The sequence below is a fragment of the Zea mays genome, chromosome 6 (assembly GCF_902167145.1).
Source record: "Zea mays cultivar B73 chromosome 6, Zm-B73-REFERENCE-NAM-5.0, whole genome shotgun sequence".
Taxonomy (NCBI): domain Eukaryota; kingdom Viridiplantae; phylum Streptophyta; class Magnoliopsida; order Poales; family Poaceae; genus Zea; species Zea mays.
Genome location: NC_050101.1, coordinates 49604278 through 49676366, shown reverse-complemented (window position 1 = coordinate 49676366; position 72089 = coordinate 49604278).

The following is a 72089-nucleotide window of genomic DNA, read 5'->3' as shown; positions in this document are numbered from 1 at the left end:
AAATAAAATATGACCAACTGTAATATGTATACATTAATTTTTACACTTAGAATATAGAATTAAAGTATATGTTGACTAATTTATTTTTGAAATAAATAAAAGGAGAATCCTAGGAGTAAAGTATATCTAATATTGTGAGATTAGTGTTATACATTTCATGAATTCATTTTTCGTTTAACCTTTAGGCCTTAAGGAGATAAATAGAATTAGGTATGTAATTATGGATAACATTTAAATGATAATTAAATTCCTAAATCAGAGCAATTCATCTTATAATTTGATATTTTCTTTGTTTAATTACTACTTAACCTTTTGAGCTATGTTCCAAACACTTAGAGAATAATCAATCCCCAATTAAGTTTAGTCCATTTTATAACTTGACCTCATTCTCTTTTATTTAGTACTACCTCTTTTGAGTTGTGTTCCAATGTTTGTACATGTTTGATGTGATGTTCATTTGTACTTTCCAAGTGTATTGAATGTATGCTCGCTTTATTTAGACAACGAGCAACTCATGGTCCTGAGTATGTTGCCGAAGATCCCTCTGAGCAACAACATGGTGAAGGCAAGTGTCCTCAGACCTATCATTTCCTACTTTACTTTATAATTCATTGTCCCGCATTACATTATAGAAACTTAAGGATTGACTAGTCTGTATTTACCTTACCCTTGTTTACCTTTTTGGGTTAATCATGGTTAGCTTATGCTATTGCTTAAACTTAATCGATGAACATGATGTGATTATTTATGATACGATGAAGTTATCCCGATGAGGTTCTTGTGATTCTTTTAGGGGGCTCAGGCTATTTCTTGAGTACCTCTCCGTAAGGACCTGTTTGGGGAGTGACAACCCGGGATAACAGTACAACCATGAGGGTGGAATGGGATGCCCTTAGCTGATTAATTAGAGGAACCAGAGGAGTAGTTGGCTTCATCGTAGGGTCGTCAATGGAGTCCGGGCAAAGTACTTGCTCTGCCGAGTCTTGTTGCAGAGGTTCTTTGATTTGGTTTTGTTAGTCACCCTTCCTCTGGGAGATGTACTGTGTTTATCAAACTAGAGAAACCTAACGGGTGGCTATGACCTCTGGGAAATCTTTGTAAAGGCTACATAGTGAGACCCTGCTAGGTCACCTTGGTAGTGATCAATGGGGAGGCCAGAACCCCGGGCAGAATGGGGATCACGGCTTGTGAGTAAAGTGTGCAACCTCTGCAGAGTGTTAGAAACTAGTATATCAGTCGTGCTCACGGTTATGAGCAGCCTTAGGATCCTCTTTGATTAGAAGAATCTTGATTACTTTTATGATGGTGATTATAATTCTGATCTTTGGTATTTTCTCTTGGAGGGAGTATTTTTGGGTAATAATTGGGTTATTACTAAAATTTGGCTATATTTATAGTAATAAAACTTGACCAACTAAAAGCAACTACTTAGCCTTAACTCCACATACAGTTAGTCCACTTTAGCCAAAACGAGACATTTGCTGAGTACGTTGATGTGAACTCACCCTTGCTTTACAAACCGCCCCACCCCAGGTTGTCCCCACTGTTTTCAGTGCTCAGGAGGTGAAGCTGGTAACATGGAGGACTTTGAGGAGTTCCAGGACTACGACGAGTTCTAGTTTACTTTAGTGGCAAACCCCCAGTCAGCTGCCTGTGTAGGCTTACATTCTACGTTTCGTTAGTCTGCACTTTGATGTTATTGTTAAACACTATGTTTATGTAATAGACTCTGTAGATGTATCAGACATCTTGATGTAACTAAGTACCTTTCCGCTATTTAATTCAAGCATTGTGTGATGATGTCCAATTATGTAATCGTTGTGTACGTGAGTTCTGATCCTGGCACGTACATGGTTCGCATTCGGTTTGCCTTCCAAAACTGGGTGTGACATAAGTGGTATCAGAGCCTTGCTGACTGTAGGACCGCTAACCTAGACTAGAATGGTCGCCCTAAGGACTATAGACCCCAACTCTTACCTTGACCTTAGTGTCTTTTCAAAAGTTGGTCATCTTGACCAACTCTATGTTATTTACTTATCTCAAAAGTTTTGTCTCACCTTTCTCTCTGTTTACTTTCTGGTCTCATAGTTCTACTCTTACTCTTGTGCTTACGATGTCTTTTGTAGATGGCCCGTATCAGGTGCACTGCACGTAAGTCTGTGATCCCCTTTTTGCCTTCTCGCCTGGCCGAGCGTCCACTACGTCGCACGGTGTCAGGTCAGACCAGTCACCTGGAGAGATTGCATTGTCGCCTACACGAGGAGTAGGAGCAGGAGCAGGAGCAGCAGGACTCATCCCCCTCGCCTCAGCAGGAGGTGGAGTCTGAGAGGCCGCCTTCCCCTGCACCTCAGCCAGAGATGCCCCCCTGCACCACCACAGGGCATCCCAGCTACTGGAGGAGACCCTGACGGAGACGGAGACGACGACGATGCCGGTGGCAGTTCGAGCCACGGCACGGAGCGCTCGAAGGAGCCAGAGGCGAAGGGATGGAACACTAGACCCGTCACTTGTGACGCTGCTCGTGGGTGTCACTTCCACAACGCTCTCGATACCCTGTTGCGTCGGGCCTTTGACCAACACACTTGGTCTATCGAGTACCATTGTGTAGTCTACCAGCATCGTCGCGGGTTATACCCAGACCAGTGGGAGGCTACTTGCTTGGTGCGCCGTCCGGACGATGATCTCCGAGGTGCAGAGGTCTTCTCAAAGCACTATTCTATTACTGAGAGGGACACTGTCGAGGCAGCCATGCAAGATTTAGCATGACGGGCACTTTCTCAGCACTGCTCGTTGTTCAGCGGGGTAGCTGATGGCCTTGACCTGAAGTACTACCCTCGTCGTTCGACCGGCAGTGCTGGAGGTGTGATTGTCTCGCCAGTTGGTGAGGGCAATCCCAGACTGAGTAGCATGGTCAACCTGGCTGCCGTACTCAACACCGAGCTGGACCACACCCTTGATGAGTTGGGCAAGGTTCGGGCGGAGGATGCGGAATTACGTGCTGAGTGCGCAGCACGCCACTATCTTGATGGTGGTTCTCCCACCCCTGTCGGGATTCAGCACCCTTACCGCTCACCGCCCCGTGGTCGCTTCGACTATGGTACCCCAAACTGCAGGACCCGCATAGATTTAGATCCATAGATCGATGGAGTCAGAATCTGTAATAATGTGTAATACTCAAAAATGTAAAATTGAAAATACAGTTGATTTACACACAAGTTTTGCCATGTTCTATATAACAGGTGAATCAACACTTCAAAAGTCATTAATTAGCTAGTGACACTTAAATTAATATGTGCATCATACTGAGTTTTATTTGATTGTGCATATGTGGATAGTAGAAATAAAGGTGCCATTAACAATATATTAATATATTAATGGATACATGGAATTTAAACTTTAAATTGGAAAGCAAAACTCTAAAGAAATGTGGAGAAGGGGGAAAGCATTATCCATCACCAAATAAATTTCTTAAACATATATCAATTCATCTCAGGTCATATTCAAGTGGGTTATTTAATTTGGAGACAATTTTACCACAGAATTAGAATTTAAATTCAAATTGGAGATTGAATGGAGAAAGGGAGAAAAGAAAATAAAATGAAAAATGAATAAAACGCCTGAATGGGCTAGAATGCCACTTTCGGCCCACTACCCTGCACTCCGCGCGGCCCAATCGTGAATCCACCGCGCGCGCGCCTCCCTGACAAGATGGACCCACCGGTCAGCCCTTCTCGCCGAGACATTCAACAGATTGGCACCGACACGTGGGGCCATTGGCCAGCCACCCCTCCCTCGCGCACGCGTCTCTCCGTTCACTGGCATGCGTGTCCCTTCAGACAGTCGCGCCCAACGCCTTCTGCCGCTGACCCCGCGGACCCACCTGGCAGACACTCAGCTCAGTTCGCCTGCGCGTGGGACCAGACGGTCAGATCCACTGTCGCCCCAACAAATCTTGGAGGAATGAACGGGGGGCCATAGCGATCTTACCGGGCGATTTGCGGCGCCGCAACAGACTCGTCTCACCTATATTGCCACGCCGCGGGTTTCTTTCTCGTCACCCTTCTCATTTGCGCTACACGCGACCGGAGTGATTGAGCGCAGAGAGCGAATTTTGGGCGGAGTTGGGGTCGCTGCGGGTTTTGCTTCCTTGTCGGCGTTCAACTGCTCGGGACAGCACCAGATGGGCGCCTAGGCGGGAGAATTCCGGTGCGGAACTCGGGAGGTGTTGGCATCTACCAGGACGACGCCAATTTCTTGTCGTTGCTGTCGCGCCACCGTGAATCCGCATCGCGTCGAGTACCGGTCTGCTGGGTCTTCATCCTCGGTAAATTACCCCCCAACTAATCCCGCCTTGAGCTTCGCATCGCATTAGTGCACTCACGATTAGGATTGAGTCGTAGTCGCGAGGTACGTTCTGAACCGGGTATGGCGTCGCCGCCGGGGCAAAACGCGGCGGAGCTGCGGCACCAGAAAGACAATGCGCGATGGGCCGCCCGATTTCAATTTAGTCGTGGTGATTAGATCGCGTAGGGATAAAACCTTGGCCCTATGATGGGAATCGGACGGTCGCGATAGAGTCGGACGCATACCGATTCGTAGAATTGATCACGACCCTTGGTTTTCGATCGTGCGGTCTGCATAGGATGCTGGTTTAATTACACCCAACATCTAATCTGGGCGCTCGATCTCGGATCCAGTGGCCAGTAAACCGCCATACCCATTCGGGTTGCGCACTTTGCAGAATCGCCCTTATGTTTTTAGAAAACCAACCCGCCATCCTGCGCGAGTGTCTTTTGTGTCTGAGGTATTTTTGTTGGTTGGCCCCCTACCTTTCCAGAAATTCGTGTGCTGACCAGGGAGCCGAGAAAAGGGATAAATAGTTATACAAATTAGTTTTTAATACAAAAATAATTCCAAGAACTTGTATAATCCATATAAAATTCATTTTAACTCCAAATTGAGTCATTCCAGAGACATTAATTTTGTTTTAATATTGTTTATCACTTAGTTAATTTTTTTAGCCATGAAACTGGAACTAAACATATTCACATGAGTTATGCTACTCCTAGTACTTCATAACTTCGGAAATTCATAGCTTAACAACGGTAGATCCAAATTCAGTGGTTCTTGTTCCTATGTTCTAATTATGCAGCGTAGAATATTATCATGTATTTTGTTTACATGTTTGGTGTGATGTTAATTTCCCCTTTATACTATGTATGTTTGTATCGACGCGAGTAGACGAGCAAGCTACTGAGGATCCTGAGGTTCAACTGGTAGAACTGTTGAGCAGGAGCTCGTGGAAGGCAAGTTGTGCCCTTGATCACTTCCTTTTACCCATTCATGTTCTTATTAATCATAATGATCTGCATAGGTTAATTTTGATGGGACCCAATAGGTTACCCTAGATTTTGATTATCTTTATACCTTGTTTCACCACTGGTTTTACTACTAAATTTTTGGGTAGTACATGCTATTGCTTTATGTGGCTTTGGGTATAGAGATATTCATCACTCATTGTTATACTCTTTATTATCTGTTTATTATTTACTATCATGGTAAGATCATTATGTTAATGGGAACATGGAGAACCACCCGGGAAAATAGTGCTACCACAAGGGTTTGATGTGACGCCCATGGCTGATTAACTAGGAAAGCTAGTGGATGACTACCTTACCCGAAAGGGGCAAGGGCAGTAGGGGAGTGCTCAGTGTAGGGAGGTCCTTGTGTTGATTTTGCTGCGATGGCGGTCAGGCGAGGGATTCCTGCACTGGAGCATCCTATAAATTGTAGCGGATTTTCTGAATCTAGTGGAACTTTGTAAAGGCCTCGTAGTGGTACCCTGCCTCGCTTCCTTGGTAGAGGTGTATGGGGTCTGATCAACTCCGTGGCAAATGGGTGACACGACTTGTGGGTAAAGATGTGCAACCTCTGCAGAGTGTAAAACTGGTATACTAGTCGTGCTCATGGTCCTGAGCGACTCGGACACTCACATGATTAATTTATGGAACTTAAACTCAATTTGTAATTTCATTGCATCTGGGATTATTTTATTATTACTTTTACTTATTATTATTATGGTTTGGTATTTACTTACACTTAGTAATTGCTAATAAAATTTTGACCAACTTAAAAGCAATGCTTAGCTTCAGCCTTTATTACATTGATTTGTCTTACACTTCACATGAACTCCCACCTTTGGTGAGTTCATGCACATTATTCCCCACAACTTGTTGAGCGATGAACATGTGTGAGCTCACCCTTGCTGTCTCACACCCACCCCCATAGGAGAAGAGCAGGTGGTCGAAGAGGAGCCCGCCTAACACTGAGGCTTTCGACTTGATCTAGGTGGCGTCTCCCAGTCAGCTTTGTGGCGCCAGGGAACAATATTAGTTCGCTTTATTTTATCATTTATTTTTGTAAGACTTCCGCTATGTAATAAGTACATTTATGATATTTATGACATTTATCTCTATGCACTCTGTTATTATATGTGTTGTCTTCTCTAGCGCATATATGAGATGCACCCGGCTTTGTTCCTTAAAGCCCGGGTGTGACAGAAGTGGTATCAGAGGAAATGTTGACTGTAGGACAAAACCTAGATAGAAATGGACAAAACCCTTACCTACTTACCTGACTCTGATTCCTTCTATACTTATATTGATCCTGTCTCACCTTCTACTGTTCTACTCTGATCATTCTTACCTTTTCTACTCTGAGACAAGATGGATTTCACACCTTGGAATCCTACACTTATGATCTTTTTAAGAGATAGGAATCCTAAGACAAAATTAAAACTATTTTCTCTATTTAAAAATGTTGGTTGATTGTTCTGATGATCAATGCCTGATTTGCTTCTTTGATTGATTGAAATAGTATAGATGGGCATCTTAGTATGTACCACCATAAGGTAATGAATTAGCTATGGTAGGTAAAACATTAATCTGCTTAGCTAATAAATCCCTCAAAGTAACATGATTCGTAATCACCTGCCTTGTCTACTATTCTCTCTTACCATATGTTTCTAACTTAGATGGTCAATACCAGGAAGGGTGGTGGAATTGATCTACCTCCCAATCGACACACTCGGAGGATATTTAGACAACCCCAGCCACAACCAGTAGAGATGGATCCCCCACCCCCGCCTCCACCAGGTGGAGTTGACCCAATGGTTGCAGCTCAGATGAGGATGATGCAACAGATGGCAGACACTATGGCAGATATGTGTGCGCAGAAGCAGCAGGAACGCCAGGAGATGCACCAGGAGAGAGAGGAGATACGTCGGGAGCTGCGCCAAGAACGAGAAGAGATACGCCAGGAGAGAAGGGCGCAACAATAATAGCAGAAGCAGCAAAAGCAGCAGCAACAAGCACCACCACCACCACCTCCAGTTCCACCCCGGGACAAGCACCGAGAATTTATGAGTCACAAGCCACCAACATTCGCTAGTTCGCCAGACCCACTAGATGCTGATGATTGGCTAAAATCAATTGATAAGATACTCAACATCGCCCAATGTTCTGACCGAGTGAAAGTTCTTTATGCCTCTGGTCGTCTGACAGGTCCTGCTGCTGACTGGTGGGATTCTTATGTTGCTGCCCATGATGCTGCCGACACTATTACTTGGGCAGAATTCAGTACACAGTTCATAAACTACCACATTCCTGCTGGATTGATGAAGATCAAGAAGAAGAAGTTTCTGTCATTGAAGTAAGGCAACATGTCTGTCAACGAGTTCCGCGATATGTTCATTCAGCTCTCCAGATATGCTTCGGATGAAGTTGCCGAGGATGAGAGGAAGCAGGAGCACTTTATTGAGGGACTTAATGGACCCCAACAGTATGCACTGGTTGCACACACATTTCCATCATTTCAGAGACTGCTGGATAAGGCTCTTGCTATTGAACACAAGCGTGTTCAACTGGGAGACTTGAAGAGGAAGGCAATCTCATAGGGGCAGGGTAGTAGTAGTGTTCGTCCTTGCTTCGTTTCGCCACAGGGTACACCTACTCGTCCAGGAGGAGTACCACGCCCAGCTCAGTACGCTCCATAGGGGTCTCCACGGACACCTCCCACTCGTTAGGCTGCTCCCACTGGCACCTCGACGAGGTCTGCAGGACAGAAGACAGGCCCTACATGCTTCAAGTGCAGTCAGATTGGGCACTATGTTAATGCTTGTCCATTGGGGAATTCTGGTACACTAGCTAAGAACAAGCAACAGACTCCTGGCAAGGGATACTCTATTGCCAGGGTTAATCAAGTCAGCGTTGATGCTATTCCTGATGGTGCTGACATCGTACTTGGTATGTTTTACATTAATGCCATTCCTGCAACCATATTATTTGATTCTGATGCTACACATTCATTCATGTCTGCTCGATATGCCAACAAAAATGAGATACCACTGCTAAATATGAGAAAACCAATGATAGTAATCACACCTAAAGGGCCTATTGAGGCAAATCATATGACACATAGATTGACATTAACAATTATGGGAAGAGAATTTGGAGCTACTTCTATAATATTAGAGACAAGCAGTATAGATCTGATCTTTGGTATGTCATGGTTAAGAAAAGCAAAGGCCATTATACCATGCGGTAGGGGTACTATAGAACTCACCAGCCTTAAAGGAGAAAGATTTCAAGTACAAATTGCAGTAACCACCTCTTCCAAACGGGCGATGTTCTTTATAGCTGAGGAGTTTGTTGGTGACAACATCCGTGTGGTTAGGGATTTTCTGGATGTCTTTCTAGAGGAGTAGCCAGGGATGCCACTAGATAGGGAAGTTGAGTTTGTCATTGATCTTTTACCTGGTACTGCCCCTATTTCTAAACGGCCATACAGGATGTCTGTACAAGAGCTAAAGGAACTTAAGAAGCAGTTAACAGAGTTACAAGAGGCTGGGTACATTCGTCCGAGTTCCTCACCTTGTGGAGCACCGGTTCTGTTTGTACAGAAGAAGGATGGTTCACATTGGATGTGTGTGGACTATAGATCAGTTAATGATGTTACTGTGAAGAATAAGTGTCTGTTACCCCGCATTGAGGATTTGTTTAATCAGATGAGAGGTGCCAGGGTGTTTTCTAAGATTGATACTCAAAAATGTAAAATTGAAAATACAGTTGATTGACACACAAGTTTTGCCCTGTTCTATATAACAGGTGAATCAACACTTCAAAAGTCATTAATTAGCTAGTGACACTTAAATTAATATGTGCATCATACTGAGTTTTATTTGATTGTGCATATGTGGATAGTAGAAATAAAGGTGCCATTAACAATATATTAATATATTAATGGATACATGGAATTTAAACTTTAAATTGGAAAGCAAAACTCTAAAGAAATGTGGAGAAGGGGGAAAGCATTATCCATCACCAAATAAATTTCTTAAACATATATCAATTCATCTCAGGTCATATTCAAGTGGGTTATTTAATTTGGAGACAATTTTACCACAGAATTAGAATTTAAATTCAAATTGGAGATTGAATGGAGAAAGGGAGAAAAGAAAATAAAATGAAAAATGAATAAAACGCCTGAATGGGCTAGAATGCCACTTTCGGCCCACTACCCTGCACTCCGCGCGGCCCAATCGTGAATCCACCGCGCGCGCGCCTCCCTGACAAGATGGACCCACCGGTCAGCCCTTCTCGCCGAGACATTCAACAGATTGGCACCGACACGTGGGGCCATTGGCCAGCCACCCCTCCCTCGCGCACGCTTCTCTCCGTTCACTAGCATGCGTGTCCCTTCAGACAGTCGCGCCCAACGCCTTCTGCCGCTGACCCCGCGGACCCACCTGGCAGACACTCAGCTCAGTTCGCCTGCGCGTGGGACCAGACGGTCAGATCCACTATCGCCCCAACAAATCTTGGAGGAATGAACGGGGGGCCATAGCGATCTTACCGGGCGATTTGCGGCGCCGCAACAGACTCGTCTCACCTATATTGCCACGCAGCGGGTTTCTTTCTCGTCACCCTTCTCATTTGCGCTACACGCGACCGGAGTGATTGAGCGCAGAGAGCGAATTTTGGGCGGAGTTGGGGTCGCTGCGGGTTTTGCTTCCTTGTCGGCGTTCAACTGCTCGGGACAGCACCAGATGGGCGCCTAGGCGGGAGAATTCCGGTGCGGAACTCGGGCGGTGTTGGCATCTACCAGGACGACGCCAATTTCTTGTCGTTGCTGTCGCGCCACCGTGAATCCGCATCGCGTCGAGTACCGGTCTGCTGGGTCTTCATCCTCGGTAAATTACCCCCCAACTAATCCCGCCTTGAGCTTCGCATCGCATTAGTGCACTCACGATTAGGATTGAGTCGTAGTCGCGAGGTACGTTCTGAACCGGGTATGGCGCCGCCGCCGGGGCAAAACGCGGCGGAGCTGCGGCACCAGAAAGACAATGCGCGATGGGCCGCCCGATTTCAATTTAGTCGTGGTGATTAGATCGTGTAGGGATAAAACCTTGGCCCTATGATGGGAATCGGACGGTCGCGATAGAGTCGGACGCATACCGATTCGTAGAATTGATCACGACCCTTGGTTTTCGATCGTGCGGTCTGCATAGGATGCTGGTTTAATTACACCCAACATCTAATCTGGGCGCTCGATCTCGGATCCAGTGGCCAGTAAACCGCCATACCCATTCGGGTTGCGCACTTTGCAGAATCGCCCTTATGTTTTTAGAAAACCAACCCGCCATCCTGCGCGAGTGTCTTTTGTGTCTGAGGTATTTTTGTTGGTTGGCCCCCTACCTTTCCAGAAATTCGTGTGCTGACCAGGGAGCCGAGAAAAGGGATAAATAGTTATACAAATTAGTTTTTAATACAAAAATAATTCCAAGAACTTGTATAATCCATATAAAATTCATTTTAACTCCAAATTGAGTCATTCCAGAGACATTAATTTTGTTTTAATATTGTTTATCACTTAGTTAATTTTTTTAGCCATGAAACTGGAACTAAACATATTCACATGAGTTATGCTACTCCTAGTACTTCATAACTTCGGAAATTCATAGCTTAACAACGGTAGATCCAAATTCAGTGGTTCTTGTTCCTATGTTCTAATTATGCAGCGTAGAATATTATCATGTATTTTGTTTACATGTTTGGTGTGATGTTAATTTCCCCTTTATACTATGTATGTTTGTATCGACGCGAGTAGACGAGCAAGCTACTGAGGATCCTGAGGTTCAACTGGTAGAACTGTTGAGCAGGAGCTCGTGGAAGGCAAGTTGTGCCCTTGATCACTTCCTTTTACCCATTCATGTTCTTATTAATCATAATGATCTGCATAGGTTAATTTTGATGGGACCCAATAGGTTACCCTAGATTTTGATTATCTTTATACCTTGTTTCACCACTCGTTTTACTACTAAATTTTTGGGTAGTACATGCTATTGCTTTATGTGGCTTTGGGTATAGAGATATTCATCACTCATTGTTATACTCTTTATTATCTGTTTATTATTTACTATCATGGTAAGATCATTATGTTAATGGGAACATGGAGAACCACCCAGGAAAATAGTGCTACCACAAGGGTTTGATGTGACGCCCATGGCTGATTAACTAGGAAAGCTAGTGGATGACTACCTTACCCGAAAGGGGCAAGAGCAGTAGGGGAGTGCTCAGTGTAGGGAGGTCCTTGTGTTGATTTTGCTGCGATGGCGGTCAGGCGAGGGATTCCTGCACTAGAGCATCCTATAAATTGTAGCGGATTTTCTGAATCTAGTGGAACTTTGTAAAGGCCTCGTAGTGGTACCCTGCCTCGCTTCCTTGGTAGAGGTGTATGGGGTCTGATCAACTCCATGGCAAATGGGTGACACGACTTGTGGGTAAAGATGTGCAACCTCTGCAGAGTGTAAAACTGGTATACTAGTCGTGCTCATGGTCCTGAGCGACTCGGACACTCACATGATTAATTTATGGAACTTAAACTCAATTTGTAATTTCATTGCATCTGGGATTATTTTATTATTACTTTTACTTATTATTATTATGGTTTGGTATTTACTTACACTTAGTAATTGCTAATAAAATTTTGACCAACTTAAAAGCAATGCTTAGCTTCAGCCTTTATTACATTGATTTGTCTTACACTTCACATGAACTCCCACCTTTGGTGAGTTCATGCACATTATTCCCCACAACTTGTTGAGCGATGAACATGTGTGAGCTCACCCTTGCTGTCTCACACCCACCCCCATAGGAGAAGAGCAGGTGGTCGAAGAGGAGCCCGCCTAACACTGAGGCTTTCGACTTGATCTAGGTGGCGTCTCCCAGTCAGCTTTGTGGCGCCAGGGAACAATATTAGTTCGCTTTATTTTATCATTTATTTTTGTAAGACTTCCGCTATGTAATAAGTACATTTATGATATTTATGACATTTATCTCTATGCACTCTGTTATTATATGTGTTGTCTTCTCTAGCGCATATATGAGATGCACCCGGCTTTGTTCCTTAAAGCCCGGGTGTGACAGAAGTGGTATCAGAGGAAATGTTGACTGTAGGACGAAACCTAGATAGAAATGGACAAAACCCTTACCTACTTACCTGACTCTGATTCCTTCTATACTTATATTGATCCTGTCTCACCTTCTACTGTTCTACTCTGATCATTCTTACCTTTTCTACTCTGAGACAAGATGGATTTCACACCTTGGAATCCTACACTTATGATCTTTTTAAGAGATAGGAATCCTAAGACAAAATTAAAACTATTTTCTCTATTTAAAAATGTTGGTTGATTGTTCTGATGATCAATGCCTGATTTGCTTCTTTGATTGATTGAAATAGTATAGATGGGCATCTTAGTATGTACCACCATAAGGTAATGAATTAGCTATGGTAGGTAAAACATTAATCTGCTTAGCTAATAAATCCCTCAAAGTAACATGATTCGTAATCACCTGCCTTGTCTACTATTCTCTCTTACCATATGTTTCTAACTTAGATGGTCAATACCAGGAAGGGTGGTGGAATTGATCTACCTCCCAATCGACACACTCGGAGGATATTTAGACAACCCCAGCCACAACCAGTAGAGATGGATCCCCCACCCCCGCCTCCACCAGGCGGAGTTGACCCAATGGTTGCAGCTCAGATGAGGATGATGCAACAGATGGCAGACACTATGGCAGATATGTGTGCGCAGAAGCAGCAGGAACGCCAGGAGATGCACCAGGAGAGAGAGGAGATACGTCGGGAGCTGCGCCAAGAACGAGAAGAGATACGCCAGGAGAGAAGGGCGCAGCAATAATAGCAGAAGCAGCAACAGCAGCAGCAACAAGCACCACCACCACCACCTCCAGTTCCACCCCGGGACAAGCACCGAGAATTTATGAGTCACAAGCCACCAACATTCGCTAGTTCGCCAGACCCACTAGATGCTAATGATTGGCTAAAATCAATTGATAAGATACTCAACATCGCCCAATGTTCTGACCGGGTGAAAGTTCTTTATGCCTCTGGTCGTCTGACAGGTCCTGCTGCTGACTGGTGGGATTCTTATGTTGCTGCCCATGATGCTGCCGACACTATTACTTGGGCAGAATTCAGTACACAGTTCATAAACTACCACATTCCTGCTGGATTGATGAAGATCAAGAAGAAGAAGTTTCTGTCATTGAAGTAAGGCAACATGTCTGTCAACGAGTTCCGCGATAAGTTCATTCAGCTCTCCAGATATGCTTCGGATGAAGTTGCCGAGGATGAGAGGAAGCAGGAGCACTTTATTGAGGGACTTAATGGACCCCAACAGTATGCACTGGTTGCACACACATTTCCATCATTTCAGAGACTGCTGGATAAGGCTCTTGCTATTGAACACAAGTGTGTTCAACTGGGAGACTTGAAGAGGAAGGCAATCTCATAGGGGCAGGGTAGTAGTAGTGTTCGTCCTTGCTTCGTTTCGCCACAGGGTACACCTACTCGTCCAGGAGGAGTACCACGCCCAGCTCAGTACGCTCCATAGGGGTCTCCACGGACACCTCCCACTCGTTAGGCTGCTCCCACTGGCACCTCGACGAGGTCTGCAGGACAGAAGACAGGCCCTACATGCTTCAAGTGCAGTCAGATTGGGCACTATGTTAATGCTTGTCCATTGGGGAATTCTGGTACACTAGCTAAGAACAAGCAACAGACTCCTGGCAAGGGATACTCTATTGCCAGGGTTAATCAAGTCAGCGTTGATGCTATTCCTGATGGTGCTGACATCGTACTTGGTATGTTTTACATTAATGCCATTCCTGCAACCATATTATTTGATTCTGATGCTACACATTCATTCATGTCTGCTCGATATGCCAACACAAATGAGATACCACTGCTAAATATGAGAAAACCAATGATAGTAATCACACCTAAAGGGCCTATTGAGGCAAATCATATGACACATAGATTGACATTAACAATTATGGGAAGAGAATTTGGAGCTACTTCTATAATATTAGAGACAAGCAGTATAGATCTGATCTTTGGTATGTCATGGTTAAGAAAAGCAAAGGCCATTATACCATGCGGTAGGGGTACTATAGAACTCACCAGCCTTAAAGGAGAAAGATTTCAAGTACAAATTGCAGTAACCACCTCTTCCAAACGGGCGATGTTCTTTATAGCTGAGGAGTTTGTTGGTGACAACATCCGTGTGGTTAGGGATTTTCTGGATGTCTTTCTAGAGGAGTAGCCAGGGATGCCACCAGATAGGGAAGTTGAGTTTGTCATTGATCTTTTACCTGGTACTGCCCCTATTTCTAAATGGCCATACAGGATGTCTGTACAAGAGCTAAAGGAACTTAAGAAGCAGTTAACAGAGTTACAAGAGGCTGGGTACATTCGTCCGAGTTCCTCACCTTGAGGAGCATCGGTTCTGTTTGTACAGAAGAAGGATGGTTCACATTGGATGTGTGTGGACTATAGATCAGTTAATGATGTTACTGTGAAGAATAAGTGTCCGTTACCCCGCATTGAGGATTTGTTTAATCAGATGAGAGGTGCCAGGGTGTTTTCTAAGATTGACCTCCGATCGGGTTACCATCAAATGAAGATTAGACCATCGAATATCCCCAAGACGACTTTCTCGACCCGATATGGATTATATGAGTTCACTGTTATGTCATTTGGATTGACTAATGCACTAGCTTAGTTTATGAATTTGATGAATAAGGTGTTTATGGAGTATTTGGACAGATTTGTCGTAGTATTCATCGACGATATTCTTATTTATTCCAAGAGTGATAGTGATCATGAGGAACATCTGAGATTGGTGCTACAGAAGCTACGATATAATCAACTCTACGCCAAGTTCAGTAAATGCGAGTTTTGGATTGACAAGGTGCCATTCCTTGGACATATCATTTCTAATGGAGGAATAGTAGTGGATCCTGCTAAAGTGAAGGAGATAATGGTGTGGAGCATACCCACTACATTACTGAGGTCCGGAGTTTCTTAGGACTTGCAGGATATTATCGGAGGTTTATTGAAGAATTTTCTAAGATTTCTAAGCCTATGACCTCGCTTCTGGAGAAAGGAAGAGAATTTAAGTGGGATGAGAAGTGCCAAGAAAGCTTTGATTAATTAAAGGAAAGATTGATGTCACCACCAGTGTTGGTTATGCCAGATCTATTGAAGGGATTTGACATTTATTGTGATGCATGTCGCCAAGGATTGGGATGTGTGCTCATGCAAGAAGGACATGTGATCGCCTATGTGTCTCGTCAGTTTCGGAAACATGAATTGAACTACCCCACACATGACTTAGAACTGGTAGTCGTTGTGCATGCGCTTAAGATTTGGAGACATTACATTATGGGAACTAAGTGCCAAGTATACACGGATCATAAGAGTTTGAAGTACATATTTACTCAGAAGGATCTCAATCTTGTGGCGAAACTGCCCGAATTATTCCAACTTAAGTGTCTAAGTCCCGCTTTAAGGGCTAGACCACACTTAAATGGGAATAACCCGTCAATCCCTCGGATCTAGTCCGACGCGGCCACTGACAGGATCAAGTACCACAATCTCACTCGATGGTGAGTCACAGAGCAAATATAATAAAGCATAAAACCATGCATAAAAGAGTATTAAATTATTACATCATCATCGGAGTTTTTCAAAAGTAGCCATCAGTGTTTGAAGTGCAGCGGAATAAAACTAACGGTAAGTAAACGGAGAGATGGGGAAGCCTGTCCCATCACTCCTCATGCTCCTCCTCAGCCGAGGCAGGGTCCCACTCGACAGTCCAACCCGGTGGCAAGATGGACGGCCAAGTCACTCCAGCAACCATTTCCTCCAGAGAACCTATAAAACTTATGCCACAAGCAAGGCTGAGTATACTAATACTCAGCTAGACTTACCCGGTGTGAGGAGTCTACTCCTCTACCTCTAGACATGCAGCTGTTTGGCTGTGGGGTTGGGTTGCCAAAAGCACTAGCTGAGTTTCTAAATCAAGTTTTTAAACTTGTTAATTTAAGTGTGACTCTCTTAAGACTTAAGATGTACTATCTATTCATACATGGTAGCAAGCATTATTAGCAACCAACAGCTTACATCAACTCATCATATTTCCACTTGTTACTCAATGCAGTACAATGGATCAAGCAGTCTCATTAGCTGCGAGAAGCAGACGATTCGAATCGAGTTTTTATCCTTGCAAGGTAAACCTAAACACACGACATGTAGGGGCACTCTGTCCCCACACACATCAACCGTCCCCATCGATTCCCCGTTAGCAGAGAGGGGCTCACCGCCTTGGCGTACAATGCCTCAGTGACCCCGTCTGCCGTCGTGCAGTGACCGCACTTGTACCCACCATAACCGGAATGGGAGACCTCGTCTCAGGTCGCGTGAGGAGGGCAATCTTCTACTAGGTTCAATCAGGTACTAGGCTTACCGATTTACCATATTTCTCAGTATGTGTTCAGTACGTTCAAACGCTTGACACAGGTATCCGCACGTAAATCCTTATTCCATTTTCCCATCTCGTAGGCAACCAATCCCCATGGATTGTTGTCTACCACTAGTATCATAATAGTATGAAGGTGGGTACAACCAAATCCTGATCTCGCGCGAGTGCTAGAAAAATCACTCGTCTTCTACCGAGATCCTAATTAAATAAAGCAACTACTCGACCTATCATACTAGTATTCATCTCAAAAGGATTCCTGAGATCATGCAACTAGGGTTTCAAACAATTCCTACACCTAAGTGCACAATCAATCCTACAATCATTAAGTGAAGTCAAATAGCATAAGTAACAGGTTATGCATAAACCGGGGCTTGCCTTCCAAAGCAGTGGCAGGCAGGTCCTCTGGTGCAGACTCTGGTGCTGGATCCGGGGCTACCTCCAGAGCAGCTCCTTGCTCCGGCACGAGGACGTACTCTCCGTCAGCAAGGTTACAGTCTATCGAATGCAATGAACATGTATGTTATGATTATGCAGGATTAAATAACATTAAGCTAAAAAGAAAACTAAGTCAAGGAGTAACTTAGGGTTTCTTAGCCATGCGGGGCTTCTAGTGGGTTAGGCTTATTACTTTTTAAGCTTAGGTTTTCATTGGGGATAACATAGTAGATTTGTATTGTCTTTATCTATTTTAGTGGACAACTTACAAGGGTTTTAGGATGACATTAATTACCCTTATCCCTTTCCTTTCTTTAATTTCTATTTATGGTTTCTAATGAGGTTTGAACTACGACAGTGGTTTAATATTTTCCAAAAATTTTGTAAAAATTACAGTGGGTTGCTATTTGCTTTTCTAGCTTGTTTTAAGAATTTGAGGCTCAAAATAATAAGGCTATGCTTTAGACAAAAATAACAAGAGTGGTGTAAAATGGGCCACTTTACACTACATCTCTTAATTAGAGGTGGGGTCTGCCCTAAGGGTTATTTTTGTTGGCATCTAACAGTAATAATAGGCTTCTGTGCCAAAAACCACAGAAAGCTAAGGGGTGGTTACTTAGTTATGATTTTCTAAAGTTAATTGGCAAAAAGGCACTTTCTACTACATTATTATTTGAAAAATGTCAAACAACAGATTTTATATTTTTCCTAAGTTCTTATTAACAAAACATTAGTTATCCCAAGGGCTGGGGTGTTTTCACCTTGGGGTTATTTTTGTAGGGTTTTTCTAAGTTTCCCTTGTTTTATCAAAATAAAAGGTACCCCACTTATTTTATACTAAACCAGGGTATGATAGATTTTTCCAGTGAACTACATTGAATAAGTATCCTAACAAAAATAGGGGTGCCCTCTGGTTCATTATTTAACTTATACTTTCTATTTTTCTTAACCTTAAGCATATTATAGAATAAGGGGTAAAAACTAACTTAATGGAGTGGACAGAGAGGTTTAACATTTTTAAACTGGTTAGTAGGTAGATATAAACTTCTCCAAATTTTTCTAACCCTAGTCAAATAGCACAACCATTTTTCCTTCCATTATTGAGCTTTTGGCTAAATCCATACTTAAATCAGAACTTTAAAGTTTCCCTTAGCACCTAGGGAGTTTTATATTTTTCTTAAGTAGGTTACATTATTTAGAGCCTGACAAAATTGGTTTAACCAAATTTGGATGAACTAAATAGAAGTTATGAATTTTTAAAGTCTCTGTTCAAATTAAAAACAGATTTAATAAGAATTTCCTGGAAAAACAGTTTACACCGAGGTCCCTGGGTTTAAACTAATTCAATCCTCGCAGTTCTACCCTTGCGCCACTATTCCCCTGGGTCGCTGACAGTTCAAAAAGCCCCCTGACCTTTTCTTCCTCTCACCCGCAGTCCTTCCCCTAAAGTAAACAGTACCCACGGGAAAGAAAAGGGTGGCGCGGCTTACCGGCGGCGAGATAGGTCCGGTGAAGGGCAGGGTTGGCTCGGGGAGGTTCTGGCGGTCACAGCGAGGTGCGGCTTGACGGTGGGGATGGCCGGAATCGTCCGGTCCACGTGCGCAGGCGGGAGTTCTCGTCGGCGGCGAGTGTACCGGCCAAACCACGGCGATCTGGTTCAATCCAAGGGCACGGTGAGCTTCCTGGGGTGACGTATAGGCTATCTGCGCAGTGAATCGAGAAATGGCTCAGTGATTTACCCGGTCCACGAACTCCAGCGGGGTTGAGAGCTCCGGCGACCATGGACTGGCCTCTCCGGCGAAGTAGGCTTCGATTCCTCGCTCGGGGAGCTTCACTGGGGCGTATACACTCGACTCAGAGGGTTGGATGGGGCTGGGGAAAGCTGGACTGGCCGGTCTATGGTGGCAGTGGCTCGGGTGGCCGCGGACACGCCGCGCACGGGCAAACGACGGCGAACTGAACTCCGGTGAGGCTTGAGCGTGCGCGGAAGAGTGTAACCGACGCCTGGGAGGGCTTTATAGGCGCGGGCGCGGGACAGGGTGCCCGGCTGGCCGTTGGCGCGACGCGGGGCGCGCGCGGGCGTGCTCTGGCAAGCTCAGGGCGCGTCGAACACGTGGAGCTTTCAATCTGCCCGTGTTCCACAGCTCACCCAAGTCGCAAACGTGCGAATCTTGGCAAAAATCCGGCGCGAGTCTTTTCCTGGCACCTAGGGCTGTCTCTCATCCGTGAGCTGCCATGGCAGATATGGCCTAGGTAGGGAGATCTCTGGTCGCCAAATCGGGTGTGTCACACTGCCCACCTCGCGACAAAAACCATGCCAAGGCATGTCAAACGTCCAAGTCTCGGGCTCAGCTTTTTCCAGTGGGTGTCTTGGGTGGTATGCCACATTTTTGGTATAGGACATAGGTGGATTTGATGCCAGCTTCGAGGTGAACACAACTGATCTTTAGTGTAGGTATAGTTTTTAACTTAGAGAGAAATAGAGAGCTCTAGCTCTCTCTCCATTTGGAGATTTGATTTGGGGTTTCTCCAGGGGTCTTTTTGCAATATTTCCTCCCCCTAATTGCTGGTTATAAGGTTACTTAGGGTTTGGGTAAATATTACTCATGTTTTGCACACTTGCTCACTCTCTTCTCCCTCTTATCTAGGGTTTTGGGAGATAGGGTTTAAGAGAGGTCTAGGGTTCTTCTCCCCTCTTATCCAAGGTAGTAAGTGTGCAAGGATTAGAGTAATGCTTCTTAGGTCATTGGCAACTTGATTAGCACATGATCTCCAAAGTTCTTATGTGTTGCCTTAAGCCTCTACCACATATAATTCACAGTCCTTAGTGCCTATGTGCTCTAGCCATGGTAACACCTGGGGTGTTACAGCCCTCCCCCCTTAAAGGAATCTCGTCCCGAGATTTTAGGTAGAGTCCCTTGGGGGTGCTTGAAGGTGTGTTGGTGCTATTCTTTCTTTATACTCGAGTTTCTCTTGTTAACTGCTCTTCGAATGTCATTCTCTTTGCAACTTCAGAAGGAAGCCCTTCTTAAGTTAAATCCACAACTTAGACTATCCTTGTTATCTAAGTTTTTCTTATAATTGAATTCAAAGGGCAGGTGGGGGCGGGGTTTTGGGGTTACGTACCGACTCCTTTGGGTAGAAAGTCGGGGAAACGAGAGCGTAGAAAATCCTCAGTCTCCCATGTAGCTTCTTCTGCTGAATGGTGACTCCACTGAACTTTATACATTCTGACCGACCTTGCCCGAGTTGATCTCTCCTTTTGATCTAATACCTTGACGGGGTACTCTTGATAGGACAAGTCTGGTTCTACCTCAATATCCGGTTCCGGTAGCACTTCAGTGGGTAGGCGAACACATTTCCGCAGCTGAGATACATGGAACACATTGTGAACTGCTGACATGTGAGGTGGCAATTCCAATTGATAGGCTACAGGTCCACAACTTGCTTTGATCTCATAGGGTCCAATGTAGCGAGGAGCTAACTTGCCCTTGATCCCGAATCTCTGGACACCCTTGGTGGGTGACACCTTAAGATAAACATGATCTCCCACCTCAAACTGTAGAGGCTTCCGCCTCTTGTCATGATAGCTCCTTTGCCGGGCCTGAGCATCTCATAAGTTCTTGGTAATAACCCTAGCCTTTGCCTCTGCCTCGAGTACCAAATCTGACCCAAAAATTTCCCTTTCTCCTGCTTGAGACCAATTTAGTGGGGTCCTACACCTTCTCCCATATAAGGCTTCAAAAGGTGCCATCTTCAGACTGGACTGATAGCTGTTATTGTAAGAAAACTCTGCCAAAGACAGACACTTGTCCCAATCCTTCCCATAGTGTAGTGCACATGCTCGCAACATGTCTTCAAGAATCTGATTCACCCTTTCGGTCTGGCCATCTGTTTGGGGATGGTATGCTGAGCTTCGGATTACTTGGGTTCCAAGTGATTCTTGTAGTTTCTCCCAAAAGCGTGCCACAAATAGTGCTCCTCTGTCAGATATAATGGTCTTGGGAATACCATGCAATCGCACTATTTGATCAATATAAATTTATGTGTACTTCTCCGTCTTGTGGGTGGTGTGCACTGGCAAGAAATGAGCGGTCTTGGTCAACCTGTCCACAATAACCCAAACGGAATCATGGTGCCTGGAGGTATTGGGCAATCCCACGATAAAATCCATGCAAATGTCCTCCCATTTCCAAGATGGTATGGGAAGGGGCTGCAAAGGGCCTGCTGCCTTTAAGTGACTGGCCTTGATCCTCTGGCAGGTGTCACACTCGGATATGTACTTGGCAATTTCCCTCTTCATCCTGGTCCACGAATATAGAGATCTGAGATCATGGTACATCTTGTTGCTACCAGGGTGCATGGAGAATTTGGAAAGGTGAGCTTCATCTAGTATCTTCTTTCTGAGCTCAGGGTCCTTGGGAACAACCAATCTATCTCCAAACCATAGAACTCCCTTGCTGTCCTGTCGGAAACACTTGTATTTCTCTGCCTTTTGCTTGACCATTTCCTTAATCATTTGGACACCCTTATCCTCAATCTGCGCCCTTACTATTTGCTCTTGCAATGTGGGTTCCACCGAGATATAACTATGTCACCCGAAGAAACAACTTCCAAGTTCAACTTGCACAACTCATCGCACAGGGTGGTGACTCTTGCATCCATGCTCATACAATTGCACTGGGCTTTTCTGCTCAAGGCATCTGCCACAACATTTGCTTTGCCCGGATGGTAATGCACTTCCAAATCATAGTCCTTGATTAACTCCAACCATCTCCTTTGCCTCATGTTCAGATCTGCCTGAGTGAAGATGTACTTGAGACTCTTGTGATCAGTGTAGATGTTACAGTGAGCTCCCATCAAGTAGTGTTTCCATATCTTAAGAGCATGAACCACAGCTGCCAATTCCAGATCATGTGTGGGGTAGTTCTTCTCATGGGGCCTGAGTGCTCGTGAAGCATAAGCAATGACTCTGTTCTCTTGCATCAAGACACATCCCAATTCGGTACCAGAAGCATCACAATAAACTTCAAATGGCTTGGTGTTGTCTGGTTGAGTCAGCACTGGGGCTGTTGTCAAATGCTGCCTTAAGGTATGAAAGGCATCTTCACACTTCTGGCTCCAAACATACTTGACTCCTTTCTTTAACAGTTCAGTCATTGGTTTGGCAATCCTGGAAAAATCCAGAATAAATCGTCGATAATACCCTGCCAAACCTAGAAAACTTCGAATCTGCCTTACTGTAGTCGGGGGTTTCCAATCCATCACCTCTTGTACCTTCTCAGGATCAACTGATATCCCATCCTGAGAAATTGTGTGACCCAAGAATTTAATCTCCTTCAGCCAGAACTCGCATTTAGACAACTTAGCATACAACTGATGGTCACGCAGTCTCTGAAGCACGATGTGCAGGTGCTCAGTATGTTCGTCTTCATTCTTGGAGTAGACCAGAATATCATCAATGAAAACGACCACGAACTTGTCTAACTCTGGCATAAATACTGAGTTCATCAAGTACATGAAATAAGTCGGGGCATTGGTCAGCCCGAAAGACATCACCAAAAACTCATACAGCCCATATCTGGTTGAGAAGGCCGTCTTGGGAATATCACTGGCACGGATCTTGATTTGATGGTAACCTGAGCGAAGGTCTATCTTGGAGAATACCTTGGCTCCTACCAACTGATCGAACAAAACATCAATGCGGGGCAGTGGGTACTTGTTCTTGATAGTCACCGCATTGAGAGGGCGGTAGTCAACACACATTCTCAAACTCTCATCCTTTTTCTTCACAAATAATGCTGGACATCCCCATGGTGAAGTACTTGGGCGAATAAACCCCTTGTCCAACAACTCTTGCAATTGCTTCTTCAATTCTGCCAATTCCGCAGGAGGCATCCTATAAGGTCTCTTGGAGATAGGAGCAGCCCCGGGTTGCAATTCGATGGCGAACTCAATGTCTCGGTCAGGTGGCATCCCTGGCAATTCATCCGGAAAAACATCCGGGTAGTTACGGACCACTGGGATCTTTTCCACTGGGGACTCTATCATAACAAAGGCACAAGAACGGGTGCATCCCTGGCCAGGTAAATATAAAACAGTCTCGCCATAAGCAGGGGAATGAATTTCAATGGCCCTGGCTGCAATATCCAATACTGCCTGATGCCTGGTCAACCAGTCAGCTCCCAAAATAATATCCATGCTATCCAATCCTAAGATGAGAAGGGTGGTTCTAATCACAAGACTACCAAATTTTATAGGCACTTGCCTATTGATTTGATAAGTGGCAACTCTGCCTCCTGGTGTTGAAATTGTAATGCCCCCATCGGTGTGGTGAAAGGGCAGCTGGCATTTGGCACTAAACTTGGCACTGATAAAACTATGTGATGCACCAGAATCAAAGAGAACAATTGCGGGATAATTTAAAACTGTAAAGATACCAGTCATGATGGGTGCTCCCTCTGGAATATCAGCCATGGTGGTGAAGTTCAGCCTGCCAAATTTAGAGCCTGACAAAATTGGTTTGACCAAATTTGGATGAACTAAATAGAAGTTATGAATTTTTAAAGTCTCTGTTCAAATTAAAAACAGATTTAATAAGAATTTCCTGGAAAAACAGTTTACACCGAGGTCCGTGGGTTTAAACTAATTCAATCCTCGCAGTTCTACCCTTGCGCCACTATTCCCCTGGGTCGCTGACAGTTCAAAAAGCCCCCTGACCTTTTCTTCCTCTCACCCGCAGTCCTTCCCCCAAAGTAAACAGTACCCGCGGGAAAGAAAAGGGTGGCGCGGCTTACCGGCGGCGAGATAGGTCCGGTGAAGGGCAGGGTTGGCTCGGGGAGGTTCTGGCGGTCACAGCGAGGTGCGGCATGACGGCGGGGATGGCCGGAATCGTCCAGTCTACGTGCGCAGGCGGGAGTTCTCGTCGGCGCCGACTGTACCGGCCAAACCACGGCGATCTGGTTCAATCCAAGGGCACGGTGAGCTTCCTGGGGTAACGTATAGGCTATCTGCGCAGTGAATCGAGAAATGGCTCAGTGATTTACCCGGTCCACGAACTCCGGCGGGGTTGAGAGCTCCGGCGACCGTGGACTGGCCTCTCCGGCGAAGTAGGCTTCGATTCCTCGCTCGAGGAGCTTCACTGGGGCGTATACACTCAACTCAGAGGGTTGGATGGGGCTGGGGAAAGCTGGACTGGCCGGTCTACGGCGGCATTGGCTCGGGTGGCCGCGGACACGCCGCGCACGGGCAAACGACGGCGAACTGAACTCCGGTGAGGCTTGAGCGTGCGCGGAAGAGTGTAACCGACGCCTGGGAGGGCTTTATAGGCGCGGGCGCAGGACAGGGCACCGGCTGGCCGTTGGCGCGACGCGGGCCGCGCGCGGGCGTGCTCTGGCAAGCTCAGGGCGCGTCGAACACGTGGAGCTTTCAATCTGCCCGTGTTCCACAGCTCACCCAAGTCGCAAACGTGCGAATCTTGGCAAAAATCCGGCGCGAGTCTTTTCCTGGCACCTAGGGCTGTCTCTCATCCGTGAGCTGCCATGGCAGATATGGCCTAGGTAGGGAGATCTTTGGTCGCCAAATCGGGTGTGTCACACTGCCCACCTCGCGACAAAAACCATGCCAAGGCATGTCAAACGTCCAAGTCTCGGTCTCAGCTTTTTCCAGTGGGTGCCTTGGGTGGTATGCCACATTTTTGGTATAGGACATAGGTGGATTTGATGCCAGCTTCGAGGTGAACACAACTGATCTTTAGTGTAGGTATAGTTTTTAACTTAGAGAGAAATAGAGAGCTCTAGCTCTCTCTCCACTTGGAGATTTGATTTGGGGTTTCTCCAGGGGTCTTTTTGCAATATTTCCTCCCCCTAATTGCTGGTTATAAGGTTACTTAGGGTTTGGGTAAATATTACTCATGTTTTGCACACTTGCTCACTCTCTTCTCCCTCTTTTCTAGGGTTTTGGGAGATAGGGTTTAAGAGAGGTCTAGGGTTCTTCTCCCCTCTTATCCAAGGTAGTAAGTGTGCAAGGATTAGAGTAATGCTTCTTAGGTCATTGGCAACTTGATTAGCACATGATCTCCAAAGTTCTTATGTGTTGCCTTAAGCCTCTACCACATATAATTCACAGTCCTTAGTGCCTATGTGTTCTAGCCATGGTAACACCTGGGGTGTTACAAATCTTAGGCAATGTCGTTGGTTGGAGCTTATTAAAGATTATGATTTGGAGATTCACTATCACTCGGGCAAGGCGAATTTGGTTGCAGATGCCTTGAGTCGAAAGGAACATGTTCATTGAGCTGTTGTTGCCTAGCTACCTAATGAGATCGTTGAGGATTTCAGGAGACTCAACCTGGGAATTGTTACACACACTGAAGGAGTTACCATTGAATTGGAACCTACCTTGGAGCAAGAAATTCTTAAATGTCAAGTGGGTGATGCAAAAAATCAAGAGATTAAGGATCTGATTATAGAAGGTAGAGGTCCAGAATTCACGGAGGATGAGCAAGGCACTGTATGGTTTAAGGACCGGATATGTGTTCTGGAGATTGATAGCCTTCGTGAGACTATATTGAAAGAAGCCCATGATTCTGATTACTCTATCCACCCTGGTAGCAATAAGATGTATCTGGATTTGAAGCAGAAATACTGGTGGTATGGATTGAAAAGAGATGTCGCTGCACATGTGGCTAAGTGTGATGTGTGTCAAAGAGTCAAGGCCGAACATTAAAGACCAGCTGGACTATTGCACCCGCTTAAGATACCTGAGTGGAAATGGGAAGAAATTGGCATGAATTTCATTGTTGGACTACCCTGCACCCCTGCTGGGTATGTTTCCATTTGGGTGATTATGGACAGATTGACGAAAGTGGCTCATTTTATACCGGTGAGGACTAATTATACGGGAGCCAAGCTAGTAGAATTGTATATGACTTGGATAGTTTGTCTTCATGGAGTGCCTAAGAAGATCATGTCTGACCGAGGATCACAGTTTACTCCTCGGTTTTGGAAGAAGTTGCATGAGAGCTTGGAAACACAGCTGAATTTTAGTTCGGCCTACCATCCTCAAACTGATGGACAGACAGAGAGGACTAACCAAGTGCTGGAGGATATGTTAGGAGCTTGTGTTCTTAAACATGGTGGAAGTTGGGACAAGAGTCTACCTTATGCTGAGTTCTCTTATAATAATAGCTAACATGCCAGTTTGAAGATGTCACCGTTTGAGGCTCTATATGGCAGAAAATGCAGAACTCCACTGTATTGGGATCAAACTGGTGAAAGGCAGTTCTTTGGGCCTGAACTTATACAAGAGGCAAAGGAACAAGTGCGAATGATAAGAGAGAATTTGAGAATTGCACAATCAAGGTAGAAGAGATATGCTGATACCCGGAGAAGACTACTGGAGTTTAAGGAGGGTGATCACATGTATCTGAAGGTGTCACCAATCCGGGGTATGAGGAGGTTTAAAGTTAAAGGAAAGTTGTCCCCTCGCTTTATTGGACCTTTCTTGATCTTAAAGCGAGTGGGAGAAGTTGCACATCAACTAGAACTACCCAATCACCTGGTAGATGTACATGATGTCTTTCATGTGTCCCAACTAAAGAAATGCCTCAGGGTACCTGAGGAGCAGCTACCAATGGAGGACCTCAGTGTTCAAGATGATCTGACTTATACGGAATATCCTGTCAAGATTCTTGACACTTTGACGCGAGTTACAAGAAATAAGGTTATAAAGATGTGCAAAGTGCAATGAAGTCACCACGAAGAAGATGAAGCTACTTGGGAAAGAGAAGAAGAGCTTCGCATAGATTTTCCCCATCTTTTCCCTAGTCCTTCCTAAATCTCAAGGATGAGATTCCTGTTAAGGGGGGTAGGATTTGTAATACTCAAAAATTTAAAATTGAAAATACATTTGATTTACACACAGGTTTTTCCCTGTTCTATATAACAGGTGAATCAACACTTCAAAAGTCATTAATTAGCTAGTGACACTTAAATTAATATGTGCATCATACGGAGTTTTATTTGATTGTGCATATGTGGTTAGTAGAAATAAGGGTGCCATTAACAATATATTAATATATTAATGGACACATGGAATTTAAACTTGAAATTGGAAAGCAAAACTCTAAAGAAATGTGGAGAAGGGGGAAAAGCATTATCCATCACCAAATAAATTCCTTAAAAATATATCAATTCATCTCAGGTCATATTCAAGTGGGTTATTTAATTTGGAGACAAGTTTACCACAGAATTCGAATTTAAATTCAAATTGGAGATTGAATGGAGAAAGGAGAAAAGAAAATAAAATGAAAAATGAATAAAACGCCTGAATGGGCCAGAATGCCACTTTCGGCCCACACTACCATGCACTCTGCGCGGCCCAACTGTGAATCCACCACGCGCGCCTCCCTGACAGGATGGACCCACCGATCAACCCTTCTCGTCGCGGCATTCAACAGATTGGCACCGACACGTGGGGCCATTGGCTAGCCACCCTTCCCACGCGCACGCGTCTCTCCATTCACTGGCATGTGTGTCCCTTCGGATTGTCGCGCCCAACGCCTTCTGCCGCTGACCCCACGGACCCACCTGACAGACACTCAGCTCGGTTCGCCTGCGGGTGGGACCAGATGGTCAGATCCACCGTCGCCCCAACAGATCATGGCGGAATGAACGGGGGGCCATAGCGATCTTCCCGGGCGATTTGCGGCGCCGCAACAGACTCGGCTCACCTATATTGCCACATCGCGGGTTTCTTTCTCGTCACCCTTCTCATTTGCGCTACACGCGACCGGAGTGATTGAGCGCAGAGAGCGAATTTTGGGCGGAGTTAGGGTCGCTGCGGGTTCTGCTTCCTTGCCAGCGTTCAACTGCTTGGGACACCACCAGAGGTGCGCCTAGGCGGGAGAATTTTGGTGCGGACCTCAGGCGGTGTTGGCATCTACCGGGACGACGCCAATTTCTTGCCGTTGCTGTCGCGCCACCGTGAATCTGCACCGAGTCGAGTACCGGTCTGCTGGGTCTTCATCCTCGGTAAATTACCCCCCAACTAATCCCGCCTTGAGCTTCGCATCGCATTAGTGCACTCACTATTAGGATTGAGTCGTAGCTGCGAGGTATGTTCTGAACTGGGTATGGCGCCGCCGCCAGGGCAAAACACGGCGAAGCTGTGGTGGGAGAAAGACGACGCACGGTGGGCCGCCCGATTTCAATTTAGTGGTGGTGATTAGATCGCGTAGGGATAAAACCCTAGCCCTCTGATGGGAATCGGACGGTCGTGATATAGTCGGACGCGTACCGATTCGTAGAATTGATCACGACCCTTGGTTTTCGATTGTGCGGTCTGCATAGGATGCTGGTTTAATTACACCCAAGATCTAATCTAGGCACTCGATCTCAGATCTAGCGGCCAATAAACCGCCATACCCTTCGGGTTGCGCACTTTGCAGAATCGCCCTTATGTTTTTAGAAAACCAACCCACCATCCTGCGCGAGTGTCTTCTGTGTCTGAGGTATTTTTGTTGGTTGGCCCTCGACCTTTCTGGAAATTGGCGCGCTGACGAGGGAGCCGAGAAAAGGGATAAATAATTATAGAAATTAGTTTTTAATACAAAAATAATTCCAGGAACTTGTATAATCCATATAAAATCCATTTTAACTCCAAATTGAGTCATTCCAGAGACATTAATTTTTTTAATATTGTCTATCACTTAGTAAATTTGTTTAGCCATGAAATTGGAACTAAACATATTTACATGAGTTATGCTACTCCTAGTACTTCATAACTTCGGAAATTCATAGCTTAACAACGGTAGATCCAAATTCAGTGGTTCTTGTTCCTATGTTCTCATTATGCAGCGTAGAATATTATCATGTATTTTCTTTACATGTTTGGTGTGATTTTAATTTCCCCTTTATACTATGTATGTTTGTATCGACGCGAGTAGACGAGCAAGCTACTGAGGATCCTGAGGTTCAGCTGGTAGAGACTGCTGAGCAGGAGCTTGTGGAAGGCAAGTTGTGCCCTTGATCACTTTCTTTTACCCATTCATGTTCTTATTAATCATAATGATCTGTATAGGTTAATTTTGATGGGACCCAATAGGTTACCCTAGATTTTCAGTATCTTTATACCTTGTTTCACCACTGGTTTTACTACTAAATTTTTGGGTAGTACATGCTATTGCTTTATGTGGCTTTGGGTATAGAGATATTCATCACTCATTGTTATACTCTTTATTATCTGTCTATTATTTACTGTCATGATAAGATCATTATGTTAATGGGAACATGGAGAACCACCCGGGAAAACAGTGCTACAACAAGGGTTTAATGGGACGCCCTTGGCTGATTAACTAGGAAAGCTAGTGGATGACTACCTTAACCAAAAGGGGCAAGGGTAGTAAGGGAGTGGTAAGTGTAGGGAGGTCCTTGGGTTGATTTTGCTGCGATGGCGGTCAGGCGAGGGATTCCTGCACTGGAGCTTCCTATAAACTGTAGCGGGTTTTCTGAAGCTAGTGGAACTTTGTAAAGGCCTCGTAGTGGTACCCTGCCTCGCTTCATTGGTAGAGGTGTATGGGGTCTGATCAACTCCGTGCCAAATGAGTGACACGACTTATGGGTAAAGATGTGCAACCTCTGCAGAGTGTGAAATGGTATACTAGCCATGCTCACGGTCATGAGCGGCTCGGACACTCACATGATTAATTTATGGAACTTAAACTCAATTTGTCATTTTATTGCATCTGGGATTATTTTATTATTACTTTTACTTATTATTATTATGGTTTGGTATTTACTTACACTTAGTAATTGCTAATAAAATTTTGACCAACTTAAAGCAATGCTTAACTTCAGCCTTTATTACATTGATTTTCTTACACTTCACATGAACTCCCACCTTTGGTGAGTTCAAGCACATTATTCCCCACAACTTGTTGAGCGCTGAACATGTGTGAGCTCACCCTTGCTGTCTCACACTCCCCCCCATAAGAGAAGACCAGGTGGTCGAAGAGGAGCCGCCTAACACTGAGGCTTTCGACTTGATCTAGGTGGCGTCTCCCAGTCAGCTTTGTGTGCCAGGGAACAATATTAGTTCGCTTTATTTTATCATTTATTTTTGTAAGACTTCCGCTATGTAATATGTACATTTATGATATTTATGACATTTATCTCTATGCACTATGTTATTATATGTGTTGTCTTCTCTAGCGCATATATGAGATGCATTCGGCTTTGTTCCTTAAAGCCCGGGTGTGACATAATGCTTAATTCAGTGTCTTAGTCTAGTCAGTCTTAGTTAGAGTTAGTTTGATTATCATAGGATGGAATGCTTGTTATGATGTACATGTAATGAAGTTGGATCTTTGTAATGATTGTCATCAAGGTGTGGGTATCCCCTGCAACTTGGTGTAGTTATTAATAAAGTCAGTTATTTAGTTGGGTAATCCATGTATTTCCACTTTCCTATTTATCTGAGAAGCTATCAGTGAAGATGATCAATTGTTCTGTGCTATGAAGATTTCCGTATATCTTTTCTTATGCTGAAAGACTGCAGAGTCAGATCTGATATGTGAGTGGTTTCTACAGATGTTTGAGAACAGGCGTAGAGGTGCGAGGCTTGCTCAGCGAGAACAGCAGGCACCCTAGGAGGATGCAGCTCAGCAACAGCAGTTGCCACCGCCACCCCTGATGACTACTGAGCAAATGTTCTTGATGTAGACCCAAGCAGTCCAGGCAATTGGACAGACATTAGCAGCGATGCAGCAGGTGCAGCAGCAGCCACCACCACCACAGCCTCCAGTGCAAGTTTAGATGCCTCAAGTGCCCAGAGACAAGCGGGCGGAGTTCATGAGGGGCCATCCCCTTGTCTTTGCCCACTCTGTTGATCCCATGGACGCGGAAGATTGGCTGCGTACTGTGGAGCGTGAGTTGCACACTGCCCAGTGCAACGACCGTGAAAAGGTGTTGTATGGTCCCCGACATCTGAGGGGAGCAGCATAGTCTTGGTGGGAGTCTTACCTCGCCACCCATGCCAACCCTGAAGCCATTACTTGGGAGGAGTTCAGGGACAACTTCCGTCGCTACCATGTGCCCGAGGGACTGATGATAGTGAGGAAGGAGGAGTTTCTCGCCCTGAAGCAAGGTCCCCTGTCCGTCAGTAAGTACAAGGATAAGTTTTTGCAGCTGTCACGCTACGCCCCAGAAGACGTTAACACGGATGCCAAGAGGCAGTACCGCTTTCTGAGAGGATTGGTTGATCCCCTCCACTACCAGCTCATGAACCACACCTTCCCCACCTTCCAGCATTTGATAGACAAAGCAATCATGACTGAAAGGAAGCGTCGGGAGATGGAGGATAGAAAGCGCAAGATTGGAGGATCTCAGGCCGGGAATAGCAGTCGTCCCCGCTACTCAGACAACTCACCACAGCAATTCAAGCAAGGTCACCAGCACCAGCATCAGCGTCTGCACCAGCACCAGTACCAGAGGCAGTTTCCTCAGCAGCAGCAGCAGTACCAACAGAACACTCAGCCGAGAGGAAATCAGTACCTGCGTAAGAACAACCAGGCAGCTCGCCTTCCTGCCCTAGCAACCAACCAGAATGGCCAAGCATCCCCAGCACAAGTAGGAGCTCGTGCATGCTTCTACTGTGGAGAACAAAATCACTGGGCGAAGAATTGCCCCAAGAAAGCAACTTAGTAGCCGCCAGCAGTCAATGTCCCAGCAAGACAAGGAGCACCACAGCAAGCACCAGGAGTCCGTGGTTAGGCTTACAACCGTGGAAAGGTGAACCACCTTGAGGCCGAAGCAATCCAGGATGCTTAGGACGTGGAAGTAGGTATGTTTCCAGTCGAATCCTACCCAGCAAAAGTACTATTTGATACTGGTGCCACACATTCTTTTGTTTCTGCGTCTTGGGTAGAATCACATAACATCCCCATAGAACCAATGATCCCACCTTTAAGAGTTAATTCAGTTGGGGGAAAAGTTTAGTCCGATAGGATTTGTCCAAATCTAAGGATTGAAATAAGGGGGATAGACTTCCCCGCTAGCCTAGTAGTAATGGGAACTCAAGGGTTAGATGTCATCCTAGGGATGAATTGGCAACACAGAAATCAAGCCACTGTCAGTTGTGACAAGAGAACAGTTATGATGGTGTCCCCATCCGGAAAGGAAGTGGTAACTAAACTGTACTTACCTGAACTAGAAGAAGGAGCCTGTCAACATTTATCAGTAGATGACAAGGAGTCCAATCCAATTGAGGCAATTAGGATTGTGTCAGAACTCCCTGATGTATTCCCTAAGGAGTTACCAGGCATGCCACCTAAAAGTAAAGTTGAATTTGCCATAGAGCTTATCCCAGGTACCGCCCCTATTTCCAAGAGAGCTTATCGAGTGTCCGGACCAGAGTTGGTGGAACTCAAGAAGCAAATTGATGAGTTGTTGGAGAAAGGCTACATCAGACCAAGTACCTCACCTTGGGCAGCCCTAGTATTATTTGTGGAGAAGAAGGATGGCACGAAGAGGATGTGCATTGATTACAGAGCTTTGAATGAAGTCACTATCAAGAACAAGTACCCCCTGCCTCGAATTGAAGACTTATTTGATTAGTTGAGAGGAGCCAGTGTGTTCTCAAAGATAGATCTGAGGTCAGGTTACCATTAGCTCAGAATCCGACCCGCAGATATACCAAAGACAACATTCATCACCAACTACAGACTATATGAGTTCATGGTTATGTCATTCGGATTGACGAATGCGCCAGCTTACTTCATGTACCTGATGAACAGTGTGTTTGTTGGGAACTTGTTCTCAAATGCTATGAATTAAGAACAAGGCAACATAGAATGTTAAATGTTAAAGCCCTTCGTCCACTGAAGCATTATTTCCCTGAGGATTTAATGAGCTTCGGACGAAGGTTATGGATGATAAATCACGAAGGTCTTACCTTCGTGTTCAGAAATAAAATAATGCGAAATGAAATATAAAATATAAAACATTAAAGAATACCAAGAATAAATAACATTATTTACTTATTTTATAATATAAATTGAAATATTAAAACATGATGTTTAGTTACATTTATACCTTCGCCTTGGCAGAAAACAATAATTCTAGAGTAATGCGTTAGCAATTACAGGATTCTGTGAACAGTAAAGGAGTACTGTTCACTATTTATAGGCACAGGATGCAGCCTGTAAGAAATTACAATCATACCATTTACAAAAGATTACAATTATGACTCAGACCCTTATGGACTAAAAAGTCATTCCATCTTTAAGTCGGTTCGATCCTTCATCTTCGGATACGCTATAATATCGAAGCTTCATGAGCGGTAGCTTCGGTATCACGTATAAACAGGTTTTGCCGAAGGTGTTTCTTCCTGCAGGACCTTCGGCGACGAAGCATGGTCCCAACAGTAGCCCCTTCACGGTGCTAGATCGTTTTTCGTAACGAGCTTGATCCATGAAAAAAGTCTCTTAGGCTTCGGGAAGCCGAAGGTCCAAAAAACACCTTCCCTGAGCTCGTTGCCGGGAAACGTACAATTTCCGAGCGCGAAGCGGTCCCACCATGCAGGTTCACCTTCTCGGGTTTTGTGGCCCACCGTTCAGTGGGTGCGAGCGACTGTTTGTCCGGTGTAAAAGATTTGACGATTCACCTTCTTACCTGCAGCACTATATAAACAGACGGGTAGGTGTGAAGTTACCACAACATTCATTGCTATTGCATTGTTTTGCTGCCCAAAAATTTAACCGTAGCCAAAGCTTGACTTTTGCATTCAAACGAAGCACCACTTTGGATTCTGCTTCGTCACAAGAAGAGCTTCGGAAAAAAGGTTATTAATTTCCAAAAAACTTCCAAAAAATTTATAATCAAATGGCCAGAGTACGCTCCACTGCCAGGGTTGAGCATGATGGAGATGAGACCGAAGCCACTGAAACTGTTCTGATTTCCGAAGCAATGAGGCGTTCTGGGCTGGTTTCATCAGAGGACACACCTGCTGCTGAAGCAACACAAGCTGATGTTGAAGAAGTTGGTTCCGAAGATGAGTACAGCTGCGGGGTGCCAAGTAAACCTAGTAATCTGGACTTTGGAAAGTCCACCATCTCTGAAGCTGATCTTCCTAAAATGGTGAAGCTGGGTTATTTTAGTGAGGCCAAGAAGGAATTAATTCGTTTTGGTGGAGAAGAAACTATCCCAAAGCCAGGAAAGGATGAGGTAGTTGTCGGTGTTTTGGGTCCGACCGCACACCCGGGGTTGCCCCTCGAGGTGTTTTTAGAAGTAGGACGGTGTCGACGACTGTAGCGAAATGGTTCGTGTCGATTGCACGAGGGACAGTGGACAAGGTTTACAGGTTCGGACCGCTTAGAAATGCGTAACACCCTACGTCCTGGTGAGTATGCTTGGTGAATGTGGTTACAGAGAGCTCTCTGGATTGAGAATACAGAGAGTTGACGTAGGTGGCTAAGTAATAGGGTCGATCATTCTGAAGGGGTGCCCCCTAGGCCTTATATACTCGACCGTGGGGCAATACATGCGGATATGATAACAACAAGTAGCTAAAACATAGTGAACCTCTTGAGTTTATCCCTGCGTAACCCTCGCCGACTTATCCCTGCATGGCTCCGTTGCATGGGGGCTCCGGTGCGGGAAAGTCGGATTTCTGTTTTGGTCAATCGCTCGACGTTGTGGGCCGTTCGGGTTTGCACCAATCCGGCCTCATGTCGATCTACTTTGCTGGTTGCTTCTCCCCAGGCCCACGAAAGAATGACCTCACGATTTATTGGGCCCTTGGGCCTTTCGTGGGGTCTTTTACTCTTTTAGTGGACCCGGGGGATATCTATCCCCCACAAGCCCCCGTTCTTTGGGTTAATTTAGAGGTAATCAGCCCAAAGATCTCAGGTCCAGCTTGCAGGTGACTTGAAGAAAATGATTTCTTGTTGTCTTCTCCTGCTTTGATCTCTCGTAGGCCGAAGCCTTGTTTCGTGCTCGTGCCTTAGAGGTCGGCATTTCGATTTGTAGGATTCTGAACTTCATTGGGTGCACCGGAGGTGCACCCAATGGGTGTAGCCCCCGAGCTTCGAGTAGATTTTAGAAAATAATCTACTCGAAGGTCTTCTCCAAAAATTATTTCCATTTGTGCTCCTGCATTTTGGTTGAAAGCTGGCCTTTTAATCTTGTTCCACGCTCTTTATAAGTCGGCACTATCTTGGCTTGGAATGATAATCCATGGGGTGCACCGGAGGTGCACCCAATGGGTGTAGCCCCCGACCTTCAAATGGATTTTTGAGGATAATCCATTCGAAGGTCTTCCTTTTGCGTCTCTTTGCTAAAAATTATCCTTTCTGGTTTGTAGAAATCGGCATGAAGCTATTCGCATTATGCTTTGGAGGTCAGCATTATGTCATCAATATTTTGCTTCAGAGGTCAGCATGATTTTGTCTTTAGCAGCCGAGTTCGCAATCCATCCATATCTTGCTAGGTAGTGCAATTTATTTGCTCTGTGACTATTGGACGTCTGATGGACGTTCTCTGTCTAGTCTTCACATCGCTTCTGTCAGCCATATTTTGTACTTCACTAGCTATATTTGGCTTTCCTCTGATCCTTACTGGTATCTCATTTTTGTCTTGATGTGTTCACTGCGTGCCCTGCACAGATGTGACCGTTTTGAAAAATATACTGATAATTCCTGGGCGTCCCCCCCAATGGGTGTGGGCAAGGGACGGCTTGGTGCGCTGAGTGTTTTAGCCGGCTGCTTCTGAGTAGTAATGTGATGTGACGGCGGGTGTAATCATATCCTCCGCGCTGTTGACTGGAGTCCCAATGGGTGTTGTGTTGCGTGAAACGGCGTCAGCCGCCTGACGTGTCTTCAGACGGGTTGAAGTGCTTATTGAATGCTTTGCGACTGTTCAGTGACCGCGGTTGGAGGTGAGCGGTTGCCTTCTTTTTCTATAAATAGTGCCTTTGCCTCTCTGGTTATTTCACATCTCTTGCTGTTCTCCGCTGCTTGCTTTCTTCCTCTCCTTGCATTTCCACCATGGGCAAGAACAACAAACGCAAACGCGAGCCGACTCCTCCGTCAGAGGACTTTGGCGACTCGGAATACTCAGAGGAGGAGTTCTCCTCTGAGTCCGAGGGGTCTTCGGCTCCCGTCTCTCCCCCAGCGTCGTCCGATGACTCGGACGACTCTCAGGGGATTGCCGCGGAGGTCTGGACATACATCCGGGCTGTCGAGCGCTCCGGGCTCGAGGGCTCGGATGAGTCAGAGTACTCCTCGGATGAGGAGGACTCGGACGGCGGCGGCGAGGACGAGGACGAGGACGACGACGACGATGACGGCGGCGACGACGGTGACGGCGACGGCGACGGCAGCGGCAGGGGCAGCAACGGCGGCAGCAGGGGTGGCAACGGCGGCGGCAGCAGTAGGGGCAGCGGCGGCGGTGGCAGCAGCAAGGGCAGCAACAAGGCCAGTGGCTAAATGCCACTGGTTTTTAGATATTAGTATAGATTAGAAGTAGTATAGTAAAATATTGTAGTAGTATTAGTAGTAATGTAATGTAGTAATAGTAGGTAAGTATCAACTCGTGAAGAGTTGATTTGTAAGTTTATTATCTTCCCTTTTAATGCAAGAATGATGTTGGCTTTTCTTTGATACTCATCTTGCTTGTTTGCGAATCTGATTCCTTTGAAACAGTAAATGAATTACTCGGGCATCAAACTGATGCTTTTAGGAATAGCCACCGAGTAACTTTGTAGATGGTGTCGGCGCTTTTAGAGTAACTGCTGAGTGATTGAACACAGTATCAGCATTTTAGAGGCAACGCCGAGCCACTGAGAGGCAACGTCGGCGTTTTAGAGGCAACGCCAAGCGACTGAACACTGTATCAGCGTTTTAGAGGCAACGCCGAGTGATTGAATACGATATCAGCGTTTTAAAGGCAACGCCGAGCTACTGAGAGGCGACGTCGAAGTTTTAGACGCAACGCCGAGCGACTAGACACTGTATCAGCGTTTTAGAGGCAACGCCGAGTGATGGAAAAGCAACGTCTGTATTTTAGAGGTAACGCCGAGTGATAGCGGGCCGCACGAGTCACTTTGAGGATGATAGCCGAGTGATGAGGTGGCGCGCCGGTTTTCTGGAAATAACTGCCGGATGACCACGTGGTACGCTGGGTGCTGACTGGGCACTTTTTGAAGCGGTATCTGGCTCGAGAATATCCCATAAGAGCTGCGCTTTTAGCCGCCTTTGCTTTTCGTGCCCTAGTTCTTGATTTTCCGCTCCCAAATCCTCTCTGCCATTCGCCTTCCGCTCTGCTCGCTGTTAGAATCGAGATGGCGCCCAAGAGGAAAACCGCGAGCTCGTCTGCTGTGGTGATTCCTCCAATCGATCCCAATAGCCAGTTGCCTTTCGCAGGTAACCACATGTCCATCATTTCCGAAGCTGAACTTCTCCACCCCGTATCTATCGGGGTTCTTCCTCCGCGAGAACTCTGTTCTTGGCGGATCTGCCATGGGTTCACTATTCCGACAGAAGATACCCATGAATTCGTTGTTTACGCCCCTTTTCTTCTCCGCGGCCTCGTCCTTCCCATCTCTCCCTTTTTCCGCGGCCTCCTTGATTTCTACCATATTAACTTGACCCATTTGAACCCCAATTCAATTCTGCAAATCTCCATTTTCGTTCATTTATGCGAAGCCTTTCTTGGCGTGCTGCCACATTTCGGTTTATGGAAATATTTGTATCATTGTCGCCCTAGGATGGCCGGGGGACAACATCAGTTGGTTGGGGGTGCCAGCTTGGAGATGCGCCGCGGGAGGAAGACTGAATATCTCGAGATCCCCCTCAAGGACAATATTAAGGGATGGCGCCTAGAGTGGTTCATAGTTGAGAATTATGGGAATTCTCTCCCCTCCCGGTCGGGAAGACAGCCGGATGTTCGCACCCCAAGCTGGACCGAGTCTCCCACAGATCAGGAGGTAGCCGAGGCAGGTGTGTTGCTGGCTGAAGTTGGACTGCTGAAAGAGAGGGGTCTAACTGCTGAAGCTGTGGTTACTGACTTTGTTTTCAAGAATATTCAACCACTGAAAGACAGGGCCTATCCAGCTTATCTGTATCGAGGGCTAGCCGACTCAACTCGGGTTACCAACAGGAGAATTCCTTCTGTAGACTTGGTGAGCCGACTTGAAATGATCCTCAGGGGCAAGGTGTCAAATGTTGGTGCTCCAGTGGCGTACTCGGCCTGGAACTTGCCTCCTCCCAAAGCCTTCACCCTTTTCGTGTCGAATCCACCAGTTTCTGATGGCAGTTTGGGCCTTAGAGTGCGACCCTCTGCTGAAGAAGTTAGTGCTTTGGTTGCTTCGCTTGGGGAGATTCCTGATGACGAACGGCAGGTCCATTTTGAGGTGCCCCTGAACCCTAGTGATGCAGATATAAACGCTATGCTCGATTTGCTAGCTAAGGATTCTTCTGATGCTGCTCCTGCCGGGGCGTTGGCAGTGGTGCCCCACCCAGAGGTTGATACTACTTTGGATGCACAGAACCCTGTCAGTACTCGCCCGAGGCGCCCTTGCCGAGCCAATCAGCCTGATCCTTCTGCTGATGAGCAGAAGAAGAAAAGAAGACGCCTCCGGCGAGTATCCAGCTTTGATCAGGACGTTGGTACCTCGGTTCCTGCTACTGAAGAAATGCCTGCGACTGGACTTGTTGATGCTGACCCCAATGGGTGTACCCAATCGGCTGCTGATCCTAATGTGGGTGCTCCACCTGTTGCTGATCCCAATGGGGGTGCTGCTTGTGTTGTCAATGTGGATGATGAGGAGGAAGAAAATGAAGCTCCTTTGACTCGGAAGAACAGTCGGCAATTCATCGCCAGCGGTGGAAGTAGTGGAGTTCCCTCTCCTGCTTTGTCTGCCCTCATTGGCCTGCAAGAACTGTCCCTAGCCAACTTTGATCAAACTCTTGAAGATATGGTCCCAGAAGACTTGTTATCGGAGCCAGTGGATGATGGTGTAATGGAGGCTTGCGTTGACGTGCCTGATGCTGGGTTGAGGTCATCCCGTGCCTCGTCGACCTTAGAGCGTGATCTCGAGGGTCAGGAAGCTGACTTGAATCGTTCTGGTCCTATGGAAGTGGTTGAGGGCCCGTCAAGAATGGTGCTGACAAATGCCCAGCCCCCGAGGATGTCGCCGGGGATGACTTAGCTCGGGTGAAGAGTGTAAGCCACTGCCCAGCCCCCGAGGGTGCTGCCGGGGATGATCCGGCTCAAGTGGGCAGTGCCAACTATGACCTAGCCCCCGAGGGTGCCCAAGCAGGGTCTCCTTCCTGTACTTCCATGGACGTTCATGCAGGGTCTCCTCCACGCTCTGGCTGTATGGTGGTAGCCCAAACTTTGGATCAGGAAGTCGCTTTAGAGGGCAGCGCCCCTGCTGACCGAGTGTTGGGTTCTGTTGAAGGTACTGGACTGATCTCTGCTGGTTTGTTGCAAGCTGCTCCGGTTGGTGGCCTTACGCCTGCTTATCCACTGATCTCCTCTGATTTGGGGATCCCTTCGTTCTTTACCAACCTCCAGGTACCGTGATGTGTTTTAGCTTGATTTTCACATTGTATGAGCTGCTGTCATCACCCTCTTTTGTCTTCCTCATCAGGCTTTGGTGGATGGGATGGCCAGCCAGCTGAGATTGCAGGGTGCTTTCGTCCCAGAAGTGGCTTTGTCTCTTGCATGTTGGAATCCAGTGTCTCTTCAACATCGCGTCTCTGAATTGGAGGCAACCAACGCTGGTTAGTGCCCTTTGTGCTTCTCTTTGCCTTTGCTGTCGACTGCTTTACCTTCTGACCCCGTTTTGTTTGATTATCTCTTGCTAGGAATGACTCGACAGATTTCAACTCTTGAGGAAAAACATTCCCGAGACCAGGCTGAATTGGTCCAGCGGTGTGCTGACTTCGAGGAGAAGTACTTTCAGAGCCAAACTGAACTGAGTCAAGTCTCTGCCGCCTTGGATGACGCCAATGCACTGAGTTCTTCTCTTCATGCTCAGCTCGATTCTGAAAAGGTGATTTACAAAACTGTGCCTTGCCTCGCTGAGTTCCTATTACTTGCTCGGTTTATGAGGGAGTTGATTTTTGCTTGCAGGAAGAAAAGCGTATCCTTGCTGCTTCTCGTGACAATCTTGACAGATTGTACCGTGATTCTAGCAACTCGCTGACCATCTTGGAGAGGAGTCACCGCTTTACCATGGAGGAATTGGACAATCAACGTTGTAGGCTGCAGGAATCTGCGGACGAAGTGACCTGCCTCAAGCAGTTGATATCAGCAAAGGATGCCACCATTAAAGAACTCTGAGCTTCCAAGAAATCCATTTCCCAGGAGTTAGAGACTGCTCGGCTGGCCGCTAAAGTTGCTGAAGAAACTTCTGTTACTCTCAAAGCCCAGCGCGACAAAGCCATGGACAAGGCTATTTGGGCGGGAAGAATCTTGATGAGGAGACCCGGCGTGACTGTTCCTGAAGACATAAGAGCTGACGTGAATGCTGCCCCCGATGCTTCGAGTCGCCCTTCTTCGTCGGTCGCCCCTGAAAAAGACATTGCGAAATAGAGAAACATTTTGCGTGCTTTGAGCGCGCGGTTAGCATGATCGAGTATTTGTTAGAGGACATCAGTTCAGCATTCGAATGATATAGTTACTCTCTTATTGTATCAGAATTCATCAGTTCGTAAATTTGTAGTAATGAAACGACGCGCGATGATTATGAGATTTGTTTGCGGGATATAGAAGTCATCCCCTGAATTGCATGGGCATGAGCATGTTGCACCGCCTTAAGTCGTTGCCGACTTAAGTCGATTGCTCCGTTAGTAGGGCATAGTGGTCACCCCGAGTTAAGTAAGCGTGAGCATGTTGCACCGCCTTAAGTCGTTGCCGACTTAAGTCGATTGCTCCGTTAGTAGGGCATAGTGGTCACCCTGAGTTAAGTAAGCGTGAGCATGTTGCACCGCCTTAAGTCGTCGCTGACTTAAGTCGATTGCTCCGTTAGTAGGGCATAGTGGTCACCCCGAGTTAAGTAAGCGCGAGCATGTTGCACCGCCTTAAGTCGTTGCTGGCTTAAGTCGATTGCTCCGTTAGTAGGGCATAGTGGTCACCCCGAGTTAAGTAAGCGTGAGCATGTTGCACCGCCTTAAGTCGTTGCTAACTTAAGTCGATTGCTCCGTTAGTAGGGCATAGTGGTCACCCCGAGTTAAGTAAGAATGCAAGTCAATCGTAAACGAACTGAGTTTCTTTGAAACCTCTTTTTTATTGATGACATATTTCCACTTTACAGAGTACATCGTCGTCCCAGCAGTTTTGAAGTACAGCTAGGGATAAAACTTTCTGAGGTGTTCTATGTTCCAAGAGTTCCCATCTTCTGTGCCATCCATCTGAGTGAGGCGATACGATCCGGGCCGAGTGACTTCTGGTACCATGAAGGGTCCTTCCCATAAGGGTGATAATTTGTGTCGTCCCTCCCCCGTTAGAATTCGGCGGAGGACGAGATCCCCTTCTGAGAAGAATCGTTGTCGCACAGCCTTGTCGTGATAGCGCCTTAGAGTCTGCTGATATCGTGCTGACTGGATTACCTCGTTTAGTCGTTCTTCTTCAAGTACATCAATGTCCTCCAGCCTGGTGGCCTCAGCTTCTGCTATGTTTTCGAAGATCAACCTTGGCGCCCCGAACTTGAGATCAGCAGGTAGCACTGCCTCCGACCCATAGACCATGAAGAAAGGAGTGTTTCCATGCAGGGCTCGGCTAGGTTGGGTTCTTAGGCTCCAAACGACATAGGGCAATTCCCTTATCCATTTTCCTGCGAATTTTTCATTCTTATCGAAGACCTTTTTCCTGAGTGCTTCCAATATCATTCCGTTGGCTCGCTCAACCTGCTTGTTGGCTCTTGGATGTGCTATAGACGCATACTTGATCAGAATGCTCTTTTGCTCGCAGAAGTCGAAGAATTCTGAACTTGTGAAGTTGGATCCTAAGTCAGTTATGATGCTGTTTGGTATCCCGAATCTGAATATTATGTCTTGTATGAATTCCACAGCCTTAGCTGAGGTTAAAGAAGCAATGGGCTTGAACTCTATCCATTTGGTGAATTTGTCAATCGCTACCAGTACATGAGTGTATCCCCCTTGAGCTTTCTTGAAAGGTCCAATCATATCCAGTCCCCAGCATGCGAAAGGCCAAGTCACTGGTATGGTCTGCAGTTGCTGTGCTGGCAGATGTTGTTGCTTTGACAAGTATTGGCAAGCTTCGCACCTTTGAACTAGCTCGGCTGCATCGTTCTTTGCTGTTGGCCAGTAGAATCCCGACCTGAAGACCTTCCCAACTAGTGTTCTGGATGCTGCATGTATTCCACATTGCCCAGCATGGACCTCCTCCAGAAGTTGCTTCCCAGTGAACGGGAGAATACACTTCATGAGGACTCCTGATGCACCCCTTCTGTATAATGTTTCCCCAATGAGTGTATAGTGAGCCGACTGTCTGGCAATGCGCTCTGCCGAGTTTTTGTCGTCTGGTTCTTCTTCATTCTTTATATACTTAATGATCGGCCTCCTCCAGTCATCAGAGTCTGACTCGAGTTGATCTATAACGTTGCACTCTTCTGTTTAATCCATTGAGATACTCGGCTGTTGGATTTCTTGCACGAAGACTCCGGGTGGGACCTGAGTTCGACCGGATCCTAGCTTGGACAGTACATCAGCTGCTGTGTTCCGATCTCTTTCTACATGATGGAATTCCAGGCCCTCGAATTTATCTTCCAGCTTCCGGACGGCTCCGCAGTATTTTCCCATCGAATCGCTCGAACAATCCCACTCCTTGTTTATCTGGCTGATGACTACCAGAGAGTCCCCATATACCATCAATCTCTTGACGCCCAATGATATGGCAATGTTCAATCCATGGATCAGAGCTTCATACTCGGCTGCATTGTTGGAGGCTGGGAACAGCAACTGGAGGGCATACTTGAGGTGTTCGCCTCCAGGTGCGGTGAAGAGAATCCCTGCTCCCGCTCCCTGCAGTTTTAACGAGCCATCGAAATACATTCGCCATACTTCTGCAGTCTCTGGGTTATCTGGTACTTGTTGTTCAGTCCATTCTGATACGAAATCAACCAGCGCTTGAGTTTTGATAGCAGTGCGAGGTCGGAACTCGATGTCATGAGATCCCAGCTCGCAAGCCCACTTGGCTATTCGGCCAATGGCTTCCTTGTTGTGAAGAATATCCCCTATCGGAAAACCAGTAACTACTATGACTTTGTGGTCATCAAAGTAGTGACGCAACTTGCGGGCAGTTAGAAGTACTGCATATAATAGCTTCTGAACTTGAGGATACTTTTTCTTTGAGGGGCCCAGAACTTCACTGATGAAGTAAACAGGATGTTGCACTGGGTAGGCATGTCCTTCTTCTACTCGCTCGACTACCAACGCGGTGCTTACCACGTGAGTCGTGCAAGAGATATAGAGTAGCAAATCTTCAGTCGGTTGAGTTGACGTAGCTCGCCGGGGTGGCTTCAGTACCGGAGGTATTGTCAAGAATTTTTTCAGTGCGTCTAGAGCTTCTTGTGCTTCTGAAGTCCATTGAAACTTATCCACCTTCTTAAGTAGCTTGTAAAATGGCAAACCTTTTTCTCCCAGCCTGGATATAAATCTGCTCAGAGCTGCCATACATCCAGTAAGTCGCTGAACCTTCTTTTGTGATCGAGGAGCTTCCATCTTCATGATAGCTTCGATTTTATCTGGATTAGCCTCAATCCCCCGGTGGCTGACGATAAACCCGAGTAACTTCCCAGCTGGTACCCCGAAAACACATTTTTCAGGATTAAGCTTCCATCTATACCGTCTCAGACTGTTGAAAACCAGCTGTAAGTCTTCGATGAAGTCTTCCGAATTCTCCGTTTTGATTACTACATCATCTATGTAGGCTTCCACACGCTTGCCCCAGTGATCGGCTAAGCATGTTTGAATGGCTCTCTGATAAGTTGCTCCAGCGTTTTTGAGGCCGAACGGCATGGAGGTATAACAGAAAGCACCAAACGGAGTGATGAACGCTGTTTTTTCCTCGTCTTCCTTCGCCAAGCTAATCTGATGATACCGAGAATAGCAATCTAAGAAAGACAGCACAGAACATCCAGCGGTGGAGTCCACCACCTGATCTATCCTTGGGAGCCCGAAGGGATCCTTCGGACATTGTTTGTTGAGATCAGTATAGTCGACGCACATGCGCCAATCCACTTTATTCTTTTTGAGTACAAGAACAGGGTTGGCTAACCACTCGGGGTGCAATACTTCTCTAATAAATCCAGCCGCGACCAAACGAGCTAACTCGGCGCGAATGGCCTCTCTCTTGTCGGGCGTGAAATGACGTAGCTTTTGCCGAATCGGCCTCGCCTGGGGATAGACCTTCAATTTGTGCTCGGCCAGTTCTCTTGGGACTCCCGGCATATCCGCAGGTTGCCATGCGAATACGTCTCGGTTATCTTGCAGAAACTGGACGAGCGCGCTTTCCTATTTGTCGTCCAGGCTGGAGCTGATGATGGCAGTCTTGCGTTCATCAGCGAACCCCAGGTTGATCCTCTTAGTATCTTCAGTCGGCCGCATAGAGGTCGCGTCCTGAGCTTCGTTTGCCGGTACTACGAGGTTTTCTCCAGGCTTAGAGTTCGCCGGTGTCGAGGAAACCGTCGATGGCTTGGTGTTGAGGGCTGCTTGAATGGCCACTCGGAAACATTCTGCGGCGCCTTGGAAGTCGGCGCGCACAGTTATGATTCCTTGCGGTCCTGGCATCTTCAGTACCATGTATGTGTAATGGGGGATGGCCATGAATTTGGCCAGCCCCGGCCTCCCGATGATGGCGTTGTACCCGCAGTCGAAGTTCGCCACTTCGAACCTCAGGAACTCGGTTCTATAGTTCTCCGGAGTTCCGAAGGTGACTGGCATGTAGATGTGGCCCAGCGGCTATTCTCCTTCTGTCGGCACGATGCCGAAAAAAGGGGTGTCCGACTCGTGGAGCTCTTTGAGGTGAACTCCCAAGCCTTGGAGTGTTCCGGGGAAGGTGACGTTGATGCTGCTCCCCCCGTCCACTAGCACCTTCTTCACCTAGCTCTCTCGGATCACCGGATCGACGAGGAGCGGGTATTTGCCTGGATGGTCGAAGTTAAGCCATTGATCCTCCCGAGTGAAAGTGATCGGGTGCTCCGACCACCGGTATGGGGCGGGAGGACCGGTGGTCGCCACCAATATCTGGCGGTCGTTGAGCTTTTGTTGTCGTTTGTTCTCCTGCGATCCGTGTCCGCCGAAGATGACGTTGACCTCCCTGTCGACGCGTGGGAAGGCTCCTCCTCCTCCCCCCTCCTTCTGCTGATGGGGTTGTCGTGGTTCATCTGGTCCTCCTCTCGGCGGAGGAGGAGGTAGAGGTTGGAAGGGTCGGCCGTGCCCGATGGAGTGCTTGAAGTCCCGGCAGTTGCGAAGAGTGTGGCGCATGTCTTTGTGGTACAGGCACTGGGTGTCGAGGATGTCGTCCAGCGTGCGTCCGCCTCCACGAGGTCCTCCTCGGGCGCGAGAGGCAGGTGGTCCGGCGGCGTGTACTTCCTCGCGAGGCCTTTTCTCCCATCGTTTGTCGGGTTGCTGGTTCGCGTCGCGTCGTGGTGCTGCCGGTGCAGGCTTTGCTCCTCCGATGAGGTCCTGGGCCCGCTCGTCGGCGGTGATGTAGAGGTCGGCTTCCCGGAACAGCTCCTCGGAGGTAGTCGGCGCCTTCTGTAGTATGGCTCGGACGAAAGCCGAGTCATTGGATCCTCTGTAGAAGTCCTCGATCACGGCCGCCTCTGTGACCTCGGGGATACGATTTCTCATGGTCTGGAACCTTTTGAGGTACGACCGGAGAGTTTCGTCCCCCCGACGCTTGATGGATTTGAGGTCCCATGGTTGCGCCGTTTTGTCAGAGAGGGACTGGAAGTTGGCGGTGAAGCGTCGACTGAAGTCCCCCCAGTCGTCGATGCAGTGTCGGGGTAGATGTTGCAGCCATTGCAGCGCGTCTTGCCCAAGGACGATGGGTAAATACGCGGTCATCATGTCTTCGGACGCTCCAGCAGCTCGAGCAGCGGTGGTGTAGACGGCTAGCAAACCCCCTGGATCCTGCTTAGGTTCATATTTGTCGACATTGGATACCTTGAAGTTGGGAGGCCATTGAATGGCCCTAAGGCGCGGAGTAAGAGCTGATACTCCGCACGTGTCCTCCTGTCATCGGGGATGATGTCTGTCCCGGGGAGGGGAGTTGTGGTTGTGGTTCCTCGACCGTCCCCGGGTGGTACCGCCAGTTGAGGCCGTTGCCGACTCAGTTCGGGTGGCCTAGCTCTGAGTCGGGACGCCATGATCCCTGTCGTACTCCTCCCGACGGCGAATCTCGTTCTCATGCCGCCGTTCACGCGAAGCGTTGATGGAGCTTCGCGCATCTCGGCGACTGTTGATGGCGTGTCGTAAATCGTTCAGCGGGTGAGCAAGCGGTAGAAGATGGTTGGCTGCCTGGGTGAACAGGCGTCGGTAGCCCTCAGCGTCGGGAGTCCGAGGAAGTCCATCAGCTATCCGAGCTAGCACCCCTCCAACTTCGCTCGGCGTGTTCATGGCTCGGGCGAAGTCGGGATTCAGGTTGTGCCCGAAGAATGGATTCTCCCGGCGTTGCCTTGCATCTTGCTCGGCTTGTTCCTGAGCCCGTCGACGATCACGTCGTCGGGAGTTCCTTCGTTCTCTATAGACGCGTTCTTCTGGAGTTTCTCCTATCTCCGAGACCTCGTCTCGCGAGACAGGTTGCTCCGGATCCCGTTCTCCGGCCGCGTGATGTCGTCGAACGTTCCTGCGCCGATTCCTCCATCGGCGGGATTCTCGTTGAGGCGGTTCTTCTCCGGGTGCGGTCGGCTCGTCGTCGGAGACGGTAGGCGACTCCGCTCTCCCGATGAAGAGGACGTCGGGGTAGAATGGTGCTGCTGTCGTGGCGACTTTCTTTCCATTCTCCTTTGAGGCCGGAGGAACGGAAAGAACAACTTGCTTCTCCCTGGTCTCCTTCCTCGCGATCCGTGTCCATTCTTTTGTCGGGGACGTGGACAGTGGGGTTTTCCGGGTCAGCGAGCCCTCGGACCCTGACTTTCCGAAGATGATCTTTTTCCGAAGAGCTGGAGGTTGCGCTTCTTCGGTATTTTCGGAGTTCGTTGGAGGAGACTTCTTTTCCGGCAGATCCGCGATATGGTGTAGAATTCCCTCTTCATCCGCTACAGATGAGATTGTTCCGAAGCAGAATACGGATCCAGGACGGAGGGTGATCTTGCTGTAGAAGGTGATGACCATTGAGCTAGCTTGGATCGTCGACACACCCCCTACCTGGCGCGCCAGCTGTCGGTGTTTTGGGTCCGACCGCACACCCGGGGTTGCCCCTCGAGGTGTTTTTAGAAGTAGGACGGTGTCGACGACTATAGCAAAATGGTTCGTGTCGATTGCACGAGGGACAGTGGACAAGGTTTACAGGTTCGGGCCGCTTAGAAATGCGTAACACCCTACGTCCTTGTGAGTATGCTTGGTGAATGTGGTTACAGAGAGCTCTCTGGATTGAGAATACAGAGAGTTGACGTGGGTGGCTAAGTAATAGGGTCGATCGTTCTGAAGGGGTGCCCCCTAGGCCTTATATACTCGACCGTGGGGCAATACATGCGGATATGATAACAACATGTAGCTAAAAGATAGTGAACCTCTTGAGTTTATCCCTACGTAACCCTCGCCGACTTATCCCTGCATGGCTCCGTTGCATGGGGGCTCCGGCGCGGGAAAGTCGGATTTCTGTTTTGGTCAATCGCTCGACGTTGTGGGCCGTTCGGGTTTGCACCAATCTGGCCTCATGTCGATCTACTTTGCTGGTTGCTTCTCCCCAGGCCCACGAAAGAATGACCTCACGATTTATTGGGCCCTTGGGCCTTTCGTGGGGTCTTTTACTCTTTTAGTGGACCCGAGGGATATCTATCCCCCACAGTAGTAGTCTTCAAAAGTTTTCTTAAAGCCGGTTTAAGATTCCCCCAAAACAAGATGATTGCTATTGTACTAAAGAAGTTTGGGATTTACCTTCATCAGCTGACCCCTAATGCTATCGTTAGGTTAAGTGTTTATATTTGGGCCCTTCGTAGCCAGGGAGTGGAACCGTTCGGTGAGGGTTTCTGCCAAGTTCATGAATTACACTACCAGACTAAAGCCAGAGGAGATGGTCTGCACGAGAATTTTGGCTGCTACAACTTTGCTTATCGCAAGACTACGAAGTTTCCAGTGATAAGCTACCGAAGCAAATGGCCAGCCGAATGGAAGTCTGAATGGTTTTATGTTAAAGTTGATGAAGATGAAGATAAATTGGTCCAGAGTCCGCTAGAACTAACCTTCGGAGAGACGAGGCCCCGATGCAACATGGTAATGGGGAGCCCGAGTCAGATTGCTTTGGCTGAATTTCGAGTGATTTCAGATCATATTGGCACTAGAGACTTAGTGCAGGAATTTTTGGCTTTTAAAGTGTTCCCAACACTGAGGGAGTGGGAGATGCCGAAGCTAGAGGAAGAAAAGAAGGGAGAACTTGTTCGATTGCCTTATCACTACAAGTTTAAGAAACATTTTAAAGCACCCTGCCAAGAGTGGTTGGACACAATTGAGGTTATGTGCAACGAGATTCTCGGCAACTACTCTAAGAAAGAAGATCAGTTAATGACTGCGGCCTTCGGCACTCGTCCGAAACGAAGATTGAATCGGGTGCTGGATGCCTTGAGTTTTGATTACCCTGACTATGAGCAACTGGGCGGAGATGCCGAAGACCAGAAAAGAAAAAGGATTACCAGCGTCCTTGACAAAGAAGGCACCAAATTGGCTAAAAAGGACAAAGAAATTTCTGAGAAAAGAAAACTAAGCCCTGAGCCGAAGATAGCTGCTCCAAAGAAAAGAAAAGCTGCATCCCCAAAACCATAGACGTCGGCCCAAGAGGAGGAAGCTCCCGCAACACCTTCTGCTGCCGAAGTGGAAGAGATTCTAAAGGTAATGACTGAACCTTTGCCTGTCAAGCTAATTCCGCTGGCGCCAGAACTGACGAAGTTTTTTCAGAAGGAAAAAGAACCTTCGGCAACAGAAAGTCCCGCTAAGCCGAAAAAACGGAGAATTATCCAAGTGGCCGATGTCATTCATCAGACACTGCCACCGACATCGGCGTCAAAAATACAATTTATTGAAAGCGCTGTCACTGCCGAAACCACAGCCACCGGAGCCGAAACCACCGGAGCCGAAGCCACCGGAGCAGCCACTGAAACCGAAGCCACCGGAGCCGAAACCGAGACCACCGAAGATCCTAATCTAGAAACCACACTTGGTGATATTGATAACATGCTTCTGAAAATGGCTGAAGAAGAAGCTGTTGCGGCCGACACGACAATTGAGAAAGGAAAAGAGCAAATTGAAGACACTTTGGAAGAAGAAAACTTTAATTTTCAAGATATACTTGGACAAGAGTTATCAGAAACTGAGAAAGAAGAGCTAAAGAAATATGCTATATCCTGTGGATACAAACCAGGGTCTCTGCTGTTTGGCAGAGTCAATGAAGGGAAACTAAGATGCCTTCGGAATCGAACCGAGGCCAAGGTTGTTAGGACTTTCTCAAAGAGCGTTGGCCTACCGAAGATTGAAGCGGACCTCTGCAGGTACCAGCGACAGCATATCGCCGGTAGCTTGCTCTATGCTAATTTCAAGGTACAAACTCAACTTTTTATTGTTTTTTGAATTAAGATGTTTTCTGACGAAGGTTGTTTTGGCAGAGTAGATTACTAAGTAAAGTGCTGAGGATGCAACAAGATCTTGAAGACGAGAAAAACGAAGCTACCATCAAAGATCTAGAAAACAAAGTCGAAAGTTACGAAGCTGCTTTGAAGAAAAAGGACTTCGTCATTCAAGACCTTGAAAACAAAGTTAAAGATCATGAAGCTGCCTTGGAGAAGAAAGACTTCGTCATTCACTCTATGGAAGGTTCACTAGCTGAAGCTCAAGCCGAATTTGAGAAATTAAACAGCGAATTACTCATAAAATCAGAAAAATCTTTGCAAGAAAAGAAGAATCTCGAAACAAGTCTCAAGACCGAAATTGAGAAGAATTCAAATTTGCAGAAATCATTGAAGGAGCTTCAGGAAAAATGCTTAGATTTCGGCAACCGATGTGTGTAGCGGCTAAAGGATGTGTTTTACTCAATTGGAGCCAGCTCTGATAAGTTTACACCTTCAGCTGAAAACCTACCAAGCACCTTTGAATACATTGAGGGCGAAGTTGATGCACTTGACGAAGTTATCGCTGGGCATGCCGATTTATGCGCCCTGTTAGCTTCTCGAGGCACGACTACTGCTTTCCTGAAGGCTGGTTGTACACACGGGAAAATTGTTAATAGGCCAAACTTTAGTTTGTCGCCAGCAGATTTGGTTGACATCCCCAGCCTAGCTCGAAGCATAGGAAACAGGTTTATGACCCTGATTTGGATAAACGACGGGCGAAAAATATACTTATACTTGTTACTTTAAGCCTAGCTCGAAGCATGGTGACGAAGCTCGGAGCCACCTTAAGCCAGTGAGAAACTTATACTTGTTACTTTTACCTTCTCCTTGACCTCTGCGCCTTTCTCATTCCGTTTTAATATGTACAGGATGATGAAGCTGAAGAATGACGAGCTGAAGCCTTAACAAATGCTCCAAAAGACTTCGCTGCATAAGATTCTAGAGAAAATTTTGTAATATGATTGTAAAGAAACTTATGTAAATTTTTGCGTACCTTGTAATATATCTTTTCCCTTTTGTCCGTGTACAACCTGCTTTGCTGTGGACGAAATTTTCTTTTTGAGCCGAAGGCGAAAAACACCTTCCCTTCTTTTCGTACACAACGAAGCATGAAAATTTCTTCTTTCTCCGAAGCTTTATCCTCATAGCCGAAGCATCTGCCTTTTCTGTATGATATGATGATAATGATCCTATGTATGTCTAAATGAATGTTTATGAATGCAAATGTCATGATGTAATGTATCGTGCAAATGAATATCCGAATATATATTCGAAGCCATAATCATAGCCTTCATTCCCTTAGGAATGACTCAAATCTTTTTGCCGCTTATTTTTCGGCTTCACCGTTTATTTTTCGGTGTATCAGCGCTGACTTTTCGCTGTAATCCTCCCTTAGGAGCTTCTTCGCCTTTTACTTCGGCGGAATCAGTATTTATTTTTCGCTGTAAGCCTCCCTTAGGAGCTTCTTCGCCTTTTACTTCGGTGGAATCAGCGTTTATTTTTCGCTGTAAGCTCTGCATTCCCTTAGGAACGACTTTTGAGCTTCTTCCTGTTTTCTTTTCTTTTTCCTTTGCATCGATGGTGCGTTCTCAGCTTTTACATTTACATCTTTGGGGGATATTGCTCTTATAGAATTGAAATAAGAAAAAGAAAAATTACATGCTGTGGCCCCATTAAAAACCTTTCTCCCCCTTTCAAAAGGAAAAGGGTGCCACAAGAAAGAATAGAAAAAATTACATCAAGCTAAACATAATATCGCCGAAGCTCATCCGCATTCCATGATCTAGGAATGTCGTTGCCGTCCATATCCTTCAATCTGTAGGAACCGGGTCTTGACGAAGATACTACCAGAAAAGGTCCTTCCCACTTCAGCTGTAACTTGTCTACTGTCTCTGGGTTGGCTACTCTTCGAAGCACCAAATGTCCTGGTTCAATATTCTTTAGCCGAACCTTTCTATCACGCCATTTTATTGTTTCAGCTTGGTATTTATTGATGTTTTCCACAGCTTGAAGCCTGATCCCTTCTATAGCATCTTTTTCCACAGAGTAATCAGCTTCGTCTTCTGCCGAAGCTACTATTCTTATTGATCCTGCTTTTGCTTCTTCCGGAGTTATTGCTTCGTCACCAAACAATAATTTGAATGGTCTAAAACCTGTTGATCTTGATATTGTTGTGTTGTGGCTCCACACCACTTTGATTAATTCGTCTGGCCACTTTCCCCTGGGCTGATTGAAGATTAACTTCATTATTCCTGTCATTATGATGCCATTAGCCCTTTCAACAAGTCCATTTGACTCCGGATGCCGAACTGATGCAAAATGGATCTTCGTGCCAATTTCTTCACAAAATTCTCTGAAAGCTTTGGAATCAAACTGCGTTCCATTATCCACAGTAATAGCCTTCGGCACTCCGAAGCGACAGACAATATTTTGCCAGAAAAACTTTTGAATAGTGACCGAAGTTATTGTGGCTAAAGGCTTTGCCTCAATCCATTTAGAAAAATATTCCACTGCCACTACAACATATCTTAAGTTCCCTTGTGCTAGTGGTAACGGACCTAACAAATCAAGACCCCACCTTTGCAATGGCCAACTGGGTTGTATTAAGTGGGTTAGAGACGAAGGTTGTTTTTGATCTCTTGCACATTTCTGACAGCCTTCGCACTTTTGGACTAATTCCGCTGCATCCGAAGCTGCCTTTGGCCAATAAAATCCTTGATGAAAAACTTTTCCAAGCAAAGGCCTAGATCCAATGTGAGATCCACATAGGCCTACGTGTATTTCCTTCATCAATTCTATACCTTCGGCTCTGGATAAACACTTGAGTAGTGGAGAACAGACCCCATGCTTGTACAGCTCCCCTTCTATTATAACATATGGTCGAGCTCTTGCCTCTATCCTCTTTGTTGGGGACTCGTTCTCAAATGCTATGAATTAAGAACAAGGCAACATAAAATGTTAAATATCAAAGCCCTTCGTCCTTTGAATCATTATTTCCCTTCGGATATATTGAGTCTAGGACGAAGGTCATGAAGGGCATACCTTCATGATCATGATAAAGAAATGGACAATATTCATGCAAAGTATAAGGAGTAACATAATTTAGATAAACATAATTATCAACCTATTTTTATTTATATCACTTGTGTAAACAATAATAAATTGCAAGTGTACCTTCGGCTTGAAAGAATAAGAATACAGGTGTGACGCAAAAGTAGATGCCAAGTCAGCGTGTCCAGTACGGGAATACTGTTCACCTATTTATAGGCACGGGTCGCAGCCCATGCAAAATTACATTAATGCCCTTTACATTTATCAATAACTCTATAGTAATTCTTCAAGGTCTGATTCGGCTTTTCATCTTTAAGTCGGTTTCCTCTTCTTGCCGTTATACCGAAGCTCTTCTGCACACAGCTTCGTGATTGTCTTATCCTTCGTCGTGATCGCCGTCCCAGTCAAGCTTCGTCTTAACCATGTTCTTGTATACTCGCAATCTGTCTTCGAAGGTACCTGTTCACATATTTCTCTTGGAAAACATAGTCAAATTACGTTTTTGAGGACCTTCGGAAGCCGAAGGCCCCCAACAGTAGCCCCTCGTAATATTAATTTGCTGGAATAACAAATTTATATTGCGACATGGACGAAGGCTTCGAGCCAAAGGTCCGAAAAAACACCTTCCCTTTGCTAGAATAGCAACAGTCAATGGCAAATGGGGCCTTCCAGCCTCCGACATAATGGGTTTATAAATACGGGCTCGCCACAATTTATTCGGCACGCTCCCTTGCCATCTGTTTTGCCTGCGCAATTAATTTTCTGCCCACAAATATTTTGTTGCCTTCCTAGTTTTAAGCTTCGGAAGCGAAAGGCAAGAATTCCGAAGAGATGTCTGAGGAGAAGAAGGTTGCTGCCGAGATGAAGTTGAGTCTTTCTGAAGAGATGCATCTGGGTTTTCTTCGATCTATGTCGAAGACCAATACAGAAAAGATCACTAAAGAATTTTTGGAAGGTTTATCTGAAGACACTGGTGATAGCGACAGTTATTATGCGGATAGTGGTGGTGAAGACTCCGAAGATCGCCCTTGGCGGCCAAGCCATGCGGTTTTCGGCAAATCAAGTATTAAAGAAAATCATCTTGTCAACATGAGGGGAAGATATTTCCGGGATTTGTCTGTTGTAAGGGCCGACGAAGGAGAGAAGACTTGCCCAACTCCTGAGGAAGATGAAGTCGTAATATTTCGAAGCTTCTTGAAAGCTGGACTACGATTTCCCCTGAGCCACTTTGTTGTGGAGGTGCTGAAGATATTTGAAATCCAACTTCACCAGCTTATCCCCGAAGCTATCATAAGGATGAATATTTTTGTGTGGGCTGTGAGGAGCCAAGGCTTGGAACCTGATGCAAAAAGCTTCTGCAACATGCACAAATTGTTATACGAGACAAAACCCTGGGGTAAGGAACAATATCACAACAACTTTGGCTGCTACAGCTTCGGCTCTCGGTCTGGGTCAAGCTGCCTAGTGCCGACCTTTCGAAAGAGATGGCCTGGCGACTGGACGACGGAATGGTTTTACGTGAAGAATGACTTGAAATCTCGAGAGGATATAAAGAAGATCATTATGTATCCCATCTGGCAACGCTTCGGCCTGCGAAGGCCGAAGGTGGAAATGAATGAAGCGGCCGAAGAATGCCAGAGAGCCTTCGGAGTTGTCTGCTCTTTTATTGGGACGAGGGATTTAACACAAGAACATATTGCCTTCAGAGTGTGGCCTCTTGCGGATAATTGGGAAATGCCGAAAGAAACTATTAAAGAAACTGACGAAGGTGGGCTAGTCCGGCTGAAGTACACATTCAAGTATGGAGACAAATTTGTTGAACCAGATGATGATTGGTTAAAGAGCATTGAGACTGTAAGTGATGAATTGCTTGGGGCATATTCGAAGGCCGAAGATACTGCTTTGTCAGCGGCCTTCGGAGGCCGAAAGAGGAAAAGACTCAACCGGGTATTTGATGCAATCGGGTTCGTCTACCCCGACTATCGTTATCCCATTCGAGGACAAAAAAGAAAAGGCACAACTTCTGCGAAGGAAGAAGCTGTAGCTGCTCCTAGTGAGCCAGCACCGAAAAGAAAAAGGATAAAGGTTCTCACACATCGGCCACGCTATATTGAACCAGCCTCGGTGCCTGAGTTCACCGGAGAGACCTCTTCGGCCACCGAGGCTGAAGAGCCAACCCTGCTGCCAGAAGTCGCAGAAATGGCCGAAGCGCCAACAACAAAAGAATTGGAGGAACCAAAGGTTTTATTACCAGAAACCAAAGAGATGGCCGAAGCGCCATCGACAGAAAAGATGGAAGAAGCAAAAGGATCAACTGAAGGAGCAAAAATATCAGAAATTTTAAGTCCTTCAGCAGAAATTGAAGTAGCAAGAATTAAAAAGGGGCCAACAGTGACCCCAAAAAGAAAAAGAATGGTCAATGTGTTGGATGTTTTGGAAACAATTAAACTTCCAAGCACAACTCCCAAGAAGACTGCTGAAATTTCTGAGGCACCTGCAGAAGTATCCGTTGCTAAGGCTCCGAAGCAATAGACCGTAGTTGAAACTGAGCCCTCAGAACCAACCAAGGTAAAACCTTTGGAAGCAGAAGAAGCAAGAATTGAAAAGGCAACTGAAGAAATAAAAATGTCAGAGCCTATTTTGGTCGAAGAAATTGATACTGCTGTCCCCGAAGCATCTTCAAAAATGTACGATTATATTATGCGTCATGCTTCAGGGAAAAAGTTATCGGAAGAAGAAGTTTTTGAAGCCAATCACTATGCCAAAGAATTGAAATATCCGAAGGGGGCATTAGTATTCAATGGGACGGATGAAGAGGATTTCCTATATTGCCTCCCAGACAATAAAGAATTATCCGTCTGCCGGGAGATGTCTAGAAGCATGGGGTTTCCGAAGCTCGAAGCTGGATTAAGTGCCATGACGAAGGAGGATCTCGCGGACAGTCTTGCGTACAATAGCCTGAAGGTATGGCGATTGTTCGTTTGAAAATTTTACAATTCGTAACTCATTCTTTTATTCTTATACGAACTCTTTTACATATAGGGCTTAATTTTAAGCAACGCATTGAGAGCACAAAAGAGTGCCGAAGACGAGAGCTATGAAATTGCATTCAACAACCTACGATCCGAAGTTATTAAATTGAGAAATGAAGCTCTGGAAAAGGATAAAATTCTGCTTACATTGGTGGATAAGGTAAAAAAGGACGAAGCTGCCTCAAAGGTCCAGGCCGAAGCCCAAAGACGTGAAATTAAAGATCTTCAGAAACAGCTAGCTAGAGCTAAAGAAGAGCGTATACTTGAAGAAACAAAACCAGAGCTTAGTGATCAACTGGCCAATCATTTAGAGTTAAGTGTCAAAGAGCTTGGTGCCTCCCAGAGGAAATGCTATGTTAAGTCCATAGAGTGCGTCAAAAAGATAAAATCTAGCTTCGCCAGCGTTGGCGCGTTTTCTAGTGAAGAGAACTTTTCAAGAGGCAATCCTGAAGGTCCAATGGAATGGATTAGTCACGAAGCAGAAGCCTTCGAGGAAATTCTAAATAGCCGCGGTGACATCTGCGCTTTTTCGGGTGTTAGAGGGATTGCTGATGTCTTGGAGAAGAAAGGCTGCGAGCACGTAAAATCCTTAGCGCAGACCGAAGCTACCTTGTCCACTGATGACATAAAAGACCCCTCGCCCGAAGCAAGCGTGATCAGTGGGAAATTCTTCACCGATATCTGGGATAACGGCGGCCGAGAATTGGCGCAAGAAATTATCCAAAAGAGTGAAAAAGGCATCCATGATGCTAGAAAAGTAGCGGAAGATACCGAGAGGAGTACAGCGCCCGAAGGGCAAATAGGTATTAATTAGTGGTTTTTATCATGCTGTAATTTTTAATTCCAAACTCTGTTCTCGGTTTGTAATAGTAATATAGCCGTATCTTTTCTCCCCTCAGAACCTGCTGAGGCATCTCCGGGCCCCCACCCGAAGGGGGACGATGAAATTAGAGAAATGGCCGAAGCTATTATGGATAAGGTTGTCAACCAACTTTTGAACGAAGCTGCAGAAACAGTGCTTAAAGAGGATTGAATGCCATTGTAGAAACATTTGAAATGTAAAAATGTGTAATATATTGTAACTTTAAATGCGATATGCAATCTATTTATAGTTTAATTCTTTACGATGCATGAAACTTTGCATACATACCATTTTTTGAGCCTTCGGCGAAAAAACACCTTCCCTTCTTTTCATGCTTCGTGAAGAAAATCTTCTCTATAAGAATTTGCTTACTTTTCTGATAAAAAATGTCCAAGCTTCGTGAAATATTCTTCGAAGCTGTAAAAAAGTTTTATGTTGCTTTTCCGAAGAGGCTACACTTCATGCCGATTTGCCTTGTGCCTTAGCGCGATTTTCCCTTTCCCAAAATATGTTCTGAAGGTCAATACTGTATTCCCTTCTTGTTCCAGATGCATTATGCTGTATGATGCTTATGTTATGCAAAATGATGTGATGATGTTATGTTATGCAAAATGATATTTGTGCCGTAGATACATATCCCTGTGATAAAGCACACACACTTTTTATATCAGCGCTGACTTTTCGTTGTAAGCCTCCCTTAGGAGCTTCTTCGCCTTTTACTTTCAGCGGAATCCGCGTTTATTTTTCGCTGTAAGCCTCCCTTAGGAGCTTCTTCGCCTTTTACTTTCAGCGGAATCAGCGTTTATTTTTCGTTGTACGTTTAGAAAACTTACACTGCGCTCCCTTAGGAACGACTTTTTACTGCTTCGAACAATTTGTACTGTGTCCATTAGATCAAAATTTTTGATAATACAAAGATCCTTCAAATCAGTATAAGTTCGTATGCTTCGGCAACTCGAGCCTATGGAAAAAACATATTTTTATTATGGTAAAAGACGGAAGTATTACAAGAAATTGAAATTCAATTAACGACATTTAAACTCTTCATAATTGTTCCTTATTAACAAAAGGGTAATAAGGAATGTAGAAAACGCAAAAGAACTGCTGTTGAGGTAGGATATTCGTCAGTAAATGTGCTTCGACTCTGGCACAGTGCTATTGACTGTGCGAGCTTCGGACTCCTCTCTGAAGTCCCGCTGAAGGTTAGTGCGCTGACTCCCTTCTGGCTGCTGACCTCTTTGAATCGGCGGTGGCGGTGGAGGTTGCTGCTGTGGGGGATAGATATCCCCCGGGTCCACTAAAAGAGTAAAAGACCCCACGAAAGGCCCAAGGGCCCAATAAATCGTGAGGTCATTCTTTCGTGGGCCTGGGGAGAAGCAACCAGCAAAGTAGATCGACATGAGGCCGGATTGGTGCAAACCCGAACGGCCCACAACGTCGAGCGATTGACCAAAACAGAAATCCGACTTTCCCGCGCCGGAGCCCCCATGCAACGGAGCCATGCAGGGATAAGTCGGCGAGGGTTACGCAGGGATAAACTCAAGAGGTTCACTATCTTTTAGCTACTTGTTGTTATCATATCCGCATGTATTGCCCCACGGTCGAGTATATAAGGCCTAGGGGGCACCCCTTCAGAACGATCGACCCTATTACTTAGCCACCCACGTCAACTCTCTGTATTCTCAATCCAGAGAGCTCTCTGTAACCACATTCACCAACCATACTCACCAGGACGTAGGGTGTTACGCATTTCTAAGCGGCCCGAACCTGTAAACCTTGTCCACTGTCCCTCGTGCAATCGGCACGAACCATTTTGCTACAGTCGTCGACACCGTCCTACTTCTAAAAACACCTCGAGGGGCAACCCCGGGTGTGCGGTCGGACCCAAAACACCGACAGCTGCCAGGATGCTTGGGATTGGCTTGCCGAAGCAACAGAAGTTGCAGGGTGGTTGCCTACATATTCTGGAATATAAGGTGAGTGATACGAAGCAGTATGCATGACCTGCTTCGGCTGACTCTGTTGCGCTGCTGCTTCCGCTATTTCCTTCTGCTTCTGGATGGTAACATGGCACATCCTGGTAGTATGGCCCTTGTCTTCACCACAGAATAGGCAATATATTTTTCTTGGCTGGTCTCCAAACCTTCCCCCGAAGCCCCTGGCGCCTCTGCCCCTTGGCGCTGGCGGCCGAAAAGAACTCTGTTGTTGAGCCGAAGCTTGTGAAGAGTGTTGTGGCCTTTGCTGCTGGCTTCCTCGATCATCAGTTTGAGCAGAGTTATGGATTGACCTAACATGCCTCGGGTGAAATCTTCCTCCGAAGCCCCTGGTCATTTCAGAAAACCTGAATGCTTCCTCCCTTCTTTGGTGGAAGTCATTGTCAGCTCGAATGTATTCGTCCATCTTCTGGAGCAGCTTCTCCAACGTTTGTGGTGGCTTCCTGGCAAAATACTGCGCTGATGGCCCCGGCCAAAGCCCCTTAATCATGGCCTCAATGACAATTTCATTGGGCACTATTGGCGCTTGTGCCCTCAGACGCAGAAACCTCCGGACATACGCCTGAAGGTACTCTTTGTGGTCCTGGGTACATTGAAAGAGAGCCTGAGCGGTGACTGGCTTCGTCTGAAACCCTTGGAAGCTAGTTATCAGCGTATCCTTCAATTTCTGCCAAGAAGTGATTGTCCCTGGCCGAAGGGATGAGTACCAAGTCTGAGCAACGCTCCTGACGGCCATGACAAAAGATTTTGCCATGACTGTCGTATTGCCACCATACGAAGATATTGTCGCTTCATAGCTCATTAGGAATTGCTTCGGGTCTGTGTGACCGTCATACATGGGGAGCTGGGGTGGCTTGTAAGACTGTGGCCATGGTGTAGCCTGCAATTCTGTTGAAAGAGGAGAAGCATCATCAAAAGCAAAATTTCCATGATGGAAATCTTCATACCAGTCATCCTCATTGTGGAAGCCTTCCTGATGAAGCTCTCTGCGTGGAGGCCTTCGGCTTTGATCATCTTGAACAAGATGACGAACCTCTTCAGAAGCTTCGTCTATCTGTCTCTGAAGATCAGCTAGACGAGCCATCTTCTCCTTCTTGCGTTGAACCTGCTACTGAAGGATCTCCAGGTTTTGGATTTCCTGATCTAGGTCATCCTCCGGAGGTGTTGGACTGACAGCCTTCCTCTTCTGGCTTCGGGCCTCTCTAAGAGAAAGGACATCCTGATTGGGATCCAGCGGCTGTAAAGTACCAGCCCCTGTCGCTGAAGCTTTTTTCGGCAGCATGACGAAGGTGATGCTTGCCGAAAGTGTTCAAGACTCAAAAAATGGAAGTGAGTTCACCGGAGGTGGGCGCCAATGTTGGGGACTCGTTCTCAAATGCTATGAATTAAGAACAAGGCAACATAAAATGTTAAATATCAAAGCTCTTCGTCCTTTGAATCATTATTTCCCTTCGGATATATTGAGTCTAGGACGAAGGTCATGAAGGGCATACCTTCATGATCATGATAAAGAAATGGACAATATTCATGCAAAGTATAAGGAGTAACATAATTTAGATAAACATAATTATCAACCTATTTTTATTTATATCACTTGTGTAAACAATAATAAATTGCAAGTGTACCTTCGGCTTGAAAGAATAAGAATACAGGTGTGACGCAAAAGTAGATGCCAAGTCAGCGTGTCCAGTACGGGAATACTGTTCACCTATTTATAGGCACGGGTCGCAGCCCATGCAAAATTACATTAATGCCCTTTACATTTATCAATAACTCTATAGTAATTCTTCAAGGTCTGATTCGGCTTTTCATCTTTAAGTCGGTTTCCTCTTCCTGCCGTTATACTGAAGCTCTTCTGCACACAGCTTCGTGATTGTCTTATCCTTCGTCGTGATCGCCGTCCCAGTCAAGCTTCGTCTTAACCATGTTCTTGTATACTCGCAATCTGTCTTCGAAGGTACCTGTTCACATATTTCTCTTGGAAAACATAGTCAAATTACGTTTTTGAGGACCTTCGGAAGCCGAAGGCCCCCAACACTCTTGTTATAAGCTTCGTCATCTGAAAGAAAATTACCCTAAAGGAAAGAGATGATCTCAGTTCTCCAGTCTTCCACTACAGGAATTCACTTAATTCCCGTCGGCCAGAAACCGACGGGAATAAGCATATACCGACGGGAATTACTTAATTCCTATCGATTTAGGGCTTATTCCCGTCGGTTTTCAGCCGCCAGGCCTCCCTTGTCGGGGATACGTTTATCCCCGTCGGCGGCCGACGGGGATTATTAATTCCCGTCGGCCACTAACTAGCCGACGGGAATTAATGCTAACTCCCGTCGGTTCACCAGGCCGACGGGAGTTATCAATTAATTCCCGTCGGTTCCCCAGGCCGACGGGAGTTATTAGTTAATTCCTGTCGGTTCCCCAGGCCGACGGGAATTAACTGGGCCTACGAGAGTTATTAGTTAATTCCCGTCGGTTCGACCATAGCCGACGGGAATTAACTGGGCCGACGAGAATTACCCTATACTGCTACAAAAACAGCACTAAATTAGGACACTATTTCTGCACACATAACATATATCACACATAACATAAATAACAGATAACAGCAACATTACAAACACATGCATTCATAATAAAATCACGCATTACAAAAATAACATCCACCAACATTTCAAATATAAGTTCAACCACCACATCGAGTCAACGAGTACGACATAGTATTGAAATATAAGTACGACATATGTTCAAGTACGACCAAGAGTCCACGAGTTAAGAAACATGTTCATGTGTTTAGAGATAACCACCACTTGGGTGGTTAGAGCTTTGACCGCTGCCGCCACCACCACCAGGAGGAGGGAACGCGAAGAGCAAGTCAACAAATCCAGTCCCTGCTGCGGGATCAGACCCACTACCACCCGCTTCGGGCGTAACCTATGCAAGTTAGCAAATATCATCACATTAAATGCAAATATCAAAAAAGTATACAAGTATATAAATTAATGGAGAGTTATCAAACGTACCCTATCTCCAGGTGCAGGTATATGTGTCGGAGGGGTGGTGAACTGTGGTGGTGGAACTGGTGTGTTTGCAAATTGGCTCCATTGTGGTGGCGGTGGAAAATTTGATGTCATGCTTTGTTGCTGCATTAACTGTTAAACATATATGTGTTACTACCGAAGATGTTGTATTGAAATATAATAATTTAGAGTTCGGATTATGTGTACTCACTTGATACATCGCTTGGTTATGTGCATTGCAAGCCTCCATAAATTCGCGTTGTTGTCTCATCTCTTCACGCATCCTCATAATCTCAAACTCCTGCTCATTCGGTCGACGAGAGCATGAGCTACGGGAAGATGAACCCGTCCTCTGAGATCTCACCGACGACGAGTCAATGAATCCGTCGAAGAGTGTGTATCTATAAGTTATTCAAAAAATGTGATTATTGTATAATCAATTTAGTGTCAACCATATAATTTCATAAGTTAGAGCTTACCGTCCATGCGCTTTGCCACCACCATTTGCGTACACCACCGAGGGATCCACCGGTTCATGGCGCCAGTCGAAGTCAGGGCCATGGCGACGAACCATCTCCTCCCCATATGCCGCCTATACATCATTGACAACCTTACAAATGCAGGAATTTATATACTTTGAACGTTTGAACTTTTGAGCCAAAACTCACCAAGCGATCTGTGGCTGTCTGGCTGCAGAGCTGGTCAGGGTTGTTCGGGTCTGGTCCTTTGTGGCCCTCCTGGTAGACCTCAATGTCACTAGGCTTTTGGCCACTCGTAGCTTCCTGTATAAACAAAAAACATTTATAAGCAATCGTATTATTTGCTGATCGACATAGATAGATCAAACTTACCATTCTTTTAGCTTTTCGTATCATGTCGTCACCGCCAAACTTGTGGTTAGGATTGGTTCCTCGACATTGTCTGTGATGCGCTGACGCTTTCTGGAAGCCTTCGGAAGCCCAATATCGACACCAAGCATAGTACGCATTAGGCACGGGCGCCATCCATGGAACCATCACCTGCACACACACAATGTTACATATTATCAATCACAACAATAAATATAAAGGGTAAAACAAATTGAATACTAAACTCACGATATTGATCCTCAGTCAAATATATCTTTGAGGACCCTTCCTTTTTATTCAAGGGGCCTGCTTCTTCCGGATGCTTTTGAAAATACAGGTTTGTAGCCTGAATTCTCGCATAGTATATGGCATCCTTCACCAGCTTCTTTGCATTGTTTTGGAAGACACGTTCAGCGTGCCCCATGTAATCCTCTCCGTCAGGCAACCGATATCGAAGCTACAACATAAAGAATACAAATAAAATGGTATAAGTCATAGATTTACAATATTAAGAAACATAACAAAAATAATAAAGAATTCATACCCAAAAGTCATTACGCACAAGTCCCTGTCTGTCGGTGTGGTTTCGTTCCTTTTTAAACTTGTACTCGTCCCAGGTACTGACGAGCACCTCATCCTCGGTATCACCGTTTGACACCTTCACTATACCAGGGTAGTGAAGGCGGCAAAGAGAACCCAACGTAAGGTTAACCTGAGTGTGGTGTCCCTTGCCGTCAAAGGACAGGTCCTCCCAATTCCTGCATTACACAAAAACATTAACAATACACATAATAGTTATATGAGATAAGTTAATATATTACACTCACCGATCTCCATGTGGCATGATTAAAGTCCTATCAGCCTCTCGCTCTATCGCGTGACGAGGCTTTACTGAGTGGCTTTTTCTTGAGCGACGTGTGCGTGTCGCTGAAGAGCCTCCCGAGCCATCATCCATCGGGTTGTCAGCCGGTTCGCCCTGTTGGCCCCACTGGTCCCATGCCTGTTGCTGCTCTCTCTGGTGGTCCCACTGGTCCCATGGCTGGTGATGTTGTGCGGCCTGGTCCCATGTCACGTGCTCCACCTCCTCATTGTGCTGCTCAGCCTCATTGTGCTGCTCCTTCTCAATGTGCTGCTCCTCAGTGTGCTGCTCATCCTGGTACATACAACTCAAGATTTATTTGTAAATATGTAAACAAATTTATTTGTACAAGATATGTTACCTCATCTCCATGTACCGCGCTCAACAGCTCTCGACGTCTGCTGCTGCTCGAAGAACTGCCCTGAAAAAGGCCCAGGCCCTTGAACAGCCCCTTCACTGACTTCTTTGATTTTGGCGGCATCCTGCATAAAAAATAAGAAATTATTCATTAGTGCATCAAAAATGACATAATACTTAAAATATAAACAAATTAAATAACAAAACAACTTTACTTGTTAAATATCATCAAAATCAGGATCTATTTGTTCTCTTCTATGTAGAGGTCGCCATGTTACTTTTCTCCTAACAGGTTGTCTTCTCCTTTTCTCGGGAAAAGTTAAGTCGTTAACGTCTGCAACTAGTGAATCTAATGCCAGTGCAGGATCAATATGAAAACTAGTTGGCAACTCTTCTTCTTGAAACACCTCATCAACCTGCTCAAGGTGACCAATTTGATATTCGTCCTCACCAGGAGTGTATAGGCGTTCGCGGGGATTTACATTGTACACAACCCTCCATTTAGACAACTTTTTGCATGGATATGTCGAGAAATAAACTTGGTCTGCTTGATGGGCAAGGATATACGTGTCGTGTCCTTGAAGCAATTTTTCAGATTGGATCTGTGTCATCCCAAATTCGGTCCTATAATACTTCGGGTCATACCATTTACACTCAAAGAAAACTAGCGCTAAAGGCTTATTTCCAGCAAATGTAATCTCGATTATATTTTTTATTTTCTCGTAATAGCAGGCTTCGTGTCCTTCCATGTCGGTTGCCCTAGCAACGACTCCACTATTTTGAGTGGCGGCCATAGGATGACTTGATTCGAAAATGCTTGAACGAAAGCGATATCCATTGACGTCGTAACGTCCATAGCTTTTGGCAGTTACGCTTCCAATAGATAACTGACGTAAGTCATCATTCAAATTCATTTCCTCCCCAAACTGTCAATTATGCCACAAAGTATTAGCAAATTCTGTAATATTAGTTAACTGAAATTAGCTGTCGGAGCCACATAATTAAGACTTACACGGTCCCGAAGCCACATAATGAAATTAGGTCGCCCATGCATACCATCGCGTCGCAATTTATCTATGTCTCTCGCTGTTGGCCTACCGAGACACCTCATGTTTTGTTCATCAAACTCGCTGTCAAATATTATTGTATGACATGAGATATTTGATAACATAAACTAATTCACATATGAACAATTTAAGAAAATAAGTCTTACACAAAGTATTTCTCCACCTCAGGCATATTCGTGAACATGTACAGTAAAGCAGACTTCCGTTCTTCCATACTGAGGTGATATGCCTTGGGTGGACCAAAGCTTTGCCGTTTGTCTGAAAAATCGAAAGATCACTACACGGAGGCATCTCTCGTTCATCATCATGGTACCTTTTCTTTCGAGCAAATACATTATGTTCTTCTACAAAGTAACAACTTGTGAAGTGTGCTACCTCCTTTAGTTTAAATTGTTCCGCAATACATCCTTCAACTCTTGCCTTATTGCCCACCATTGCTCTAAGCTTCTTTAATGCTCTTTCTATATGAAACATTCACCTATACTGAACAGGACCACCGACCTTAGCCTCATATGGAAGATGTATAAAGAGATGCTGCATAGGATTGAAGAAACCCGGTGGAAATATTTTTTCCAATTTGCACAAAAGCACCGGTGCCTCTTTCTCCAGTTATTCCATCACATCTCTTCTGATTTCTTTAGCACACAACTGTCTGTAGAAATAGCTAACTTCAGCTAACGTTTTCCACACAGCTTCGGAAATGTACCCATGAAACATTACAGGCATGAGCCTCTCCATAATTATGTGGAAGTCATGGCTCTTCAGTCCATTCATCTTCATTGTCTTCAAGTTCACAGATCTTCTAAAACCAGCGGCATAACCATCGGAGAATTTAATATCCTTCATCCACTTCATCACTTCTTTCCGTTGCTTAGATTTCAGACAATAGTCAGCTTTTGGTTTGCCTCCGTTTTCTCTAAGCACTTGGGTTGGACGATCACATATCACTGCTAAGTCCATGCGTGCCTTGTCATTGTCTTTCGTTTTATCAGGGAAATCCATGCATGTATTTTATGAGGGCTTGGCAAAAGTTACTCTCTTGATGCATGATGTCGATGTTGTGCATCAAAATCAATGACTTAGCATAAGGAAGCTCCCACAAGCCACATATGTGAGTCCAGTTATGCTCCTCACCAAAACCTTGATACCTTTTACCACTCTCGTCTAGGACAAGTTTCATATGCTCTTCTATAATTTCTATCCACTACGTCGCTTGGGCGGTCCCTTCGTGACAATGGTGCCCTTCCTAAATTCCTTTCTCTGCCTTCTGAAGGGGTGATTGAAGGGTAGAAAACATCTATGGCAATCAAAGTAACATATCTTGCCACCGGCACTAAGACAAAAACAATTTGTATCTTTAGCACAATAAGGACACGTCAATCTACCATGCACGCTCCATCCAGAGAAAATACCATACGCCATAAAATCATGAACCGAGAACAGATATGCAACACGAAGATTGAATTTCTGCTTCTTGAAGCAGTCATAGGCTTCCACACCTTGCCATAGCTTCTTTAACTCTTCAATCAGTGGTTGAAGCATCACATTGAGGCGTACGCCAGGATGCTCAGGCCCAGGTATAACAAGACATAGGAACATAAACTCATATTTCATGCAAAGAGCAGGTGGAAGGTTGTACGGTATGGCAATGACAGGCCAACATGAATACGACGCAGCGGTCATATTGAACGGCGTGAAACCATCAGTTGCCAAGCCGATACGAACGTTTCTTGCATCGCTGGCAAAATCTAGATCAAATTTGTCAAGAGCCTTCCATGCATCACCATCTGACGGGTGCACCATTAACCCATCTTGTCTGTCCATACAATCTTTATGCCACCTCATGTGCATAGCGGTCTTCCTCGAGAGAAACAAACGTTTCACTCTAGGAGTGAGAGGCATGTACCGAAGCTGTTTATGTGCAACCTTTGTCACCACCTTCTCCCCATCTTCATTTACAAGCTCCACGTACCTTGACTTCCCACATTTTAAGCATTTTTGTTCTCTGCCATGTTCCTTCCAAAAAAGCATACAGTTGTCTTGGCAAACATCAATCTTCTCATACTCCATACCAAGACCTTCAAGCAATTTTTTGGACTAGTACATGTCTTTGGGCATCTTGTGACCCGTAGGAAGAACCTCGCTAATCAAATCCACAAGCTCCTTGTAACAATTAATTGAAAATGCAAATTTTGACTTGATTGACATCAGTCGGGTCACGAATTCGAGGACGGTCACGTCAGTGTGCCCGTGAAGAGGCTCTTCTGACGCTTTGAGTAGGTCGAAGAACTTCTGAACCTCTGGTGTAGGTGAATCATGATGATCTGGTGCCAGTTCAGGCTGCAGATCCTCAAGCATCTGGTCCATCCTATCAACATCATCTTCACCGTCATCAACTTCTACTTCTGCTGCTCGTTCAGCATCTTCACCGTGGAGATACCAGACCTTATAGCCTGGCACAAAACCATGTGAGCACAGGTGTAGTGTGACCTGCCTCTTGGTGTGGCTCGTCATATTTCTACATTTATTGCATGGACACCTAATATTATCTATTTGTGACAAAGCAGCTGCATGGTCCAGAAATATTTGCGTCTTGGCAAACCATTCACTAGTGTGACACCCACCCTTCTTGAAACCTTCATACATCCAATCACGTCTATCACCCATTATTGCGGCTGTGTACGAGTAAAGAGTGTGTGTGAGACAATCACGTTTCTACACGTCACACACATATATACATACATATATACATTTATAGGTAAGTAGTAAAACTATATATATACATAAATAATTATATATACACATAAATAACATCAAATTAATCAATATCGAAACCTTCATACATCCTAATATTATAAGTTAAATCTAATCAATAAATAACATCAAATTTAACAATTCAATAGTATAAGTTAAATCTACTATAAGAATACAATAAATAATTACCTAACATGAAGCCACACATGTGATATTAAATTAACTATAATCACACACTAATCACATGTGTTATTAAATTAATGCTAATCACATGAAAGTTAACTCCCGTCGGCCGTAAAAAACCGACGAAAATAAACATGTACACACATAATTAACATTCACAATCCAATGCATTAACATGTACACACATAATTAACTCACGTGGGTGTCGTAGTTGGTTCGGAGATGCGGTCGGGGGCGGAGGCGGCGCTTGGGCGCGGCGGCGGCGCTCGAGGAGGCAGCGACGACGCTCCGAGAGGCGGCGGCGGCGGCGTTTGTGAGCGCGATGGGAGGCCCGACGGCGATGTGGGCGGTGTGGGGCACGGCGGAGACGAGCGAGGGCGGGCACGGCCGCGACGGACGGGCGGGCGCGCGGTGGGGACGGGCGGTCGGGCTCGCGGCGGCGCTGACGGGCGCGCGGCGGTGGGGCGGCTGGGCGCTCGGCGCCGCGAGAGGACGGGCGGCGCCGGGACGGCCGGGTGCGCGGCGTGGACAGGCGGCGCTCCGAGGGGCGGCGTCGGGCTCGGCCGGGAAGGCACGCCGGCGGGGAGGGGCGGCGGCGCGGCGGCGGTTAGAGGCGGCGGCGAGAATAGGGCAGGCGGCGGCGGCGGCTAGGAAGAAAGACAGAGAAATGAGCCCGCGCGGGTGAACCCGCGCTCATAAAAGCCTAAGCCCCGTCGGCCTGCGCTCTGGCCGACGGGAGTTAAGTAATCCCCGTCGGCCTATTTTCTGGCTGACGGGAGTTAAGTTAACTCCCGTCGGCCTACTCTCTGGCCGACGGGCGTTAAGTTATTCACGTCGGCTTCTGTGTAGCCGACGGGAGTTACGTTATCCCCGTCGGCTTTTTCCCTGGCCGACGGGAATTATCCTGGCCGACGGGAATCATTAGGATTCCTGTAGTGTTCACTATAAACAGGAGATATGTTGAGGACTGCTCTTTCAAGAAGTTCAACCGAAGGTGCTTTTATTGTTTCGAAAAATACTTTCGAAGGTAAGGGCAGTCCCTGTGCTGCTGACTTGGCTAGCAAATCAGCATGTTCATTTTCTCCTCGAGGAATATTTTTGACAGAAAACCCTTCAAAGGAAGCCTCAATCCTTCGGACCGTGTCTAAATATTTCTCAAGCTTCGGGTCTCTTGCTTTACAACTCTTGTCAATATGACCAGAAATAACCTGGGAATCAGTTTTAAGAACCGCCCTTCTAATTCCCATTGCCTTTAACTTCCGAAGACCCAAGAGCAAAGCTTCGTACTCAACAATGTTATTTGTGCAACTAAAATCAAGTCTTGCTGCGTAGCAAGTTTTAACTTTGGAGGGTGCGACCAACAGAGCGGCTGCTCCTGCCCCGAAGGTTCCCCAAGAACCATCGCAGAATATTGTCCAAACTTCGGCATCTTTACTCGCTTCTTCTTCCTGAGCCCCTGGCGTCCAGTCAGCAATGAAGTCTACTAACGCTTGGGACTGAATCGAAGATCTATGCACATAATCAATGCAGAACTCATTGAGCTCCGCAGCCCATTTTCCAACCCTTCCAGTAGCTTCTCTATTTCTCATAATATCCTTCAATGGTTGTGAAGAAGGGACAATTATATTGTATGCTTGAAAATAGTGCCGAAGCTTCCTGGAAGCCATCAAAACAGCATACAGCACCTTCTCCAATTCTGTATATTTTTTCTTTGATAAACTAAGAACTTCGGATACAAAGTATATTGGGGCTTGCTTTTTGACTTGCCCTTCAAGCTTCTCTTGGACAAGTGCCGCACTTACCGCTGAGTGCAAAGCTGCCACATATAACAACAGAGGAGCCCCTAGCGTTGGTGGAGTTAGCGTCGTTAGGTCTATCAAATATTGCTTCAGCTCTTCGAAGGCTCTCTGCTGAACTGGCCCCCATTGAAAAACTTCGGCTGACTTCAGCACTTCGAAGAATGGTAAATTTCTCTCTGCTGATCTAGATATGAATCTGTTGAGAGATGCCAGTCTTCTTGTCAATCGTTGAGCCCCCTTCTTTGTGCTTGGTGGTTCCATTCGAAGGATAGCTTCGATTTTATTTGGATTAGCCTCAATCCCTTTTATTGAAACTAGGCAGCCAAGGAATTTCCCCTTCTTCACTCCGAAAACACACTTTTCTGGATTCAGTTTTAGACCAGCCTGTCTAAAATTAGCGAAAGTCTCCTACAGATCAGCAATGTGATTTTCTTGCTTCGTGCTTTTTACAATGATATCATCAACATAAGTTAGCACATTTCTGCCTATCTGAGAATGAAGAACCTTTGCTGTCATTCTGCTGAAGCTTCCTCCAGCATTCTTGAGCACCTCAGGCATCCGAAGGTAACAATATGTTCCACTAGGGGTTATAAAGCTGGTTTTTGGCTCATCCTCCTTCTTCATCGAAATTTGATGATAGCCTGAATAACAATCCAACAGACTCATAAGTTCTGATGAAGCTGCTGCATCAACTAGAGAATCTATCCTTGGTAATGGAAACTCATCCTTCGGACAGGCCTTGTTGAGATCAGTAAAATCAATACACATCCTCCATTTGCCATTGGCCTTTTTTACCATAACAGTGTTAGCCAGCCATTCTGGATACTTCACTTCTCTAATGACTCCGGTGCTGAGGAGTCTTTTTACTTCATTTCGAGCACCTTCGGCCTTGTCATCAGACACTTCCGAAGCCTCTGCTTTCTAGGTCTGAAAGATGGATCAACATTGAGCGAGTGTTCAATAACATCCCTATTGACGCCACAGAGATCGTTAGCCGACCATGCAAAGACATCTTTGTTGTTGAAGAGAAACCTTATCAGGGTTTTCTCTTGTTGCTCAGACAATTGAGATCCCAACAGCACCTTCTGCTCTGTGATATCTTCGCATAAAAGCATGGGTTTCGGCTGATCGGCCGAAGCAGCCTTCTCCCTTCTATACTTGTACTGCTCACAAGCTTCGGCTTCATCTATATTGTGGATTTCTTTTGAATCAGTCCAATTCCCCTCGGCCTTTCTGGCAGCTTCCTGACTCCCATGAATAGCAATAGGTCCCTGATCTGAAGGTATCTTCATGCAAAGATATGCTGGATGAAGAATTGCTTCGAAAGCATTGAGTGTTCCGCAACCAATGATAGCATTGTAAGGATACTCCATGTCGACAATGTCAAACACAACTTGCTCAGTCCTTGTATTGTTGACGAATCCGAAGGTCACTGGCATGATAATCTTACCAAGCGCTACAATCTGTCTTCCTCCGAAGCCACAAAGAGGGTGCGTAGCATCATGAATCTTGTCTTCGGGCTCTTGCATTTGTCTGAAGGCCTTAGCAAATATAATATCCACTGCACTGCCTGTATCAACCAAAACATTGTGGACCAGAAATCCTTTGATCACACAAGAGATAACCATAGCATCATTGTGTGGGTAATCCTTGAGCTGAAGATCCTCTTGAGAGAAGGTAATTGGAATGTGAGACCATCTTGACTTGATGAAGGGTCCTTGTACCCCTACATGTTGTACTCTTCTCTGTGCCACTTTCTTCTGTTTCTTGTTAGCCGGCTCTGAACATGAACCGCCTGTTATCGGGAGGATCAGCTTCGGAACCGAAGCAGTTCCAGCTTGGTTCTTGAACGAAGCCATCGTCTCAAAAAAGTGGAAGTGAGTTCACCGGAGGTGGGCGCCAATGTTGGGAACTTGTTCTCAAATGCTATGAATTAAGAACAAGGCAACATAGAATGTTAAATGTTAAAGCCCTTCGTCCGCTGAAGCATTATTTCCCTGAGGATTTAATGAGCTTCGGACGAAGGTTATGGATGATAAATCACGAAGGTCTTACCTTCGTGTTCAGAA